Raw genomic sequence first — 70,548 nt, forward strand, 5'->3', positions numbered from 1 at the left:
GAGACAGTCGTTCGTTAAGAAAATAAATCGTAAAACTTTTCCCATGGCAGGGAGTTCTCCCTAGAAATGTTCTTCATCACAAAAAACCCAACATCATCCGGCTCTTGCCTTTCCCCTCCTCTGACTAAATATAAAATAGTCTTCACATGTCTCGTTCCACTGGGATTCTGCAGCGGTTTGAGCGTTACTGGCTTTTTTCACTGCCATATTTCAACATATGCCCGTCATGACAGACAGCAATGTGCCTTTCATCAGTTTTAGCTCTTGGGTTAATTTTGCCTATAGAGGAAGAATAAGCTGTAAACATCCCCTGGACAGGGGCACTGAAGTTTGAGATGAGTTTGGGGAATTATAGAATTACAAAATGGCATAGATTTTAGTGACAGTGCAAGGTATCCACTTAATGGCAACTTCAAGTTCCAGCAGTTCCAGTAAGGAAGTTTTATAACAACATTAAATCTGGGATAAAAATGGATTATTGGCAGTTGCAAGGTTTTGGGGAAAAGGTTTGCTCTAGTTCTGAATAAAACAAACGGTTTGCAACTTTTCTGGGAAATGAGGATTTGAACAAAAATGTTGGTTTGGTTCAATGCATGGTTGGATTCGCTCTCAAAACTTGGTAGCATTTTAAAAATAGAAAGAAATGTCATTTGGAAGTGGAGATGATTTCAACTCGACGTGTCAAAATGCTTCATTCTGAGATGCTTTGAATTCCCTTTTAATGGAAATTCAGCATCTATATCATAAGGAAGTGACCAACCTCGGGCTGGCACACGTCCGAGACAGCTAATTTTGAATCTTTAACTTAAAATCACTCATCTGGGTGGAGAAGCGCATGACCCATCACCGGCGACGTCTGAGGGAGGGCGAGCTGGGCACCAGGTAGGCTGCAAGGCAAATTAACTCGTTAGACCACAGGCTCGTCAGCTTCTTTTGCTGCCTTTGAACACCACAAAATTCCTACTTGTTAGTCACTATTTATACAGTTGCACTTAGATTCTTTCTTAAGCATTCACATATTCAGAAAAGACTTTTAAGAGGCAAAAACCCTGATGTTTTAAATGAGTTTAACAATAAACAGGCAGAGACTAAAGCGTGCGTAGTCCTTAGGTCAAACCCGCACCAAATTTCCACTGGCCTCAGCATGGAGCAGCTTCAAGCCTGAACTTTCACTTCCAAGTCATGCTGGGCTGGTGAAAACAGAGTTTTGACTGATGCATCACACATAAATGAAGAATTTTGGAGTACGGGGGTCACTAGGAGCTTGCTAACAGCTAATCGGCGTGTGCTGGGCGCTGCTGTGGTTTATTTTCTGCAGAGGAACTCTTTTGTTTGATGTGTCCTGCTGGAGTCAAGCACAGCGCAGTGCAGAATTGACAGCAGAAAACTTTCCTCACATCCCTTTACATTTAACTAAAGCAGCTTAATTGTTACTCAATGGAAACAAATCTGCAGCAGAAGCATCGCAGCCACTCCAAGGAGAGGAGCTCAGATTAAAGAGCTGGCAGGGAGAGACCCTTATGCAAGGGCAGAAAGATCATTCAGAAATATTCATAAAACACAAGCCGAATCTTTAAATATTTATTAAAAACAGAGTTTGAATGTTAATTCCCCCTCACACATCACCCCTGAATGAGATTCTAGAGATGAGGAAATGAAACCACAAAGCCAGTAAGTGATTTGCCCGAGGCCTCGGCCATAAATCAGGCTCTGAACTTGAGCTCAGCTCTTCCCGCTCCCTCCGTCACCTCTCCTGACTCCGTGACGAGGTGACAGGCCGAGCTGGCGTCCATGTTCCCCCAAGTGCCACCCAAGAGTGATGCTCATCGGGGTTTCAGACCTGGGTTCTGCAGCAAGGAATGGACTCTGCAGCTACTGTGATCCCCTCGTGTCTCCCAAATGTTATCACCCTCTTTATAACAACTTGCCCTACCCAGCTTGGGAGTGTTTTCATGGTCTTATCAATGAAAACACACCTGAATTTAGTTTGGTAGGGTATTCTGTGTAATTAGTAGGAAAAATGATTGGTGTTGGCAGTTTTGTGCTGAAAAAGAGTGTTTAAGTCTCTTTTTAGAGTCTTTCTGCTTTTGCCCAACTTCTTGGTGATTTCTGACTTGTGTGCCCCACCCCTACATGTGCAACCATGAGGCCACCGACAGACCGGGAGCTTTGGTCTTCCTCCCAGAGACAACCCCAACTACCTCGATTCCCTTTTGCAAGTTAGTGGAGCCTTAGCCTGAAGCACCCATGAGCAGCCGGGCTCCCCAAAAGCACCGGGGCTGTGTTACCATCCCCAGAAGCACGGTGGCTGGGTCACTGTCCCATGCTGTGCACAGCGCAGATGTTCCTGCGGAGCCTTGCACCAGATGCGCTTCCTCCCATTGGTCTCTCCAGATAAGTCGCTTGTGTCTTATAAGTTGTTTACTCCATTTTTTAAAGCAGGATGCTTTCCTTATCTGCAAGCAGAGTAAATTCCCCCCAGTGCCTCATTCCTGGCCCTCTCCTGACTCCGGAGCTCGCTCAGCGCTGGTGGTGGCTCTGCCTTATCTCCCGTCTGCAGCGCAGACAGACCCAGCCTGGAGCAGCCTCGGGGCTCTGCAATACCAACACCAATGTCTTCAAAGACTCAAAATTACTCTGTAATTTGAATCTTTAACAACACATGGAAAAATCTACAGGAACTGGCCTGTATCATGTCTCCGAATGGCTTCATAAATATAACACTGAAGAATTTGGACACTCTTGTGTGTGTCCATGATGGATGTTTGTATTCTAAGAAATGTACTTTCTGCCTTTCCCTATCTCTCTGAAGCAGCTCAAATCCACTGTGCAGCATTTTTTCCTGTGCCTTCCTTACCTTCAACCCTTGTCCCATGTCACTGGCGATTGCACCACAGCCGAGGACAGAGTTTAGCCTGTGTCATCGATTCCCGAGCCAGCGGGCTCCAGTGGCTCCTCCTGGGCCACCACTATTGTTGTCAATCCCCATTCCCATCTGCCTGAGATGCAGAAGCCACATGTAGAAATTTCAAATACAAAAAAGCTCGATGGAACATATTTATCTGAAAACAATAGTGTGTCTGGATGGAAAAATCAGTGTTTTACACCAATCATGTGGTTGTTATTAATGCTTTCCAAAACACCCAGAGGTACCTTGAGTGTTAACTAAGAGCAGCCTGTACTATTTTGCTTAAAAATCAAAATGTGCATCTCTGCACCTAAAACTGCTCTTGTATTTCAGCCCTGTATCGATGCCCAGATGGCTGCCAGAGGAATTTCCCCCAAATCTGCAGTCACGGGGCTTGATTTCAGCCCAAGATGCTGCAGCAAATATTTATGTTTGTGTTTCAGTGCTTCTTTTCCATTCTGTTCCTCAAAGCAGGATGGTGTCCTGTGAGCATGGATTGAGCCTGACCTGTATCCCCTGCATAGAATCAGAGGGTGGTTTGGGTTGAAGGGACCTTCCCAGCTCCCCCAGTGCCACCCCTGCCGTGAGCAGGGACATCTTCACCAGCTCAGGTTGCTCAGAGCCCCGTCCAGCCTGGCCTGGGATGTCTCCTGCCCTGCTCTGCTTTCTGCTGCCCTGCATGGGCTGAGATTCTGTCCCTGGTGCCAGTGAGTGCCATGGCCATGCTGGGGGTACACAGGGGATACACCAGGGGTACAGCGGGTGTACCCCAGCAGGGATGATGCTCGCAGGCAGCACATTCTGGTACCATGGGCTCCTGCCAGGTTTTCCACCCCATGCTTTAACCACACAAAGAAGCAAACCCAGCACAGAGCTGCAAGCAGGAATTGTTTAAAGCATCTCCGGCAGCAAAGGCTGAGCTGGAGGGTTCATTTCCTCGGCTGCTGCAGCCCCAGAAACCCAAGATCCACTGATAGCCATTGAGCAAGGATTTCCATTTTTGGTGCGAGTTCAGACTTAAAATAGACAAGTCTTGAGCGAGGAAGAAACTCTTGTTGACAGAACATAGGGAACATTCCTCCAGTGTACTTTTGCAAAGGACTATCTCTGTCTTTAATCTCCGCGCCGTTTCCTGCAGGTCTCCCGGGCCCAGCTTCCCTCTCATTGTTCCTGGTGCTTTTGGAAATGACCTCAGGCGGTTTGCAGTGACTGGCGACCCACGGTCAGAATGACTAACCCAGTCTGTCTCCATCCCTTGGACATGTCCCATTGACTAAATAAATGACAGGCACTGACATGTGAATAGAAACAAAAACAGCCTGACAAGTGAAATCTTAACTCTTTGGAGCAAAGAAACGTCTGGACGTGTGTTCTGCCTGCGGAGGGGAATTGCGGCAGACAGTCCTGTCGATGGTGAAAATACAGCGAGCCTGCCCGAGCTGCTCAGGACGCATGCAGATTGGGTAGACAAACACCTCTAATATTATTTTTAATTGCTTAAAATTGTTTTCTGAAGCTTTTTATCTCAGCACATCTTTAATTAAAAGTGCAGCTGGGTGTTTATATGGCCATTTGTGTGTCTGGGTTCGGCGCGAATAATTCCACTGAACATTACAAGCAAGGGTTAATGACGTGAGTACCTGTTGAAGGATCTCAGCCCTATATTGTGTCTATATCAGCAGCTATATAACCTACCATAGGTGAACCTTTAGGTACTTCCTGATGTTCATGGTCACACCCACTGCACATAAACACCCGTCGGATAGGTGATCCTAAAATCAGCCTTAGGGGGCCTGTACAGGGAGATATAAGCGGTACAGGGGATGTATATATTTGTGCCTCTCCTAAACGCTACAGGTGCTGCGTGCCATCAGGTTTCAAGGACTGAATTCCCCATCTGGGTCCCCACTAACACTCTTTACCAAGCTCCCTCCAGCCCCCAGCCCGGGTAAGCCACACCAGAGTCTGAGAACAAGCCACACCATCCCAGCGTGATAGATTTTTTAGGGCCCAGACTAGCTGCCTTTGAAATCTAACAATAGTTTTACCAATAAGAATAGAATTAGCGTTAATAAGCTACATTTGTGGACTTTTTTTGGTTGGAAAAGTAGGAAAGTATTCTCTTTAATATAATCAAAATATATTTTAAATGCTGTAATTACAATAATTAATAATGCTGCTTAGCAGTTATTAGCACTCGGTGCATTGTTAGGATGTCTGCATTAGCTAAGGCTTAATAATGAGGTTCATATTAATCCAGAATAAGAAAATAATGATATGGGGAGTGGTTACAGTGCTGTGGTCTGATGGCTTCTTGCTTTAATGTAAGTAACAAATAATTCCCCCTGGCTCTCGGCATTTGTGGATAAGGCCATAAAAAAGGAGGGGAAAAAAAAAAAAAAGAAGGAAACCTCAACTAATAAAAATGCCACCCTTGCTTTACGACTCAGAGAGAAACGTTTGTTGTTTGACTAAAGACGATATTAATAACTTGTGTTGGGATGGCTGATGTCATTCTTTGGTCCCGCGCATTTAACATTTGCATTGAGAGTCCAGGGACCGTGAGCCGGTGTTTGGCAGTGTCCTGGTCTTCAGTGCACGGCACGAGTGATCCAGTGGGTCATCGTCACAACCACTGACCGGTGTCACGGTGAGGAGATGTGGGAGCAGCCCTCGGTTGGAGGTGGCGACAGGAGGTGTTGGCAGGTCTTGCAGCTGAGACAGGAAAATGATGTTCTAACCTGGCTTTTGGGGTCATTTTAAATGCAACACTATTTATTGTCTTTCCTCCCACATGATTCTTGCTGATAGCTTTTGAGGACCAGCTGCTGTCCCCTACTGCAGGGCTGGGTGGAGCTCAGTGAAGAGAGGACCAGTCCCATGAAAGGTGGGACAAGAATTGCTGGGACTCATTCCCTCAGATGCCTCAGCCAAGCTCTTCTGCACTTGCTTGCACTCCTCCTTTCTCTCTCGTTGCTTTTTTGGTCTCAGTTCACCACCGTGCATTAAACATTATTCACTCACTAGCTGAATAAAAAGAGGCTGAAAGCTAAAAGTCACTCACCTTATAGAAAATTTGTTTTCTATCTCATATTGTCACCATGTATCTGCTCTGGTCAGTGCTCCATCCTTTCGTTCTCATCCCAAATTACTCCAGTGCAGCCTGACGGGCTGTGGGAAGCTGTTTCCAGACAGCCAGATGGTTTTGCATCCCCGTGCCAGGTCAGGCTGGACTTTGGGTAGGTGGTGAGCCAGCGTGTGGGGTCAGGCGCGGTCCCAGGCGATCACCCACCTGAAAAGGTAAATAAATGGTCAGATTTTGGCTGGGACCTGTCCCCTGATAGGAGCTATTCCAGTTCACACCTTCCGAGGGCCTGGCTGCTACAGACGGCTGGCACCAAAACACCAGTGCGAGGGCTTAGTGTCAGAAATGCAGGATGAACTGTGGAAAACCCCAGTAGTGGCTCTGAAAGGAGATCAAGGGTCTCCAGAGGAGATGGCTGGTGTTTCATCCACACCCAAACCGACGGGTCTGTGTTCATGTGGCCATACCAGTGGCCGGGGCAGTTGCCCAGCGGGGAGACACGCTGGTGGCACCCCGGGTGCCTGAGGGAAGGAGATGCTGCTTCTGATCATCTCAAAAGAGCCTGAGGTGTTGGAGCCAGAGGTTCCGTGGGCAGAGATGCCTTCTCAGCACAAGTTCACGGCACAGTGGGACCAACCCCTCTGGATCCCTGCTCGGAGAGTGGTTTTCTCACTCCATGGTGTGGCAATGGAACAGAGAAGATGCCCTGGAGACCTGACTGGCTTCCAGCTGGCATCTCCTTTCTAAGCAAAGCCACTGTGCTTCTGCTGGGTCAAACTGTGTCCTGGTGTATATTTTAAGGATGATTTGCTCTCAGTAACACCCAGCAGTGCCAATGACTTCAGGGTCAGCTCCTTTCCTCCCTAATCCTGCTTTCTATTTTCACATCCTCCTGCATGAGCAAGCCTTGGAGATCCTGCAGCTGGCCAGCAGAGATACTCAAAATACAGCTCCAGCACAAAAAGAGATGTAGTCTTGGTACTTAGCAATGATTGCCTCTGGCTACCTTTGGTCCAAACTCAAACCAGAGAAGACAGTATTCTCGTTTTCCCTAATGATTTTCATATCCCCATTTTGAGGTTTCAAGAAATTTGGGGAAGCATCAGACCAGTGCATGCTGGTCCCACAAACGTGTCCTGGAACCAGCTTTTGAAGCTTGCTCTTTTTTTTCTTCTTTTTTTTTGTCCTTGCTGTGTTCAGCCTCTCCAGCCAGTGACTCAGCCACTATTTCTGTTCTCTTCCCACTTCTGTTCTTGCTTCTCTCAAGTTTTGGTCAGTGGCAGCAGCTTTTGCTAATGTCTTGTGGCTGCTTCTCTCAGAGTTATTATTGGAGATGAGGACGAAATAACAGTGCTGCTCTTCAAGACGCTACTGCACCACTGCAGAAAATATTTACCAAAGATGTGGTAAGCAGCTCTTTACTGGAGTGACTGGCGTCTGCTCTGGAGCGGACCAGACGCCAGTCGGTTCAGCAAAGAGCTGCTGCAACAGAACAAATTGCCCAGGGCAGCAGATCTGGGGAAGGGAGAAAAGCCAGCAGCCCAGTCTGTCTGTCTTTGTGTTTTCTAAGGGAGAAAAATTATCTTTTTACAGGCCTGCCCTAGTTGGCTCTCACCAGCTCTTCCCAGAAAATACCATCGTAAATAGAAGAGCAAACTATTGCATAAACGGACAGGTTGCCATTTATATCTGACCTTTCTCAGATCTGCTTTGATGTCTTCGTCAATCTGTGCTTCCTTCTCATCCAGCCCCACTGTGTTTTTAGCTCCGGCTTCTAGGGGAGCACCGCTGGACACCGCAAACCTCAATTAAAATCCATTTTTGACACATATGTATACTCCCTCCGCTTTCTGGCCCAGCTCCAAATAGAATAATCCTTTTTTTTTAATCCTGCTGTTCCAGAGAACTTCTAGTTTTGTGTTTGCAAATTGTATGAGTAAATATGGATAGGGATGTATTTGGGTTTTTTTTTAATAAACGGGGCTTGGCATATTATGCATTTTGCTGCCAGCTCAGCGTGGTGGCAGCACGCAGCGCTGGGCTGTTTTTCTTACTCTGATAGACCTTTTCCAGCTCAAAAATGACAATTCACCAAAGCCAAGCCAAAAAAATGTAAAGGGCAGTTTCAGAACTGGGTGTTATCTGCCTGGACAAGGCTCCAGAAAGGCAGACTGTCTCCACAGGCTGCTGAACAAATGCTGATAAAAAGGACAAACTCCTGTGTGTTTGTTAGGGGTGGTGTGGTTTTTCGATGTATCCTCTGGTGGATGCGGACGGTTGTAATTCCTTTCCTATTTGAACAGAGCATCTGTTTTACGTGATATTACATGACTCCTATAGCCAGAGCAGGAGAGGAGGAGTTTCATGGCCAGTCCTGCTGCTCTGCCTGCAACTGGGGGAGTAAAGAGTGAGGCTGAAGTAGATGCTACAAGTTTCTCTGGTCCTAGAAATCCCCAGGCTGCTCTGGTGCAGACGGATGCCTGGATTCAGCATGTCCATCTCTCCCCCATTGGAGTCAAAGAGGCTGCAGCATCCTTGGACTGGCTGAAGGTGACTTCTCCTCCCCATCCACTTCTCCACCTTGCACTGGTACCACCTCATGTGAGTCCTGGGAGCCCATCACTGAGCTCACACTGCTGTGGGATCTGTTGGGGGGTGGTCGCTCATAATTCACCACGCGGTAGGATGTCCTCCTGGATAAAGCACCCAGTGAAGGCTCAGGAGTCAATGTCTTCATCCTCTCCATCCACATGCCTCATTTTATTAGATCGTCAGTTCAAAAGAACATAGAAAATCTCTGTCTGTGGCATCAGGGAAGACACCGAAAGGTTTGATGGCAGGTAGATCTCCCCCTGGGTCAGCAGATTGGTTCCAGAGCACAGAGGAATCGTGATGCCTGTTATCTGCTCCTGTGCCGCACGGTGGTCAGGAGATCTACGTCCTGCAGCTGCCAGAGGCTCTGTAAAGCGAAGGTAGGGCCACAAGACTCTGTTGCTTTGAGGAATTGTAGCTTTGCTTTCCAACCCCAAGAAGTCCTCAGAAACCCATGTTCGGAGGAGCAATGGCCTAAACCCCTCCATCTTTTCTGCAACACTTGTTGGGTGTGTACAGTGCTTGAGGACCTTCTGCCCTTGCTCATCCTGGACAGAAGCGCAGGGTCAGAGCAGTTTTGGGACATGACAGCTGGGGAGCCTCCTCAGAGGACACTCCTGTCCCCATGGGCCATTTGAACTCTCTGAGATGCTGACACCAGGGCCCAAACTGGAACTGTCAGCTCTATTTCACAGAGCATCCAACGAACAAAACCAACTCGTAGCTACTGGGCACAGGACTGGCAAGGTCGTGGGAAGCTGGTGGTCACTTGGCTGCCACCAACCTCTTGAACGAGCAGCAGTTCATAGCAGTTGTGGAGCTGAATCCAGTGCTCTCTGTTGGGGAAAAATGGAAAAGAAGGGACTGGTTTTGGGCAGAGGTTCCCTGGCTGGTGGATGCACGCAGGTGTGTGCAAGACCCAGCACAGCTCCTGTGTCCCAGCACAGTCCCTGTCAGGCGGAGAAGGTTTTTCGTCCTAGATTTTCACATGAGCTCTGTTCCCTCCTCTGGCACAGACTCCCCGTTACCTCAGGCAAATCACTTTCTCCCAGACAGGAAAGGTAATTAGATCTCTGCATCCTACCGGGCTCCATGGGAGCCGATGTGCCTCCAAAGATGCTTTCTGCTGCAAGCCCTCCAGATGGATTCAAGAAGAATTCAACAAGAAAAGATATGGTGCAAGTAAATTAGCAATGGCGGCAGGTGCTGTCGGTGCTGCCCGCACTCAGGAAATGTGTTGGTTGCTGAAGGAGGAATAAAAGTTATTGACGTGAAATTTGCTGAACCTCAGCAGAAGTTTGGCTTGGGTTCGATTCAAATCCAACGGCTTCTCCTTTTTCCCTGCCATGTTTGCACCTGCCCGGTCAGACCAGCTGGAGATGCAGCCGGATGATGGGCTGGCGACCCTGGGATGCCTGGTGGCACAAACACACCGATTATCTTCCCCATAATGCCAGCAAAGGGAAGCCTTGGCACGTTTTGTGGAGCTCTTCATCCTTCTCTGCTTTGCTGGATTTTTTTGAAGGTGCTTGAGGATGCTGGGAGAGAAGTGATGTTCTCAGCCTGGATTTTCAGCACCAGTGGAAAAAACAGGAGATGCCTCTCCTCCATGTTTCACCACATGCCCTGCGACTGACACGAGAGCCAAGGTGTCCCTTTGCCTTGCTCTCCCATCACAAAAATTGCACTTTAACCCAGAGGAAAGAGCAGATGCAAATGGTTTGGAAATTGTGAGAGGTCTGTGTTCAATGCTGAGATATCTGCTGCTGTTTCTTCCCCGTGGTTGGATCCCATGGGAAGCTGCGACCTGCAGCTCTTTCAGCCTCAGCATCCTTGGCACTCAGTGACATTGGCAGCAAGTGACCTCAGGCTGTGAAGCCACCGCCGGTCCAGCCCAGGCAGCTTCTCCTGGGAGTGAGACGCAGCTTCTGCCATATCCCCAAACCTTCTCTTTTCACTTTGCACTGCCTGGAATATTTAATAACAAAACTTCGTAACAAGGACGTACTTCTGTATTTTTCAAATGAAGAAAGTGTGTGAATGTTCATCTCTGGCTGGCTTGTGAAATTGTAATGACGAAATTGTGAATGGTCCCACAAGGTAGCGGACCTAAACAAGGTCCCTCCATCTGTGTTCAAGGAGAGGAACATCCTGAGAGAGATGCAAATAGAGCTTTTATTAAAGGGAAAAAATGACCTTTCTCTGCTGGGGTGCTGGCATTAGGGCTGGGTCAAGGCAAACATTGTGTCTTACAAAATCTGACACACCAGCGCTTTCTTGGATTGCAGCAGGACCTTACTGGGATGGCTCAAGTTTGTTTTCCTACAAAATGAAAGCAGCAGCACAGGGGATAATCCTGAACTCACGGCACTGGCCTGACTTGTGCTTCAATCCCCTTTTGTCCTGACCCAAACCGGGGAATGGAACCGTATTTCCCCATATCTCAGATGGGTGCTCTTATCTCCATCATTAAAGTCAGCCTTTTTCTCCCTGAATAACTGCTTAATTAATTAATTAATTGGTCCAGCTGCAGCCAGAAGAGATTTAAAGAAGTGGGGCCGCATCTTCTCCTGGGATGGGAGAGTCCATGTCCCTGCCCCAAGGCAGAGTCTTCTCCTGGGCTTGGGACCACCAGGGGGGACCTGTTGGGAGATGATTTTACTAGAAATGCAGATTTGAGCCCAGGCAACCTCTTCAAGCAGCACTTCATGGAAACTGGTAGTTTACTACCAAAAAAAAAAAAAAGAGGTTTGGTTTTGCCGAACTGACACAAGAAAACGTGTTGTCAAAAAAACTTCCCAAGCGCTCTGCTGGGAATGTGCTCTTTGCCATCAGTCCCCAAGGCTGGAGCGCCGGGGTGTTGAAATGTTACTACAGCCCTGGAAATTGTGAGTCAGCTTCTCCCCACCCACAGCAGATACTCGTGGGAAGGGCCTTGAAAAGCCTGGAAAATCCGCAGCTCTTGCCTTGTGGAGTTTCCATTAACCCATTAACATTAATTTCAGGTCTGGTGAAATGCAGAATTTGGCAAATTTCTGTTGGATTTTGTTATTTTTAAAAATATTTTTTCCCCTGTCCCTTTCCTGATTCTGATAATTTTACAGGATATTTAATTTCACCTCATCCCTAAGCAATTTGGCTGCTGTGGCCCCAGTTCACACCCCCAAGTCCTGTGGGACAGGCTGGACCTGGACCTGGATCTGGTGGGAATTTGGATGGTGCGTGGTCACACACAACCTTGGGTCACACGTGTCCGTGGGTCACACACATCCGTGGGTCACACACATCAGTAGGTCACACACTTGAGCTGATCGGGGTCGGGTGCGATGCTGTGATGTGTGTTAAGCCTCTGCGAGCAAACCCTGCAGCAGTGGGATATGCAAACCCACTTTTGAGACATGCAAACCACTTTTGGGATGTGCAAACCCACCTTTGGGACATGCAAACCACTTTTGGGATGTGCAAATCCACTTTTGCAATGTGCAAACCCATCTTTGGGACATGCAAACCTACCTTTGGTACCTGCAAACCCACTTTTGGGACATGCAAACCCACCTTTGGGATGTGCAAAGCCACTTTTGGCACGTGTAAGCCCACCTTTGGTACCTCAAACCCACTTTTGGGATGTGCCAACCCACTTTTTGCTGCGGCCGCAGCACGTTGGGGATGGGGACACAGCCGGGGTGGGGGTGAGATCAAACCGTCTGCATGAAGGGTTTCACGGTGCCGAGATCTGGGAGCTGGAGTCCAGCGGTTGTGAAATTCTCCATACAGGAAAATCCTTCAAACTTTTTTTTTTTCATTTTGAATTTATCAGAATGCCTTGTTCTGCTTTTAGCTTTTTCCATTTTGAAGACGGTCCAAAGTCCTATCACAGTGCGTTACCGTGCAGAATGTAACATTTGCAAGAGTAAAACGAAAAGTCGGTTTGAACTGGAAAATCACGGCAATGTCATTAAAACAAATGAAATGGGACATTCTGATGTTGTCAAAACTTTTCTTCTCTGGTTCCTTTCAAAATCAGCTTCCAGCAAAACCAGCCTGATTTTATGAGGCATTTTAGTTTTTGGCAGAGCCCCCCGCTCTGGCCCAAGCAGTTTTGTCGTGATTTCTCAGGCTGGGTTCATACACTCTTTGCGATGTGTCCCCAGCCTTTGCTGCCCCCCTGGCATTGAGCAGAGTCCCCATCTCAACCCCATTTTCAAGGCATTAAAATAATCTTCAAACTGAGCAATGACAATTATTAATTTTGTGTTTTAACCTCTGCATCCTTCTCTTTGACCAGAAATGTATAAAATGCTAGAGATAAAAAGAGCAAAAAATGATGAGATTATTTTGGTTTGTTGCTTCCAGCCCTGCTGGTGTGGATGCAATAGCAGCTCTGGCCCCTCTCCCATGTCCCCCCACCCTGGCTGCAGTTTGGGAAGAGGTTGGTGCCAGTGCCCCCCCGGCCACCCACAGTCCTCCTGGGCCTGAGAGGATTTATTTGGCTTTATATAGTACCTGGGAGATCCACGTCTGATAAGACTGGCAGGCTTTCAAAAGCTTCTCTCCAGCTTTTGTGCCAAGACCTATAGGATGTGTTCCAGAGCATCTCCCAGGAATGTTTGTTATTATGACACGCCAAAAAAAAGGGGGGGAGGGGGGAGGAAAGGCAGTGAAAGAGCACATTGCTGTTAATTACTAGAAAACCTTTAATAACCAACATTACTATAAATTATATGTGCATTATGACAAGTACAATTGAGGGCTCTGTTTTTCTCGCCCCGCGTTAGGGCGCAGAACAATGTGCTTTTGTTGTGAGAGCTGAGATGGCACTTTGGGGGAAATCGGGACTTTTCCATCGCGTACCTGTGCCCTCAGAGATGGTCGGCAGCGCCGGGCCCCGGGAAGGCTCCGTTGTTCTTCACACCATATTGCACACACCATGATTACATGGCGTTGGACAAGCAGTAATATGTCGCCTGCTGAAATAATAACCTATCCTTAGCTTAAACAGTGCTATATTTAAGATTTATATATATTTAAATGTTGGTAATTGCACATTTGTGACATATTATAATATGGATGACCGTTTGTAAATAAGATATTGGGAAGAAAAGCATCAGATGCATTTAGGGAGGTAAATTTTGGGGTCACGCTGGACAGGTCGATTGATGTGGATTTTAAACAAGCGTTGGAGCCTCTCTGGGGATGGGCAGGGATCTGCCTGGCTCCGAGATCCAGAAAATCCCCATTTCTGCCTCCACATCTGACGCTGAATCTTTTTTGCAGCCCTTCCATGCCATTTAACTTGTCTTTATTCCCTAATGCGAAAAACGCTCATAGCATTTTCCTGCCCCAGTTGGATGTTGGCTGCCTTTGCAAACAGCTCTAAACCGATATAGGTGTAAAAATGTCGCTGCTCCGCGGGTCGGTGACAGCGCAGGGTTCTAGCGTGGCCATCATGGGATGGTATTTCCATGAAAAGTGAGTCAGTTCTCAAATAACATCATCTGGTTTTGCTCCCAGTTTGGTTTCTCCGCAGGGAGGGAGCTGATTGCCGCTGCACGGGGCCATCAATCCCGTCAGGAAACCCAGCAGCAGAGGCAGCAGGTCCCTTACAGGATTTATACGATTTATTTTTTTTTTTACATTGCATTTTTAACAAGGCAAACTGCACATTTCCTAAAATCCACCCAAAAAGGGCCAGGGAAAAGGAGCTTTGCCCCTGGTCCCACAGGTCAGTAGAGGCAGAAGTAACCCCAAAGTCTAAAGAGCTATTTACATATTGTAATTATGTCTGATTTTAAATGGAATATTTTGGAATCTCTTAAGCTGATACACACAGATTGCGTCTGCTATTAAAAGCTGTACTAAAACAAGGGTATTTAAATCACGTTCTTAGGTATGCAACTGCAGGTTTGGGGAAACGTGGACATTAACCTTCAGTTATTGCAAGAGCTACTCAAAAATGTGAAGAAGAAAACTCTGAACATTCAGGTTGTCTCAAAATTGTTGGATGAAATATATTTATTGGTTTGGGTTTTTTTGGGGGGGGTTGCTCAACTGCTGGGAAATAAATGGCCAAGGTTTCTTCTTGCTAAGTGAAGTTCCCCGGTCGGGTCCCAGGCGGATCTCTGCTCCTGCTGGGTTCAGTAGCAGGTTCCCACGCAGGACGCCCCTCTCCCACCCGCGGCGTGGGGGCTCCGGACCCCCCGGGAGCTGCCGGAGTCGCCTGGTCCGGAGCGTGTCCCGGCCCCGGGCAGCGGCTGATGCGCCCGGGGAAATCCCACGTGGGGGAGTGAGGCCGCCTGAACTCCCGCTGCAAGAAGAATCCCCATTTTACGCGGTTTTCTTAATTTTTTTGTTGTTTGTTTTTTTTTTTTTTTTTTTTGTTGGGGGGGGGGTCCATTCCCACGCGCACCTTCCCTCTGCCGCCGTTCCCCCGCGTGGGGCGGGACGCGGCGCCGCGCCTCCCCCACGGGGCCACCGTCCTTCCCTCGGGGCCGCCGCTCACCCCGCGCTGCCGGCGCCCACCCGAGTCCCCGGGACACGCCGCCCGCCGCCCTGAGCCCCCGCGGCGGCGGCGGGCGCTAGGACCCGGGGCGGTGCGGCTCGCGGAATGTCTTTCATTCACGGGCACGCCGCGCCGCTCGAGGAGGTGGGGGGGAGTGGGCGGTGCCGGCGCGGCTTCCGGGCCAATGGGCGGTGGCGGGGCCGCACGTCACGCGGCGGCGGGCCAATGGGCGAGCGCCGGGCCTGAACTTTTGCCACGGCGGACAAGTTGATACATCGCGGGGGTGTGTCCCGCCGCGGCGGCTCCGGCGCGGGGGGAGCGGCCTTAACCCCTGAGCCGCCGCCGCGCCGCCATGACCTACTTTTCCCCGGGGGTGGCCGCGGCGGGGCGGCCCCACAGCCCCTTTCCCAAGGGGCTGGGAGTGTGGGGGAGAGGCAAGGCGCCTCGTAGCGGCGGGGAGCGCGGGGGCTCCCCGCGTTGCCGTAAGGGGCCACAGGGGTGCGTGTCCCTTTAAGAGCTCGGAAACTCGAGCCGGTGTTTGCGCAACGCCCGGTGCCGCGCGGAGCCGCCAAAGTGTCTAGACTGGCACATGATGGGCGGCAGCCAATCGCGCCGCCGCTCGCGAGGGGCCCTGCGCGCGCGCCCCGGCCACACAAAAGCCAGCGAGGGCGGGCGGGCGCGAGCCAGCGAGCGCGGCGGCGGGAGCGGCGCGGGGGACCCGGCGGGAGCGGAGCGGAGCGGGAGCTGCGGCCGCGTCCTGGGATACGTACAACTCACGTGCTGACACCGGCTCCGCTCCGCCTGCTGCTCTTGGGCTTTTGACTTCTTGATTTTTTAATTTTTCTTTTTTTTTTTTTTTTTTTTACTATTTTTGGCCGAAGGGAATCGATACCTCCGAGCGCGGACCCGGCGCCAGTTCCCCGCGCCGGGCGGCGGCACCTCCGCACCATCCTCCTCCCTCTCCCCCCCCCGCGCTCCCCGTCGTATGGTGGAGCCGGAGCGCTGCCCCGGGCTCTCCCCGTCCCGCTCCCCCGCCGCTCCCCGCCTGGCCCCGCGTTGGCAGCCGATGTAGGGCACGGCGCGGCGCGCCCGAGCCCCAGCGCCGCCACGGGAGCGGCCCCGCACGGCCGCGGGCGTCGGCTCAGCCCCCGCGGCGCCGTCTATGCCCGCACCGCGCTCCCGCCCCGCCGCCTTCCCCCATGCTGCGGCCCCGATTCGCTGGGCAGGGCCGCGGGGAAACAAACCGCCGCGCCGGGCGCTCCGGGCAGCCTGCGAGGGCGGCGGGTCTGAGATGAGATAAAGCCGGCGGCGGAGCGAGGAGCCCCCGCGGAGGAGGGGCGGCGGGGAGCGGGGGGGAGGTGGCGGCGGAGAGCGACGCGACCCCCGGCCGCCCGCGTGTCGTATGTTCAGGTCCAAACGCTCAGGGCTGGTGCGGCGACTTTGGAGGAGCCGCGTCATTCCGGACAGAGACGGCGGAGATGGGAGCACCAGGAGCGGTCACGACCTCGGAGCCACCGGCAGTTGCAAAACCCCGGAGAAAAACCCCTCGGCGGAGATCCGCGCGGTAGCGCGCAGTTTGCTCCGGGAGGCGGAGGAGCGGCGCGGCGGGGCGGCGGCGCCCCGCGGGGACCCCATGGCGGAGCGGCGCGGGGCCCGGCTCCGCACCCCGCCGCGGAGGGAGGGCGCCGAGGGGACGAGCCCGCGGCGGGCGGAGGAGAGAGACAGCCGCACGGTGACCTGCTGCCTCTTCACGGAGCGGGAGCCTGGCGGCCCACAGCCCCACGCTGCCGGCGGGGTCGCCCCCCCTAGCCCCGACGAGGCGACCGACGGCGGCTCCCCGGAGCGGCGGGGCCGGGAGGCGCGGTCGCGGCTGCTGCTGCTGGAGCAGGAGCTGAAGGCCGTCACCTACTCGCTGCTGAAGCGGCTGAAGGAGCGCTCGCTGGACAGTCTGCTGGAGGCGGTGGAGTCCCGCGGGGGCATGCCCGGCGGCTGCGTGCTGGTGGCCCGCACCGAGCTGCGCCTGGGGGGCCAGGCGGCTCCCCCCCACCTGCTTCTGGGCAAACTTTTCCGCTGGCCCGACCTGCAGCACCCCGCCGAGCTGAAGCCCCTCTGCGAGTGCCAGAGCTTCGGCGTCGCCGACGGACCCACCGTCTGCTGCAACCCCTACCACTTCAGCCGCCTCTGTGGGCCAGGTGAGGAGCGGGCCGGTGGGGGGAGAGCTCGGTGTCGGGGTCTTTCTTCCCACCCCCGCCGCGATTTAGGGGTTTGGGTCTTCTTATTTGAACCCTCTCTGGCAGCGGCAGGGATGCCCGGCCGGGATGCGCCTGGCCCGGGGTCTTCCCCCGGGGCCGGCATCTCCCCCCCAGACAAGAGCCGTTCTCAGTTGTGCTTAAAAGCCTTTTTATTTTTTTTCCCCTTCCCGCGGAGGTCCCCCTGCTATTTAGGTGCAGAAGGGGCGATAATATGCAGTTTGCATACTGCTGGCGCCAGCCTGGCTCGCTGTTTATCGGAGCGGCCGGGGAGCCGGGCAATTACCGCCGCCGCTTAAAGCCGCAGGGCCCCGCCGGGAGGGGCGGGGGGGATGTCCCAGCCACGGGGGAACGCCGGACACGCGTGAAACCGGGGGGTGCTGCAGCTCATGCATTTCTCTCTCTTGCTCTCTTTTTGTTGTGGGCAGAGGGATCTTGGAGGACACCCACCTCCTGCTGACGGTCCCTTTCTTGGCAAGAACTTTTGATTTTTTTCTTTTTTTTTTTTTCATTTATTTTGCAATCCGGGATCCTGCCTCAGTTTGCATCACTTCTTTGAAAGAAACTTCTATGCTAGGCGTATTTCCCCCAAAGATTGCTAGAGGCTGGAAGCAGCCTTCATTTTTTGTTTCAGTTGGAGTAGATGTGCGTTTGCAGGAACTGTGCATTTATTTCAGAAACGGGCAAAGTTTCCCAGTTGCTTTCCTGCAGCCGTAGTTGTTTTCCCAGGGGTGTGTGGCTGCAAGCCCTGTGCAGGGAGTAGTGGAGAGCAGAGCTTTTATCGGGTGGTTCCTTATCATTTTGATAGTGCCAGGGCCCCACCCGCTCCAAACGGGCACTGGGGACGGCGGCAGGAGCCCAGGAAAGGCCTTGATGCCCCTTCCCACAGATATTTCCGTGACTCCCTGCAGAGACCATTCGCGTTTGTGTTTGTCACCCACTTTACTGTGGGGTGGCGTAGCTGAGTGGTGCGTAGAAGGCGGCCCTGTGGTGGCAGGTCTGGCTCTAGCGTGGGACCAGCCCACTGTGCGTGGCGCAGGTTGGGCCATTACATCCACGTTGGGATGTTTGCACCATTATTTTTGAGACTGGTAAGCAGCTTGTGAGAAGAGCATCTTGCTGCTGTGCAGCTTGCTCAGTTAGGGGAGATGAGGAGCCTTTTCTTAGGGGAGATGAGGAGCCTTTTTTCAGCAGCAATAAATGACTACAGGCCACCCCAGAGCTATCACACAGGGCATGCTGAAGTTGTTCTTCATGAACTAATGTGAGCTGAGCTGCAGTTGTTGAGCTGAGTGCTTTGCCTTCGAGTCTGTGTGTGAGCAGAGGAGCGCACCTTTGTTTTGGTAGTCCGAGGTCAACGTGATGCTGTTGGCTTCTCGGGACAATTTCTTACAGAAGTCAGTGTCTGCTCAGTGCTGCTGCCATGACAGAGCTGCACATACCTCAGCCTTAGCAAGGTATAATTCAAGAAGCATGTCACTGGTATAATTCAGAAGGAAAAAAACCCTCTAGCCAGTGCACGAAGATAATGGGAGACCTTTGTCAGCCTTTCACACGCTCTTGACTCTTTCAAGCAGAGAAAGCGCCAGTTAGGTGACCTGATTCAGCAAAGCACTTCTAAGAACTTGGTTAACTTTAGGCGCGTGACTGCTGATGTGCTGCTGCTTAAAGCTGAGTGGGAGCTTTGCGGGATCAAGGTCGGGCTGAGCGGGATCACAGGGGCCTCTGCTCATGTGCCAAGGGCTTCACTAGGATGGATCCAAGTCGCTTTGGTGGCTTGTTGGCTGAAGCCAGCCTGGCCCCTGTCTTCATGTCCCAGGAAAAGTGTCTTTTCATCACCTGGCACCCTTTTTCAGTCCTTGTCACATATTTGGGAGGCTCTTGTGAAGTCCAAGTGTGTGCTTGAGCCGTGGGTGGAGGGCTGTCTCCCAACGCAGATGATGGAAACATTGTTCTTTGGGAAGAACATGCCATTTTGTGTGGTTTGGGTCACAGGTGCCCAGGCAGGGATTTGGGGTGGGGCTGTAGGGGAGAACTGCAGCAGTTTTGGCAGTAAAGCCCACTTGGAAAGGTCAAGGTGGAACCACCATTCTTCACAGATTTGGAAAACTCGAGTTGCTCCCGAGTGGGTTTTCTTCCACTGGGTGTTTATAACCTTGCAGGAGTTCCCACCCTGAAATAGAAAACCTGAGGGTTTCGTTGATAAACTGAACACAGCACTAACATAAAGTTTTGGTTTTGCAGAGTCTCCACCACCTCCCTACTCTCGGCTGTCTCCGAATGATGAGCAAAAGCCACTGGGTACGTGTTTTGTGTCTCTTCATCTCCCGGCAGCTCTCTTGCGTGGTGCGGTCCTGGTGCTGGTTCTGAGACATCCCGACATGGCACATCAGGCAGAAGCCAGCAAGTCAGGATTTTATGGCTGCTCATTATTTCTGAGCAATCATCAGCTGACGGGTTTTAAGAAGTAAATGGATGTCAGTTTATCATACCAAATTACGGTGTAGACACATGCATATTTTCCAAAATAATATGAAGTGCTATTTTTAATGAAGGCGTAATGAAAGGTTACCAGACGTCATGTTTTGTCTGTGTGTGTAATCTGCGGGATGACAGAGAGGGGGGAGTGGGAGCTCCTGGGTCCCATTTCCATACAGGCCAGGCTGCGCAGCGCCGCAGAGCAACCACCTATTACCCTTCCTCTGCTTATTAAAATGAGACGTGAACTCTTTGAAACTCAGCGCTGTGTAATTTCTGAATGGCGTTTCACTTTTCCTGGTGAATCAGAAAAGCTTTTTTATAAAAAGGCTGGCAAAAGCGGCTTGGGAGTGTAGGCTGGGCATGGAGCAGAGTCTGCTGCAGAGCCTGGCGCAGGGCAGTCTGGGACCCTGGTCCTGTGTGATGCGTGTTGGCTTGGAGATGTTTGGAATTGGTGTCACTGCATCCTGACTGTCCTTTCTGGGCATATTTTTTTTCCTTTTTTTTTTTTTTCCTTTTTTGTCAGGTATGGCGAAAAAAAAATTGTCCCTCCCCATGTTCCCCTTTCCAAGTTAATTCCTTTTAGAAAATGCTTGTGCTGCAGGGAGAAATAATAGTGAGCGACACGTGACTTTATTAAAACAACAGCCAGGAGTTGAAATTTGCTTCACTGGCTTGTTTGATTGGAAAAATAATAGTTAATCTGTGAGCAAACAGTTGAGCACTTAATTAGAGGGGTGTAAGCAAGAGAGAATAACAAAGACTCTTAACTTGTTAAAACAAAGTTTCCTTCGCTTCAGCAAAGAGGAAGGAAGGAAGGAAGCAAGAATAAACAGCTTCAAGAATTTTAATGGTGATAATTAAGTATAGTAACTATGAATTGTTTAGAGGCTTAATGTAACTTTATCCAGTAAGCACCAAGTTCCTACTTGTTTGATCAACTCAACTGCAGTTATTTTTGTGGTCGAAGCAATTCAAACTTTGCATTTGCATGGTAGAGGTACAAAGTTAATCACTGCTTTCTGGACAAGTGGAGGGTTTTTCTCAGGGAGATGATGGGAAGCTTAAGAGCCACGGGTGCTCACATAGCACTTGCAAAGGCAGGAGGACTAAAAATACTTACTTTTTCTTTTTCTTTTTTTTTTCCAGATCTATCAGATTCCACGTTGTCTTACACTGAAACAGAGGCTACAAATTCGCCCAACATCACCCCTGGAGACTTCTCAGGTTGGCAGATGTTTGCACCTTCCTGCACATGTGGTCTGTGCCGTGGCTGGGACAGGGATGCAGGGGGAGGCGGGGGTTGTGGTGCTGCTCTTCATTTATACTCTTGGTGTGAAGAGAGAAGAAAAAAAGAGCAGCTACTTGAGTGGATTGTTCAGAGATGTCTGTGCTTCGCATGTTGTGATAAGTGGGATGACCGTGCTGGGACAAATTGGGACATTTGGGAAGTGGCCACAGCACCACGTGTGTCCCCTGTGGAAGCTGCCTAGGCCTGGCTGGAGCCACGGGCTCGTAGGCTGGCGTGGGGCTGGGCTTTACACCGTCAGCCTTTTTGTGGCAGGAGTGATGAGGCTGTTTCAAATGATGCTGCTCTGTGGTGGTTCTTGCCGAGTCCATCCAGCTTGTGTTACCTGTTAGGTCCTGGCCCTGCGGTGCAAACCCGACTTTTCATGAGCTGAGCTCCCAGCTACGATGCCATTGAAGCTCCTGAACAAAGCTCAGTGTAATTAGGCCCTGTTTTTTACTCTGCCCCACCCCTGCAACCTTTCATTCATTTAATGGTTCTCTGTGAGGCCTGAGGCGGTTTTACCTGTAAGAAGGGAGAGTTGGGCGCTTCATTTGATGGCATTGGGCCTTGGCTGCAGTGATGGTGTCACATCTTGCCTCTCGGGTGTCCCCTGGGCTGACTGCATGAGGGGAAGCAGGGACCCGTCTGTAGGACCAGGTTTAATTTTTGTGTAAGATATTGCCTAGTTAATGACCAGAGAGATGATGAACGTAGATAAACCTTCATCCTGGTGAGGTCCCATGTGCTTCGTTGTGCTGGGGTGGGATTTGGGGACCTCAGTGCCGAGTTGCTGGGTCACTGAGCACATGGACGTGGTGGTGGTGGAGGGGACCCTCGGGTACTGCTCCATTAGCCGCGGTCTTTCTCTTCTCATTCTCCACCTGCAAGACTTTGTGGCCAGTTTGGTGAGACCCATGACCTCCTTGGGATGTTCAAGCCCATCCTGACTCCGTAGCGCTTTAAAGAGCCTTTAAACAGTCCAGCACCGCAGTGTTGTGGCGTGATGATGCGTTTCTCCCTGGGATTTTCCCTTCTCCTTTCAGGTTCTCCTGCCACGGGTCGTTTTTGCCATGGCGTTGCCGAATCCAGCCGGCCTTGCTTTTGTTGTGTTGCCAAGTGTCCGTAGCAGGGGACGATTGATAGCCAGGAGTTGGGTTGTTAGGGGTTGTGCTATAATAAATATGTGCTTGCAATTCCTAACAAGCATTCCTCGGGCTGGATATGCGTCTGTAAAGCTCCCCATGCCCATGGCTTTTATTGTAACTTGATAATTGCCATTAATTATAGCAGCAGAGTTTGAAAACCAGGGTTCCTAAGGATGTAATGTTTTAGCTTCTCTCACAGCAAAGTCCTTTATGGCACATCTGGTAGATTTTCTGGAAGAGAAGCGAGACTTGAACTTTTACTTGAACAATATAATGATAACATGTGACTGAGATTGCACTGAAATCAGATACCTCCTCTCCCCCTGTGTAGTTTCCAATGGTGTAACTTTTAATAAGAGTCTGGGGCTATGTGATTTATTTTTCCCCAGTGCTCATGATTGCTGAAAGAGGATAAGAGCTTTACTGAAGTTAACCCATACTTGTCATCACAGGGAAGTAAAAGGAAAAAAAACACTTAGATTCTAGTCTATCTGCCATATTTCAGTTTGTTTATTCTCTGTTTCAACTAATGTAGTAGGTCTGCTTGAAATGTAGACCTGTGTAAATTATATACGAAGCACGTGGTCTTCCCTGCCTTTTCTTGTGCATTTAACTCGCGTTCCAAAAATAAGTACATTTTGGATCTAGCATCAAGCCACGACTATTTATTCCTTCGGCTTTGATCATCAAAAAGGCTTTTCCTACTAAAACCACAAAATTCAATTTTGGATAACAAAGAGAACCATTCTTCTACTGTTACTCGTTTGCTTGATGAACTTTTAAACAGGAAGTTTTAGCATGAAGTCAAAAGATCATCTCTGTCATATATGTAAATTTAAAGCGAACAAAACCCCACAACCCTTCTTTTTGAAGTAGACCTTTTCATGGCTATAATACTGTTCTTAAAAACAAAAATAAGTCTTCAATGAATAAATAGGCTCGCTATAAAATTCAGAGTAACAGTCAATGCAAACTGGAAACAGCAGTTGTGAGCAGCAGTGCAGATGTGACCTTCTGTGTCATGAGCTGGATCGATGGATGAGACCCCTGAGTCCTCTTCTGAGGTTCAGAGCATTTGGGGCATGAAGTGAAGTTGTGTGTCCAAGGATCTGTGTCCAGTCACAGCATTCCCCTTGGGTTGGAGATGCTTCTGGTTCTCAATGAGGTGCAAAGGCTTAGGAAGGTGTGGGTTGGTGGGAAAAGGCTCTTGGAGGTGTTTGATCCTGAAGTTCCCATCTTCTGAGCTCAAGCAGTGTCACACTTGGGTTTGAAGGTGCATGAAGAAAAGCTCCATCTTTTGCTTGTTAGATTTATTTCTGCAGCCATGTGTGTGTGGGGAGCAGAGGTGAGGAAAACCTGCTGCTTTGGGAGTCGGTGGCTCCCCTGGCCAGGGCTGTGCCCGTCCCTGGGTGCCGGCAAAGCCTTGGCTGCTATTGGTGTCCCTGCGGCTCCCCTGGCCGGAGCTGGGGAAATACCAGGGAAAGGGCAAAATCCAGCAAGGCAGGAACAAAAGCTCAGCCTCGTGACTCATAATTGGTGGAACATTTGTAGTAATTTTTTTTTTTTTCCCTTCCCCTCAGACTTGGCTCCTCCAGCACATGCCAAGAAGCTGCTGTACCCGTTAGACTTGCCAGGCATGTAGAGGGCTGCGCTGCGGGAACTGGTTCAGTACGGTGGGGACGTGCTGGAGCAGATGTTGTGGGCCATGGGCTTTCGGATTCCCTTCTCCTATATCCCACAGGGCTATCCCTCAGCTTCCCTGGGAAGGACCTTCTCTTAAAGACCATGAAATAACCCCACTCCTCAGTGCTCCCTTTGCACAACATGCTGCGTCTGTTTGTATTTCTGGCTAAAAAAGCCCCATCCATTTCTACAAGTAGCAATCAGTTTTCTCATTAGTGATGGGATTAAATTCTGGAGGTCCTAAGGAGGGAGAAGAGTTGAGCTCCAGTAGGAGATCAAAAGGTGGTGGTGCTGCTCAGGAGCCTCCCGCAGGTCTCCCTGCTGACTTGACTATCGCTCGTGGCCGCTGCGGGTCTGAGGCAACTTGTCCGTCCCCTAGAGAGTGCAGAAATGTTGGGGCATTTTTTTTCTTTAAGGAATAATAAATAAGGAGGAGTAATTAGCTGTAGGATCAGTGATGGGTGCAACTCACTGCCGCCTCGCAGCAAAGTTCCCAGTTGCAGTGTGGAGGTCCCACACTTGCTGAGTGTCTGCTCTGAAGATACTTGAAGACGATGTCTGCAGCAGTCAGTGCCAAGCTCTTACGATAGCTATTTTTCCTCAAAATGAGCCACTCATCGCTAGAGCCTGTCTCATGTGTCCCTACATGCCTACTCATTACTCCATGCTTAATCAGGAGTCATACCAGTGTTTGCACGGAAAGTTTTATTGTTCGTATGGAAATGCCTTTGTGAACCGACGTGACCCATGGGGCTCGGGCCCTGTGTGTGGCGGGATTTTTCGGAGGGAACGTGCTTCTTGCCGAGCGTGGATATCCGTGTCCAACCCGCCTCCCTTTAGTTCTGCACGATGCCGGAGAACCGCCTCCTGCATCCGATCCCCTGCCGCGGTGCCCCGAGTCGGGGGATCCTCAGCCCTGGGTGGGTGCAGGAGAAATGAGGATGGTGATGGTTTGGTGCTGGGTGATGCACCTGAGCAGAGAAAGGAGGAGAAATGAGTGTTACCAGGGGAGAAGTAAGAGCTGAGAATGGGAGAAGGGCAGGAGGGGAGTGGGGACAGCAGTGGGGTTTGTACCAGCAGTGAGAGCCTTTGCAGGAGGACAGAAGAAGAGATGCTGCTGTAGATTCTTCCAAAAATACTTTTTTTTTAAATTTTATTTTTTTTAGACTTTGCAGTCAATTCACTTCCCATGTGCTAGTTCAAGAGTTTCAGCTCTGGTGAACTCATTTCTGGCTGGGTATGTGCATTCAAAAGAAGGAATTGTGAGTCGGTGGTCTGTTGGAGGAGTGATCAGTTCCTCTCTGGAGTGGTGGGGACCTGTACCCAAAAGTGGCCGCACACATGTGGGTCTGCTCCGAGCAGCTGTGCTGAAGTCTAGAAGGTGATGGGCTCCATGTAGAGTTGAGCTTTGCTCAGTGATTTATTCTGTGTTAGCCCCTCTAAAGTTGGTGGAGGATAATAGTGAATTAATAGAGACAGGAGAAACAGAGACTGAATGGGCTGGAGCTTATTTAAATTATTTAAGATTTTTTTCTGAGGCCTGGGAAAGTGGAGAAGTTGCTTGCAGGGCAATGGTGGGACTGGGGGTGTTGGATTTGAAGAGGAGGGTCCTTGTACCCTGAAGGGAGGAGGAAGGAGGGACCGTGTCTGTCCATCCCAGCTGATGATTCAGCCCAGCCGAACTGATGCCACAGCTCCAAAGCGAGAGCCGGAGGGTTTTTTTCTGCTTCCAGCAATATTTAGGGTGAGCTTCAGGAAGCATATTTTAAAACCCACTGAATGGAGAAAGTGAACATCTCTCTTCCTCTCCCCCTAGAAATAACAGGCTGCAAGGATTTATGCTAACAAGGAAGTTTATGAAGATCCTGTGTGTTAGGAGTAGGAAAAAAAAAGCCTATAAATATGTAAGGCGGATATGTGTGGAAACTGGGCAAACATTGCTCTTTCCAGACTCGGGGAGAGATTGTGAAATTACCTGTTAATAGGAAAAAAAAAAAAAAAGATATTTTTCTCATTATTAGGGTGGCAATTTCTTCTGGTGGTAAAAAGTTGGTTTTGCAACTTTCTGGTGATCTCCTGTGGCTCTGGTGCGTCTCGCTGCGGGGCGACCCCGCGGCGCCGGGTCGGGGTGGCAGTGCCGGGGCTGCGGGATGGGCCTGACCAGCAGCACCGTGGAGACTTTCCATCCTTTCTTACCCCCATCCTATTGCAAAAACATAAATCCCTTAAAAAAAAAAAAAAAGGCAGAGCATATCTGTGCATCCAGTTTAATCACAGACAGATGTTTATTTGGGCCAGTAATGGTTTTGCTTTCCTTTTTCTTTCATATTTAAGTTTGCTGGCGTGTCTTACTCTGCATGGTCTATAACGATCAGGGTTTGGCTAAAAACTTTCCTTGTCGGAGGAGTGAGCTGGTTGCCAAGAGCTACTTCTTTGATGCAAAAAAATACATCCTGGAGGAGCTTTGTCAGATGTTTTTATATTAAACAGTTTTCCTCCACAGTTTCAGTTTGCCAATGGGAAATAAAGTGCATCTATTTTCCAGTGTACTTCAGGGAGGGATTCTTTGCTCGGTGTGAAGGTTTTTCCCACGTGGCCATGGACGGCCGTGAATGCTGGAATCCCTGTCGGAGAGCGTGACCACACAGCAGCATCCTTCCCAACAGTTGGGAGAACATCCAAAGAATAACCTGCCTTTGCTCTGGGTTTGCTTGATCGCAGTTTCTAGTCCTGCCTGGGGTTGACATCAAAGGCAGCTTTGCAGACTATGGGGTGAATCACGGAATTAATCCCCAAAAGGGAAGGTGGGAGACAGCGTCCCTGGGCTTTCAGCGCCCGTCCCTTTCAGAGAGATGCAGGTGTGCTCTTTTGTTCTACAGCAAATGTCTTTCTGGGTTGATGCTAAATCTACCAGGGTTTGTTTCTTTTTTTTGCATTATGTTTGCGCTTGCCACAGTGGGTGGCTCAGGTAGCAGCTCCTGGGGTTCAAACGTTTTTTTCTTTGGAGCAGAAGGAAAAAGGGAAACGATCGTTGATTCTGCAGGCGGGTGGGTTCCTCATTGTGTCCAAAGCCTGTTGGTGTTAATGCTTCCTCCAGGAGCAATGTAACCCAGCAGAGAATACATCACTTGAGTAGATAATATGCAGCTGAAGATGTTGTCCTGAGAATTGAGACTCAACAAATACACCCCTCACTTACCAATTGAAGAAAAAGCATCTCAGCTCAAGGCTGGGGAAGATATTCTGTGCACACATTTGTTTCTGCATTAAAACCCTGTAGGGCAGCTCACATTGGGCCATCAAACTCAACATCTGTGATGTTGAGATCTGCAGGAGCTTGCTCTTGTAGAGCTTGTGGATGACCACGCTTGGGTGACAATACAACTTTATGTTGCCACCTGTACCCAGCATCCTGTTTGGAGAAGCAGGAGAGGTGCTGGTGACCCCATCCATACAGAGCATGGGCCTCCAGAAGGAGGATGACATTTCAGCAGTGGCCATGCAGCTGTAACAGAGTTTCTAAGGCATGCAACACCTGTTCATAAAAATATCCTACAAGTTATGAGCTCATACAACAAGCCTAATTCAGAGCTGAGCCAGTTTAGTAATGTGGGGAGGGGGAGTTAACTTGGTGAAGGACCACTGGGGAATATGCTCGAGATGGGAAAAGAGATGATTTTGTGCTGAAGATCTCCTGAGGAGGGAAATAAAGATTGTTCTGAGGCTTTTGCAACTGCGCAGCAAGAGAGCATCATCGCCAGCCTCTCAAAATACTGTCTTCCAGGAGGGAGGGTATCTTCTGGACTGGGAGATGGAGAGATGTCCCTTTGTTATTAGTCATACAAATGCTTTGCAAGAGCAACCATGTTCCCCAGCATGTTGGTAGTTCTGAGCAGGGAGGACGGGAAGGAGCTCCCATAGCATCACGTGTTTGACCGGGGCTGCTGTGTCCCAAGGACCTGCCTGCCCTGAGGAGCATCTTTAGTCGAGACAACTCTGGTGATGTTCTTCATCTGAACTGATGAAGTCGTGGTGGGATCCCTTCTTCCCATGTGTTCCTCCCTGCGAGGACCCAGGGAGTCAGTGATTTCCCCAGTGTAGATGGGGTGGCTGTGGCAAGAGCTGTGAATCAAGTCAAAATCTCCCCTGTTGTCATCCCTCGCTTCATGTCCAAGAACATCTTTGCTCTCTGATTATTACGATAGCTGATCCTACTGCTTCAACCCTCCAGCATTTAGGAAAGTGCAGACAATCAGAGCTGTCCTTAGTCCAGAAGAAAGAGGGGGGGGAAAAAAGCAAAAGTGGCTGCCAGAGCCTTAGGACCATCCATCTGGAGTTACACAGGCTGCCTCTTGCGCAAGGGGTGGAGGAAGGTTGGTCCTGTCAATATCTGGTCCCGTGCCTAATGCAGGGATTAAAGCTGCTTTGCAAATGACACCTCTGCATTTGTGCGTGTGTACGCACAGATCCACAGCTTCAAAGGAGAACTTGCTGTGTGGGAGCCGGGCAGGATGATGCCCTGAAACGAAAGGTACCACGGATGTTATTTGGGAAGAAAACACACTGAATTTCTCAGTACATTTCTGCAGAGAAGGAGAGGGAGTTGCTCTTTTTCCCCCTTACCTGGAACTAGGATGGCTTTTCACAGCTACTTGGGATGTTTTCAGCCTAGAAGTTCTTGGAGTAATTACAACACCCAGATAAAATATGTTTTGTCTGTGGTTCATTGAGTAGTTATGATGTTTGGCCTCGAATCACAGAATATCACACCCCTCACTTCTCCAAGCACCTAAGCATCACACTTAAAAAAAAAAAGAAAAGAAACATTGGGAAGTAAGCAAGTTACTTAAAAGTAAATTAGTTTAATCTTTGTAGCCAAAACATTACATTCTTGCACCCTATTAGGAGTTGGATATGGCTTTCTAGGTAGTAAAAGTTCTTTTGATGTAACTCCGGTTGTGTCTTTTAAACAGTTCGTATCTGGTGGTACGTCTTTGTTTGAACTTTACTTTTTCTCTGTGCCTGTGTTTTGCCTTTTAAATGGATTTGCTGAATACTGGACATAGTGTATTTATGACCTTTGAAAATGGTGAATGTTTTGAAGGAGGAATTTTGGCTTCTCACAGGGACCTGTAGAGAGAGACTTGTATTCACAGTTACAGTAACAGATTTTTTTTTGTGGCACTTTGATGACTGAGAGGTGTTTATAGGCTTGATTCATAACTGAGTTACGAAGGTTTTCCACGGAAATAACTTATTAAATCTGTGGCGCTCACAGGAACGATTGAAGTCTGTAGATTTGCTATTCATCAAAGGCACCTCCTTTCCTGGACTCCGATACCTAACTCAGCATTTTAGCTCTTGGAGGATGCTCAGACCCAAAAGGGGTGTGTGGTGTGGGAGCCCAAGATGGGTTTTAGTAAGAAAGAAAAAAAAAAAAAGTACTCTAACACAAACTGGAAAGGAGAAGGAAGGAAAAAAAAACCTTCAGAAAAAACATCCCCTGTCGTTTGGAGCTGCTGATGGTTAAACCTGGTTTTCTGGAACACTGCTTATTTGTGTGGATTTTACTTCGCTGCTCGACAGCTGAAAAGTACATCCCTTTACTGCTGCTGGCCGGGCTGCTGCCGGCTTTGAAGTGCCTCGAGCCCCTGGAACTGCGGGTTCGATTTACTGGCAAAGGAGACTCGGCTCTTTGTCCTTCCAAAGTGCCGGGGATCGGAGGGGATTAGGCTGTGGCTGCTGGGATTCGTGTCCGTCTGTCCTGCCGTGCTGGGGGCTCCGGGAGGGAGGAAAGGAACGTGCCGCCTCTCCAACCCGTGCGGGGATTGAGGGCTTTGGTGGCCATCGAGGATGAGGAGGGACATCAGCTCCTCCAGGTCCCACTTTGCTCATGGGCCATTGGATTTGGATGGTGCTTGTCCCAGCAGCAGGCTGCACTCCCTCTCCCTCCTGTTTTGCACCTTTCTCTTGGTTGATTTCCCCCCAAAAGTGGGTGTTTAGCCTGGAAAAAACATCATTACAAGGGCTGAGTGCTTGGAGAGGGGAGGTCGATGAGAAGTTGTGCAATGCACCCCCAGCACTGGGGTCTGGGCTTCGGATGCTGTGAACTGTTGAATTCATGTTTGTTTTTTTTCCCCCTCTTCTATAAGGGCAAAAACATTTCACATGGAAATGCCTGTTGTGGCTGACTGCTTCCAGAGTTGCTAAACACTGACTTGAAATGGCCTTTGCAGCTCCATAGGCTGCAGCAGGGATTAAGTGGTCTCCAGTGATGAAGTGCTGGAGCACGTTGCTGCCACGCTGCCCCATTCCTGTGGAACTGTGGAATTACCCTGAGTAATTGCTCTGTGCTGCAGGGTTCTTTAGGATCCAACACTTGGAAGAGGGAAACAAATGTGTTGGGAAGGGTCTTTACACTAAGTCTAAGCAATAAGCAAAGTATATGGGAAGTGCTGCACTAAGTGTTAAAGACATTTTGAAATATCACACAGAGATAAGTGATGCTGGGGGAGATGGTGCTGGTACATGTAGCATCCTCATGGGCTTGACTTGCCTGATGCTGTTCTCAGCTCACATCCAGGAGCTGTTAAATGGGTCTGTGTTGTGTTGTACACTCTGATTTGGGGTTTTTGGTGGAGTAAAAAGTGTTGTGGCCCTCATTCCTGGAGATGCTTTTCCTTCAGTGAGAAGCTGAGTGTCGCTTTGTTTCATCATCCTGGGCTTTGCTTATGGGAAAATACCAGCAGCATCAGAGGATATAGGTGTGATTAAAACCAAAGCCCTGTTCCTGGTGGAGCATCTCCTTAATCAGCCTTTTTTCAGCCGTTTCAAGGCAAGCAGCTTGTGCTGGTGCTGTGTGGTTTTTTCAATGCCCAGGGTATGGGGGTTGAGCCCATTTTTTGGGATACAGGGATGTTTGTGTTGGGTGGCAGCATAGGGAAGCCAAACCATGGCTGGTGCTGAGCCACATCCATCCAGTGTTGTGTCCAGGATGTGCAGTAAGTGGTGATGGTGAATTAACTCTGACCAGACCTGAATTCCCTCGTACAATAAAGCCTGTTCCTGCCTCTCCACGGGGCTGCAGACTTTGGCTGGGAACAGACGGGCTGTGATGCTCCTCTGTGCTCTCAGCATTTTGCATTTCAGGTTATAAAAGCCCGTGCACGAAACCTGCCAAAAATTCAAATTCCCAACAGTGCAAGAGAGAGGGATCAGTAGAGAATTTTTGTTCTTCGCAGCAGTTTTCTGTTCCTGGGGGAGCTGGAGGCCTTTCCTGATGGTTCAAGAGCCCCTTGCGGCAGAGCCCACGTGGTCCTGCCCTGCAGCATCCCCGGCCCTCCCCATCCCGCTCCAAGTGTGGTTCCCAGAGCAAACCCCAGACCAAAACCCTCCTTCCTCCCCGAACAGCAGTTCGTGCAAGTGCCCTTATGTCCCATTCACTGTCCCAGCTGGATGCCGAAGCTCAGCTGGACCCATTGCAGCTTGGCCATCTCCCTGCCTGGGCTTTGAAGAGCTGTGCTGGTTGCTGCCTTCCCCTTCCTCAGCCTGCCTTTGGGTTTGATGGGTTTGGAGATGTTCCTCCTCCTAGGTGCTCTTTGTCAGCTGGGAGGACCAGGCTGCTCTTCCTTTGGCTGGTTTAGGGGCTGGAGGAGGAGTTGGAGGCTCCATCCTACTGCAGGAGCAACTCCTGATGCAAGGAGGACCACGCCGTGGACAGCGGGACAGGATTACTTGCGCTGTGGAAGGGTCTGAGACACAACTGTGTTGGTTTTATCTACATATTCCATTAGCAGGAGCGAAATGCGCCAGCAGAAAGGCTATTTTTCAGCTCTTTCCATTTATTAAGGTCTCATTTGCTAAGATTTTTCCATTTGAGGAGCCAAAGAATGTTAAAGACTTTTAAAAAAATGCCAGCTGCTTTATGTTTTCACACATAGTGATGCAAACCACTGTTGTCTATTTAGTAGAGAAAAGAGCAGCAGTAACTGCAGGATTTGAAAAACAAAAGCAAAACCAAAAACATAGATACCTGCACAGAGGTGTAGTGTTTGGGTGTCTGTTTGATGGGTGACGATAGTGTTGTGTTGTCTCTAGGTTTATTCCACCTGTCTCCATAGGATCCCAGGGGCACGGACGTGCTGTTCGGAGCGTATCACTTTCCTTTATTTCCTTTTTTTTTTTTCTCTTTCCTTTTGGCTGTTAGAAAGCATGGCCTATTCTAGGGGCGAGTGCCTGGTGCTGTGCTCAGACAACGGTCTGTTTGTGAGATCCCGCGCCAGCAAAATGTGAGTTTGTCCACTTGGAAGAATGAGGCGGTTGATTCGTCTCCCCCCGCGGAAAGGCTGTGGGGTCTCGGAGCATCCCTGCCTGCGAGGGGAAGGCAAACATGGACACTGGCGCCTGGGAACTCCTATTTTTTTTTCCCCCTCTTCTTCTTAAAATCCAGAGAAGCCATAGCATAACACAGCTTTTTGCAAAAAGAGAACTGTGGAATTACCCTGAGTAATTGCTCTGTGCTGCAGGGTTCTTTAGGGTCCAACACTTGGAAACAAATGTGTTGGGAAGGGTCTTTACACTAAGTCTAAGCAATAAGCAAAGTATATGGGCAGTGCTGCACTAAGTGTTAAGGACATTTTGAAATATCACACAGAGATAAGTGATGCTGGGGGAGATGGTGCTGGTACCTGTAGCATCCTCATGGGCTTGACTTGCCTGATGCTGTTCTCAGCTCACGTCCAGGAGCTGTTAAATGGGTCTGTGTTGTGTTGTACACTCTGATTTGGGGTTTTTGGTGGAGTAAAAAGTGTTGTGGCCCTCAGTGTTCGCAGGGAATATCGCTTTAGCTGTCTTTGCCCATCCAAAAAGAGGAGGTCATGTCCATGGCAGGCACTGAGCCAAAATCAATGGGCAAAGCTGTGCCGAGTCTCACAGCTGGTAGTTACCGGTAGTTATAAAAAGCTCAGGCTCTGAGATTAGATCTGGTTGGGTTTGTCTAGTGCAACTTGGCACATCTAGCCGTGGAGAGAGAGCAGATAGAAAAACTGGGAGTTTAATGTCTCAGACCCAAACCATCCCTATAAATTGTGTCTGCAGCTGCCATTGAAGTCTCCAGCTATTTCTGCCACAGGGCTGATAATGGTAAAACTGGAGTCATGAGGTTTTGATTTTGGCCTGTTCAAAACCAGAGGACTCTTTCTAATAAGATTTTATGAAGTCTTGAGAACAAGATGTTCCAGTTCTGGGGGGAGGTGGATGCCTGGGTGCAGGAGCAGCCCTTCGTGAGGAGGCCAGGGCTTGTTTATCCCCAAGTGTCTCAGGAATTAACTTTCTGAGATCTGCAAAGAAACCCAACAGAACAAAAAAAGCCCAACAAAACTTTATGAATCAACTGGGAAGCCAGTAAAAATTAGTAGTAACAACCTCATTTCAATAGAAATGGGTTTGTTGCTCTGCTGGCTGCCAACCATTTATGAGACTGGCTCGATGCCGGTGAGCAGGGTCCAGCATGCTGCATCCTTCCACCCTCCTGCTGCTGGAAATAATTTGTGACTTAAAAAAAATAAATAACACTATTGTGGAGCTTGTTTTATAGTTGGGGCCTGAGTTGGGCAAGGGTGACAGCTCTAGCTAGCTCCAGAGTTTGCGAAAACCTGGTTGGGGGCTTTATCCTCTTGTCTCGGGTGGGTTTCTGCTGGGTTTCTGTGGGTGAGGGCACTGGATGGGTGTTGCATTCACGGTGCATTTGATCTGGGGCACCAATCCACTGGGCTGCTCTGATTCTGTATCCCCATCACAGAAGGGGATGGGTCTGGCTCTTACTTCATCATTCAGTCCCCATCCTCCTGGTTCAGCCACAGTCATCGGTGGTGTGTGGTTCTGTGGGACGGGGTGATACTGGGATGTGGGGTGGGCAAGGGGAGACTCGCAGGCTATTTTTTGTCCCTCGGTGAGCTGGTGATACACTATGTGCTTTTCCTTCCAAGCCTGTGCCCATGTTGGGGACATCCTGGCCTCACCAAACCCCAAAATTGTTTCCTAGTGAGCCAGGTGGTGGCTCATTTGGAGGACCAGGCCCCAGAACAAGCCCTTTTCTGATTTGACCCATCTTTAAATATAGTGGGAAGTTCCCATTGCGGGAATCCATCTGACTTTTCCATTTGCTCTGGGTTTTATTTCAACGTTTGCACAGAGGGCTGGTCTGTGCTGGAAGGGGGTGGGTGTCCATGCCACCCGTCTGCCACCTCTGTGCCCAGTGTTGGGGATGGCTGTTGGCATGAGCATGGAGGGGGGCAGTTCTTTGCACCCCATCGACAGCGCATCTTCTCTTAACCGAGCTGATTTATACCCAGTCTCAAAAGATTTACGTCCACCTCCTGGAAAAAAGGAGCAAACCAGTTCCTGGGAGGCAGTGGGACACTCCGCTAAAGCCACTCGTGTGTGACTGTGGAAACTTCCACCCCAGAGGAGAGCAAGGAAATGCCTTTGCAAGTACAAAGTAAGGTAAAGATCCTATGTGCATGGTGAGTTGCTCTTCCCCCCATTGTTAAGCTATTTTAATGAAAGGGAAATGTCAGCAAAAGTATGTTTTTAAAAAAAAGTCACTGGCGCATCACTAGCTCTAGAATGGGAGTGCTCTGGGCAGCTTCTTTGCCGCTGAAATGAGAAAATTAGAGTAGTTTTTTTATTTCCAGGTAATTATGGCCACATATTTTGAAACGTCTCTGGTCTTTTCCACGTTGAATCATTAATACGGACCTTTAGAACTGGATTGAATTCAGCTGTGCTTGAAAGGGTCGGTCATTTGAGACTTTTAACATTAAAGATCTTTGTAAATTAGTTTTGCTCTTGCCATGCTGAATTTGTTTGCGTAAAAAAAACCTCAGTGGATTTGGTACGTGTCTGTCTTTGAAGGGCTTTGCTTCAAAGGCTGCTTGCATTTGGTATTTTATAATCTCAGCTCCGCTGTCCGTGAAGCTCCGCTGCTTCAGATAATGACTCCGCTAAAACCTGCAGGAAAGGGCATTTTGGCATTTTGGAGGGTCACCAGTGTCTTACTTTGCTGCAGTGTTCACCATGGCTGCTGGGCTCACCTCCTCCCGGGGCTTTGCGTGGTTACAGCCGCCTTGGGTTTGGTCTCCGTGACTGATAAATGTTGTTCCCTCCCTGCCCCTTCCCCTTTGCTTTGGCTGCGGATGAAAGGAGCCCACGGGTGACCTGTCTGGTGTTTGGAGATTTAGAGACAGTTGGTCCCATAAAATTCAACTGAGATCTTTGCAGTCAGAAGCCAATTGCAAGAGGTGCAGTTGGACCATAACTATTTAAAAACAGGTAAACATTGAAAACAATATTGCGGAGTTTACCAATTCTTGGCTCAAAATCTGTTTTTTCAAAGAATGATTTCATCTTGAAAGCCAAAATGCGAGGACCTGTCTAGTGTTTTGCATGTTTGTATCAGATCTGTCCCCATCCACGTTTTCCGTGTGGGGCGAGAAGCCTTTTCCCATCCGCCCTGACAAATGCGTGCACATCCCAATGCGCTGCAAATTTTAATTGTTAGTTTTAAAATGCATAAGCAGTACCCCAAAATAAAAGAAAAGGTGCTAATGGAAGGGCTGTCGGCTCCCAAAGTCTTGGGCTGCGGGGGAGAGTTGCTTTTAGAGCCCGACACAAAACCAACGAAGGTTCAGGGGAGCTGGGAGTGCGTTGTCCACATTAAGTGCAGAGGCTTCGTTCCCGGTGATGCTTTTGGGCTGAAGGGACTGCCCTGGCTGGATGTACGCGATCTGATCAATCAGGGTTTAAACGAGGACAAACTAACCAACACCAGAACATTTCTGAGAGCCAGCAGATAATCCTGGATCAGCCACAGCTCACATCGCTGCGGCTCCATTGCTGCCTTGCAGAAAACCTTGGTTTCTCCTCGCTTTCCCCCCTTTTCTCCCTCTCATTAAGATTTGTACACAATATTATTTTAATCCCCATACTCTCGCCCCTCCTTTTTCCTCTCCCCTTCCCTGCAGGCTCTCTTCCCCCCATGCAGGCACACAATGAGGAACAGCTGGCTCGCAAAGCCAGTTTCCCCTCGGAGGCAGGAGCAAGCTGCGCGCAGGGGCCGGGCGAGGGCCAAGCTGGCACCAGGGCTCAGCCCCTGCTTCTCCCTCAACCTCCAAAATGCTTGTTTTTTCTCCCCTTTGAAACGCATGGTATTTTTACTCCTGAGGTTTGGGCTGACTCCTGAGCCGTCCCACGGCGGAGCGTCGCCTGGTTGCCTGTGCAGGCGGTGTGGATGCAGGACCGGGATGCGGGATGTGCTGTACGGCTTTCCAGCTCGCTGCCTTGGCTCGGCCGCCCCCAGCCATCGCAGCACAAGCTTGTTTTAATTAGAGGTTCGTTAAGACATGGCGCTTCTTTATTTCTGAAGCTTTTCTGTGGGTCAGGCTAGCTTGGTGCAGATCCCTGAGTTTGAGAGCTTGTGGCGTGGTGAGCATGGGAACCCTTTGCTGGGATTTCAAGCCGTGTGTTCCACCCTGTTCAAACACCCAGGAAGGTCTTAGGCATTCAGAGGATGCTTTCAAGGCAGGCAAGCAAGTTGAGGATTTAATTGCAAGTGAAATAGGTTAAAGCATTAACAACTCACACCTCTCTGCTTCATTATGTACCAAAACACCTCATGACCACCCTTCAGTGCCCAGTTGGTGCAGGCAGCACAAACTGGAAAACAGGGGCTGTAGCTAAAACCTACATCAGGATTAACAACTTGGCTTGGGCTCCTCACCTAGGTGGGGGTCTCTGATGGCTGCACAAGGCCGTGCCCTTCGGTCGAGCCCTGCGGATGGCATAGGGAGCTGCAGACGGGAGTGGTGGTGGTTTATTGCTCTGACAGAGGGAAGAGCCTTTCTCCAGCGCTGGGGTGAGTGTATTGACCTGAAGGAAAGAGCATGGGCTTATCTTGGAGCTTTTATTACTTATTTCTCCTTTGAAGTGGCATTTAATGCTTGTGTCTTGTAAATAAGCTGAAGTATAGCATAACGTGCAGGCAGCATAAATGGTTTTCCAAAGTGTTGTATCTTTATCCCATCATAACTGAGGGTACAGGGGTGGGCTGAGTCTCCTCCAGTGCCGCTTCTGTGAGTGGAGAATTTTGTGGTCTCCAGGTTGACTGGGATGGATGCTAAAAAGGCAACAGTGAGCTTTAAACACAGATGCACTCCCAGACTTGAAAGATCAACTCACCTTGATACCTTGAGTTATTTTCCCCTGGTGTGATGAAGCAGGGAGAAATTCTCGACAATTCAACATTTCAGAGCTTCAGGAGTGTGACTTCTCTGGCTAAGCCCAGCCTAGCAGCTCTCTGCAAAAAGGATGAGGAGAAAACCTCTTTGTCTATGTGTGCCGGGATGCCTGTGTGCCCCTTGGAGTGCTCTGGCCATCGCTCCCTTCCTGAGGTACCATCCAGCCCAGAGGAGTCCTGCAGCTGGAGGGGAAAAAAATCAAGGCTGGGTTTTTTGGAAATAAGGCGGTTCAAGTGCTCCCAGAGCGGTGCCTCTCTGTTTTGAGTAAGGTTGTGGGTGTTTATTTGAGGGAAGAGCTGCTCAGCCAAACATCCTGCTTTTAAACTTGACTTAGCAGCAGTCGGAAAGATGCCTGCAGCTATATTTGTGTGCAGCCTCCGACTGCTGTCGTCTCTGGGCACAGATGGGATTTGCAGCAAGGGCTTACGAACAGGCTCCCGTCATTTTGGGGTTTCCACTGCATTAAAAGCTGTAATTGCCACCTCTTTGCACCGGAGCAGCTCTGTCTGTCCTAGCACACGTCGGTCGAGACATCCAACATGAGCTGGGTGTCTCACAGGGCTTTGAAAATCCCACCCCTTCCCAAAGGAGGATGTTTGAGCCCTGAGTTTTGAGACAAAATAAAAGGCGGTGGGAACTGCCAAGTTTGAAGGGGGAGATCTTGGGTTTGGGTCAAAACTGCTGTGGGTTTTTTCTCCCCTTGTTTCAGTCCCAAATGCAGCCCTGCCAGAAACTTGGCTCAACTTCACCAACAGAATTAGAAACATATTTATGTTTCGGGGGTTGTAAGCAAACCTGAAACCAGGTGAGTTTGGCCAGGGTGGGCATGTGGGGCTGGGCGCTGCTCGCCCTGTCCTCTACCACGTCTCTGTGCTGTGAACAAGAGCAGAACAAGATGTGCATAACGTGTATAATATATGCCTTTCTTAGCATCAAGGCTGAAAAAGAGTTGACATTCTGCCTTTTACATTGTACAGAAGAGGAAACCCTTTTTCTGCTGATGCAGAGAGACCTTTTCATGGCTGGGATGGGTCTCTGCTCAGCCTGGGTTTGGCGATCACAGGGTCCTTCAAGCTGCAAAAGAATTTAATAGTAGCTCTTATATTATCAATGGATTCTGAGATGGGGGATGCGTGGATATGAGCTGTAGCTTTACCATCTCCTGCACATCACAGCATTGGGCTTTTTCAGCCCACGGTTCCTCTGAATAGTCTGTTTAATCTTACATTGGCCACTTTGATTTTTGCAGAGTTGGAACATGCACATTGTAGCTGTAAGAGACCATCAGGGTATCTCATTTACCTTCTTCAGGGCATGGGGGTGTGCTTTGTTTTTAGCAGTACTGAAAAATACTGAATTTTGAGGACACGCTTCAGTTACACGGTCGCAGCTAAATGCCACATTGCACATCAGTTTTGTGTCTGCAAGTAGAAGGATCCACTAATGTACTTACATTCACAGTCCAGTTTCCAGCGTGATTTCACATCCAGAGTAACCTGTGAGGATGACAACACTACCCATAAGATTTGAATTACCTTAGTGAAATATTGCGTTTATACGTAGTTAAAGAGCTGATAATTTTGGGGGTCATTTTGATGCTGTCTAGGTAGCAGTCCTCACACTTCATCTTAGGTTAATACAAATGTTCACATCTGAGCTGTTCTAGATACTTGACTGCAGTTGACGGGGAGAAAAAGCCACTTGTAGGGCACAATTTGTCTTCTCTGTGAGAGAGAAGTCTGAAAGTCAGAGGAGTTGTGCCCCAAAAGTGCTTATGTCTCATCATTTGGTGCTGGGGAGTGCAGGTGAAGGTCTGGGCTTGTTCACGTGGACCCAGGATGCTGTGATTTATCCTCGTGTGAGCTGAGCCAGCGGAGGGGATTTGGGTGGTTGTGAGGAATGTGAAAGAAAAGAAATATCTCTTTTTAAAAAAGGGAAATGTACCGCGCTGGCCACTGAAACAAATAGCAAAGTTCTCCTCAACTTCAACAAGCGCTGGACCATCTCCATTGTTTAATAGCGGTTGGGAGCGTGATGTCATGGGCAGAAAATAGCACCTGTTGTTATCAGAGTAAAAGTTTAATTTCTTGTAATCTTTTCCTGGGCTGCCGCCCCTTCCAGCCTTCCCCGCGGGAACCTGCGAGCAAATCTCCAGCCCCTTCCTGATTGTTTTTCCAGCTCCATTACACAACACGCATTTGTTTGGTTTTGCAAATTGGTCATGAGCAGTGTCAATAGCTGGAGATACACAGAAAGGAGAATGGACTTTATTTGGGTTTTAGGACCTTCTAAATGAATAGTGCCAAAATAAATACGGAGTTTTATACTGGGATGTGCAAACTAAACAGGCCTGTGAGCTCGTGGGGAGAGGTTCAGTGGAGTGCAGCAGGGATGAGACCGTCAGGGTACGCTGAGCATCGAGCAGAACTCGGGATTCATGAAGACTAATGTCCCCTTGGGTCTGGGTGGTTGTTGTTGGTTTTTTTTTTTTTCTTTAATGATGGATTTACAAGGAAGTAAGAATGTAAGGGCTGGTAACAGCACACTGGTTGACTTAGCTCATTTGCCTTCTGTCTTTAGAAACTGCATTAGGTTTTTCAAGGTCTACCATAAAAGAAGTTATTCCTCTGCTACTGCTGCATTGTCCTGCAATAAAAACGTTTTCAGTGTTTCTACTTTGAATTGACTTGTGGCAAGTTTATCTCCATTTATTCTGGTTTTCTCTATAGTTGCGCATTCCTTTAAGCTTTGTAGCATAGGCTGGGGGAGGGCAGGTTAGAGCTGTGTTGCATTGCAGGAGTTGAGCATTGTGCTTCATGGCTGTGGTGGTTGTACCTTCTCAACAAACTCAAGGACTTTAGACAACACCTTGATGAATGAGACATCCCAGGTCTGAGCATGGCTCCAAAGTCACATTGGAATTTGAAAGCTTTCCCAGTATCTCACATCACAGTGGCATCAGGGCACTGGTTTCTTCAGCATCAGTGTCACCTGCAAGTATGACCTTGGTGAGATGCTATTGCTGGGAAGCAGGGGATGGCCAAAATATCTGTGGCTGGACCCTTCCATCAGATGCGTCATTAGAAGGAGTTGCACACGGATTTTAGACTCGTTGGAGCTGTTTCATGGCGCTGATGGCAGAGCCATATGCTGTGTTTGGATGAGTAAGGCTGACTTCACCACTGACAGCACACTGGAATGGCCTGAGTGTTTCTAAAAAAGACAGCTTGAATGCCCAGGCCAATTTTTGCTCTGAGGTAACAGCTGTCTAAATACAACCATGGTGAAGTCAATTGAGATACTTGGAACTTCTGGTCAATATTTGGAGCAGAACCTGACAGTCCCCAGGTGTGTGGCCTGGAATAATTTATTTGTAGGAAAGAGGAAAATATGATGGTGCTTGGAGAATAAGTGAGGTTTGGAGAATAAGAGTCAGTCTACCTTGCTTATCATGGATTCTTAGTGTCCTGCAAGAACTTTCCCTTTAGAAAATAGGTTGCCTCAAATAGCCGTGTTGGCTTGCTGAGGGCACTGGGTTATGAAAATAAATAAAAGTGAACAGTGCTTCTAGAAATGTGAGGAATGTGAAAATGTTTAAACGATTTAGTACGAGAAAACTTTATTCAAACATTTAATCGAAGAGCGCGCTTTCATCTTCAAAACATTGGCGTCTGAACTCCCATCCAAGTTCTTTCCGGACTTTCTTTGCACTTCATCGTATACAACAGAAAGCCGTGCTTTGCAAAGTGAATAAACTTCCAGTTCCTCATTTCCATTTGTTGTTGTCGTTGCCTCAAACACACCTAAATTACAGTAAAGAGGCTGTTCTGAGGAAAAATTGCTTAACGTGTTATTTCCTGCATTCAGAAGATCTGCATTTATTTGAAGAATTGGAGCTGGGAAACACCGTGTACAAGCAAACCTCGTAAAGCTGCGTGGCTTTCCATATGCAAACCACCCTGAATACAGATGTGTCAGTCAGCACTTTTGGTTTTTTCCCCTCTAGCGCAAGGGAATATTCACCCCTGAGAAGTGAATCTCTCCATACAGCACCTGCAAGAGTGACTGCGTTGGATGGTTTGGTTTGGTGAGGGATGCAGAAGTCAGCTATAAGGAATTAGGCATCGTTTCAAATGTGCCACGTGGCATTCGGGAAGGAAAAAGAAAAAAGATCTTGAAATGGATATGTATTAGTGAATGTTTTTTGGACTTACATAATTTTTGCCTGTATGACGTTAAATCTGCTTCTGCATCTCAAAGGGAAAAATCTCGGGACTTGTATCCATAATGCTGTCCGCTATGCAGTAACCGTAAGCAGATTTAAAAAAAAAAACAAACCCAGTGACACTGGAGTTACGCTTATTGCAATAACTTGTTGCATGTAACCGTGCTCTGTTTTGGGGTGAATGAACGGGATCAGCTTAGTAATTATTTCCGTAGGATTGTGACCTTAGGGGCCCCTTGGGCCCAGCATTAGCATTGGAAATGTCCCTGTTTGTGTTCTTAAAACCATCTAAGCGTGCGCCGCTGCGATGGCCTGCCGTGCTCTGGTGGGGAGATTTATGCTTCCTAAGTACATTGTAAAAATTTTATAAAGTAGCTTAAATATTTACACAATAAGCATTTAAGGAAACAGTTATGTCTCTAAGGGAGCTGCTGATCCTTTAGGTCCATCAGACCATGGACTCATATTTTTTTTTTATCTGACCTTCAGGAATTTCTTTTTTTCACCCAACTGTTTTTAAGCAGACAAACAAATGGAAACTCATACACAGGAACCTATAAATAATGTTAATGACCTGGCTTGTATCCTCAAAAGCCAGGAAATTTCAGAACATGATGGTGAGCTGGCCCTTTGCTCACCCAAAGGTGGAAAGTGTAGCTGGGAGGAGATGGTGGCAAGGACAGCACAGGTCCTGGGGTGACACGTGTGTCCCCAAACAAGGTGTCACGATGGCCAAAGCCAGCCCCGGCAGGAGGCAGCTTGCTGGAGCTGCAGCAATTGCAAGGGCAAGGTCTTGTCTTTGTGCGGGGTTTGATTTGTGACGTGCAGGCTCGGGGTCCTGTCATGAGGTTTGGGGGTTCGGGTGGTGCTGATGTTGTGGTTTGTAGGTGGCTGGTTTGACGTGGGCGCTCTTTCTGACTTGCGGGGCATCCAAGACGCCCGCAGTTGTTGGCACAGCTGTTTTTGGGGAGGTCTGAGCATCTCTAGCACTTTCACCCCATCCTGCACCCCAACAGCATCCCACTTGCTGCTGGATGCTGAGGTTGACTCGTGCCACACGGCTGGATGTGACTTGGAGTGAGCTGGGGTGGCAGGCAGGGGTTTGCCTGCTTTGCCTTGCGCTTGCCCCAGGACAGGCACCTTTCTTTTGCTCCCAAACTCGATTTTACAAGGCTCCAGCAATGCTGTATCTGTAGCATGCCGATGAGGTGCCCACACAGGTTTTATTTCTTGCTTCCCTTGGCATGAGTGCCTGTTGTTCAGCCTCAGGACCTGCTGAATCCTGCAGTGAGACGGTGGCTTTGCAGCTGCTGGTGACAATGAGCCAAACAGCCTTTGCCTTGTGGAAGATGCGAGGGTCCAGCCATCAAGGAGAGCAGCCCAGAGCCCTCAGGGCAGCCATTCCCAGTCATTCGGGGATGGTTTGGGATGGATTTCCCTTTGGATGCACACGGGTGAAAACAGTGCTGAGCTGGCTAGCAAGGGGCGGGTGCCTGCGTGACCCCCCCGGGCACCCACCGCCCCTTGCTTTGCTCTTCCTGAGATGCACAGGTTATTTTTTTTTATTTTTTTCATCCTGCTCGCACGGCAAACGGATGTTTAGATCAGAAAGGAAATAGGATCGCTGTTTTCTCAGCTCCGCATGCAGCAAACAGCCCTTCAAAATAACTCGGGTGTCGTAAGTGCCAGGAAAAATAGTGAAGCCAAAATGTTGTAAGCAAATAATTGGTCTTTCTGTTAGAGGTCTCCTCTTCAGCTCTGAGTTTGTATATCGGACCAGTTGTTTTTAGGTTTTGTTCTGAGCTTTTGCAATTCTTTTCAAAGCAAACATTCAGTGTGTGCTGGATGAGACATTTTGCTGATCCCAGGGTGCTGCTCCCAGGTGATTTTCCTGGGACAGCTCAGCTTTTGGGTGGGAAAAATGGTAATCACCTTCATTCTGGAGCTAATATTTGGACCCCAGGTGCCCAGTGTTGGGTGTCACCCCAGAGGAGGTAGCCCAGGGAGCCCACCCAGCCAGGCAGAGCCTGTCCCTGTCCCAGTCTCCTGCCGAGAAGGCTCCTGCAGAGGCTTTTGGCCAGCGCTGTGGGAAGAGCGTGGCCTCCCTGTGCAGCCCGGCCCGGCCCGGCTGAGTCACCCTGGCCAGGAAAGGGGAAAGGAGCTCGGCAGGTTTGGAAAACCATCTGGAAGGACAGGCGATGCCGTGCCCGCTCCCTGCCTGCACCCTGCCTGCTCTCGGCCTGCGCCCTGCGTGTGCCCTGCCCACCCCGAGTGATAGACACACCTCGGGGTTGAGTTCAGCCTAAAGCTGTGGGGCTGGGGATGGTTTTGTCCCCCAAGTTTGTGCACATGGTGCCATGACGGCCCTAAAACACCAGTCTCAAAGGGAAACCCTAAAAGTGGAGAATCAAAGAATTGTTTTGATTGGAAAAGACCTTTAAGGTCATCGAGTCCAACCATAACCTAAAGCTGGCACTACCCCATGTCCCTGAGAACCTCATCTCCACGTCTATTCAACCCCTTCAGGGATGGTGACTCCACCACTGCCCTGGGCAGCCTGTTCCAATGCCCAACAGCCCTTTGGGGAAGAAATTGTTCCCAAGATCCAACCTCAACCTCCCCTGGCACAACTTGAGGCTGTTTCTTCTCATTCTGGTGCTTGTTCCTGGGGAGCAGAGCCCGACCCCCCCTGGCTCCAAGCTCCTTTCAGGCAGTTCAGAGATCAGAAGGTCTCCCCTCAGCTCCTGTTCCCCAGGCTGAACCCCCCAGGTCCCTCAGCTGCTCCCATCACACTTGTGCTCCAGCCCCTTCCCCAGCTCTGTTCCCTTCTCTCAACTTGCTCCAGCACCTCAAGGGCTTTCTTGGTGTGAGGGGCCCAAAACTGACCCCAGGATTCGAGGTTTGTCCTCCCCAGTGCCCAGGACAGGGGATCCCTGTGGGTGAGCACTGCTGTCCTGTCCCTTTAGGGACCTTTGTGGGACATCCAAGCCAGTACCCCAGTCTCTGCAGCACCTAGACCCGACGGGCACCCTTGTTGCCCCACGCTGCCCGCTGCGTTTTGTGGGTTTGTTGGGTTCAATACGGAGGATGCGGGGCCAGGAATGGGTCCCTGCTCCCATCTCAGCTCGTTAGTGTAATGACTGCAGACACTATGGTGCACTAAAGTGGGGAGCGGGGAACAGGTACTTTTTTTTAGACTATTTTTTTTTTTCTTTTGGAAATGCAGTCTCTTGCAGTCATGCTTTCAGAGTTAAAATAAGGTTTAAATTACGGGGCTGGCTGTGGCTTTTTCCCTTTCTTTCAGAAATTTTGCCAACTTGCAATTTACTTAATGAAATCCTGCTATTTCGTTTAACAGGGATGTTTTTTGCAGATGTTGATTTAACCCAGCTTTATAAAATATGTGAACTGTGCAGTTTCTTCCCTATTTTTAACAATTTAAAGATTCTAGTGCAGTAACTTGACAGAGTTTATAACATCGATATGTTGGTTTGTTTTCGCCCTGCAAATACTGAGGTTGAACAATGAGGCTTCCACATCATCGGCAGCCCTGGCAGAAATAGTCAGAAATGTTGCAATAATGAGCAAAAGTTGTCCAAAGCGGGAACTGTGTTGCTCATTGGAGCTTTGTGAATGTATTTCTGCAAAATAGCTGACCCTGATTCTACACTCGGTTGTTTTTTAAGTTTTGTGCAGGGAAATTCTTTGCATCCATATGGATATTCTATATATATATATGTGTATATGACCTACAGGAGAATGGGGAAGAGGAAGGAGTCTCTTCTAGGCTGCCGGCAGGCTGCCTCTTTAATGTATAATTCTAGGCATATTTCCCCCCAATGTGCCTTTATTTTTTAAAATCAATTTCCCTTGAGGAGAGGGGAAGAATTTGGCGTTTCTCTTTTAGCGCTCAGCTGTGTTGAGTGTGTGCAGTCTTGAACTTGTTAGCCATAACGAAGCGTTCATATGCTCCGTTAATCTCCCTGTCCTTGATTTACAAAGAGCCCGACCCGCTCTCCTTCCATTTTCCTCTTGATGGGAAAGTCGTTTACTTTGGTACTTAATTTGCAGAGTTTACAGCTGCAGCCTGTGCATTCCCCCCTCCAGAAACGTCTCGTGGAGGAGTTGCAACCACGAACCCTGCATGAGCTGGTCCTGAAAAGGTTATTTTTAGCTTTAAATTTCAGCTGCTTTCCAAGAAAGATGAGAGCTTGTTCAAGAAAGGTGGGAGGGTTTTTAATCTGAACCGAGACCCTTCTTGAGCTATGCTCATACACCCACAAATTATTTTATCTGGGTTATATTGAATGAGTGTTACTGGAAATCAGGAGACATGGAGCTAACGCTGGCAGCATCTCTTGCTGTGTCCTTGCTATAACTCATTAATCCTTTTGAACTTCCCAAGTGAAGCTGGAGTATCGGGGTGTCTGGGATTCGCATTGGTGCAGCAGCACAGGATGTGTACCACGGAGTTGTGTGTGTATTTTGGTATTTTCCTTCCCCCCCCTTTTAATAAGAAACTGTGGTTTTCAGAAATGAAAACAAGCCCTTCTTGGCCAGGGAGGGTAATTAGCATGAGTCACCTCTACTCTCCATGTGCAAATACAGGGTTAGGAATTTCATCATTGTGAAGATGCTTTCGGGGACTTTTGGAGGCCACATGTCACCGCCTCACTGGGCTGCAGTGATGCTTGCGGATGTTGTGGATTTCATGCAAATACATTGGTTTTCATCCCTCATCCCTTGCAGAAATTTTCCTGCTCTTTATCTGAACTTTAATAGATTTACAGCACTGTTCCAGGGAATATGAAAAGAAGACGAGATATATTTGGTCTTTCGGGGAGATCTTATCCCAGGCTAGCAGAAATGCAAGCCCTGCGCTGCATGTGCTCCTCTGGGTTGCTGATTTGTGGATTTTACTGAAAAGTGCCAGGAGACCCCTCCCGGTGCATCCACCATCACACACAAATGTCACAAGGGTGGCTATCCACCATGGTCACCGTGGTCTAAGTCCTTCTGCAAAGCAGAAACTGCCACCGCGGCATCCTCGCTGCTTTGACTGCAAATGTGAGGGACCAACTATGGGGCTTAAATCCTGAGATGTTTAAGTCATTGTTTAGTCTTTGCTTTAAGTGGGAGTAAGCCCGTGGATGCTGGCCATGAGCCGTTGTCAGTGGAGCGAGCTGCTTGCTTGGAGCAGGGGCTGGAGTAGACCCAGAAGATGTTTACACATAAATACAAGAACTAGCTATCGGAAAATCTAGCGTGTGTGGGTGCACACGCATGCACGCATCCCTCTGCACGTCCCTCCTGGCCCGGCTGCGGCCGTGCAGACATATATGTGCGAGCAGGAAGGCAGAAAACATCCTCATCCTCCCTACCAGCACCGCAGGGCCGAGGACTTGCCTCTGCCTTGCTGCACACAGACTCCATCCTCATTGCTTTTATTCCTCTCCAACAGATACGAGCCCCGGGACCTCCCCATACAGGTTTATCCTTTTAGCGTGACCAACTTGGCTTGCACACCGGAGGGATTGTTTCCTTGCAAAGGCCATGCTGGCACCCAAAATCCTTTAATTCCCTGGAAAACTTGGGGCAAATCCGCCACGAGCGAGGACTTGAAGTGACCACAGACGGTGTGACATGCGGTGGTAGCCACGGAGCTGTGTCTCCCCAACTTGCTGTGCTTGCTCAGAGAGCGAGTCTCGGCGGGAGCTTTATTGGGAGAAGGATCTTGGGCTTTGGCCAACGAGAACAAAGCCTGAATTTCCATTTCAGCCTGTGTCTGCTTCCCATATATGTGAGGGCACTGATACCACGCTGGAAGAAAAAACAAAACAAAACAAAAAAAACCCAACAAAATCACTTCTAAGGATGCTGGAGGAGAATTATCAGGCAAGGCGAGGCATCAACAGGAGCCCTTTTGAGGTGCAGGGGATGAGTTGGGTTGAGGGATCCACAGCTGGTGTGGGTGCCAGTGGGGGACTGGGGTGAAAGCCCAAGATTTTTGTTCTCCCAAAGGTCCCAGGCTGGGGTCTTGTGGCTGCCTGGGACTGGACTCTGTGCCCAGCCAGTCAGGGAGGAGCAAAGCAGCTCATTCCCAGCCCATATGGAGAAAAACATTTGATGGGCTCCTGCTCGTGGCCCCCAGGGAGCCTCCCCAGCCTGGCACTCCTCCGTCACAGCTTGTTTTCCAGGTTGCTGATAGTTTCCTAAAGCTTTCACAGTCCTTGATATTTGCAGTGGTATTGGCATCAAGCCGACAGACATCTGTCCAGCGCCTCGGTCTTCTCTCAAAGATGCTGCTTGTGGCTGCGTGGCATCCTCACTGCAGAGAAAACAGGGTGGCCTTGGGTTTTTTCAGCCCGCTCGCTGCTTCTCACTTCATCTGCCTCTGCTGCGAAACCCAGCGGCTGGTTCTCAGGCGTCAGCCCGATAGAGGTGCGGTAGCAGGGCAAGGCTGGCTTCGTGCTCACTCTGGAGGGGACAGCTTCAGCTAGAGCTCTCAAAATATATCCGATGGTGACATTTGGTTTTGCTCTGATTTTCCACTTGGGGAGGCATCTCCACTCATTTTCTGGTTAGTAAAAACAGAAGAGCGCAGCAAAGCTGCTGCACTTGCAGGCTGCTTCGTTTCCCATGCCGTGTATGAGCTCTTAAGCCCAAAGTTTCCAGCTTTGCTGGTGGTTTTGGGGAGCAATTTTTGCATGACCAGCCAGGGACATCACGAACGAGGCTTCGTGTAAGGGAACCGCTGAGCATTTGCCCTCTGAAAAGGGCAAATTTTGGTTACTGGAGGGAGCTGAGCTGTAATTTGGGGTTGGGGCTGTGCCTGGAGCAGTGTGAGTAGGTGACAGTGTACTGCCTGGCTGCGTGGCCTTTGCAGGACAGCTCAGAGGAGCTCAACACGCTCATATTATCTAACAACCAGAGGAAAAAAAGCCCCTCCCCCTTTTCTTCTTTGATCCACTGCTTTTTCCAGAGGAGGTACCTGCGTCAGGCATCCTGTGCTGTGTTCGTGGTTCTGCCGCTGGGGTTGCTCCGATGCTCTTCGCAATCGTGGCAGTGGAGGGTGGAGCATCTTCAGGAGCATCTCTGCAGCCACCTCAGCGACGTCCTCACCAACTCAGCATCTGGCTTCCCAAAACAGCCCTACCACCTGAGTGTCCCCTCCACCCCAGCAGAAATCCATTTATTTGATGCTGGTGTGAGCTTGGCAGGGCTTTGTTTCTGCTACAGCCCCAGCCTCGTGACTCTGGACCATCACCCTCCATGTGGTGATTCCCACGAGCCGTGATGAGGCACAAAGAGGTGTTACTCCTGTTTCTCTTCAGAGGGACCTACAGATTAGTTTCTGCTTTTAAAATGCTTTGAAGCGTTCAGCCAAAACTCCTGTATAAGTGAAAACTATTATTGTTTATTTATACCATTTTCCAGAGTCTCTCCTCCACCTTGGGATGCTCCCATTTGCCACAGCTCTGGTCATTGAGCAGATAATTTCCCTCTCTGAGAGCATCAGTTGGGATTTCTAAGAGCACCTAAAGTTGCTCTGCAAAGCTGAAACAGGTTCGAAAAGCAGAAGAGAGCTCAGGGAGGTCCCATGGGGTTTGGCCAGCCCCAGCGTCTGCCCACCAGCTCAGCCCAAGTCGGATGCGGTTGGCGTAGCCAGGGCTGCAGCCGGCGGCCCCTGGATTAATTAATAGCGAGGGCTGGCAGGGCTCCAGGCGGGAAGGGAGCGTTGGACGTTGTGGCGGCGGCAGCTAAAAGGGAAATCTGCCATCGGGTGATTTATGGGGTGATTTCTCCCAGATTCTCGGCGTTTTTCAGGCTCTGGGAAAAAAAAAGAAAAAAGGGATCGCATACATGGTTGTTTGGAGGAGCTGAAAATGTACAAGTTCTCAACCTAAAAATGAAAAAAAGGCTGCAGAAGGCACTTGGGGAATGAGCCTTCTCCCCTCTAAGCGCAGTCGGTGCCTTGCCCAGCTGGCAGTGGGAGGCAGAGAAAAAAGCCAACCCCAACTACTTGATGCTCAGAAGATTTGCAGCAAACCTCCGAATTTAACAGAAAATCAGTTACTGGATACCTTCTCCCCATCCTATCCCCTATGTCTTTAACCATCTCATTTATTTTCTTGGTTTTTTGGCTGTTTTAGGTGTAGGGTGGGGACACCTGGGTGCTCACGGAGATTCCGAGCACGACCCTGGGATTTTTGCCGGGCTTGGACTTACCCAGGGCTGCTTTCCAAGAGTGGAGAAGTCTCAGCCAAATTCTGGTTGATGACAGGTCTGGTGCTTTCATAATTGGCAGCCAGCGTAGGTGATTACGTTTTGGGCTCCTTTTGAAGATGTATTTACATTGTTGTGCTAACTTTTACGTGCCAGGGATAAAGCCAGGTTACATGCGCAGCCCGGGAACTTAAAAGCGCTGAATGCGCCTGTGAAAGCTGTGAGCAAGGGAAGCTGGGATTATATGGAGACTGTTTGACTCAAAAAAGAAAAAAAAATCACCTAAATCTCTGAAAACATTGGCCTTTAGAAGTAACACATTAAAATGCCTGTGAAAAAGACCTTAGTTGTGCTTTTCCATTTTTTTTTTACTTTCTAGGACTTTTCACCCTTGGCTGAAAAGACCTTTGTAAACCATGAAGGGAAGCTGGGGAGAAAAAAAAAAAACAAGCTTAAATACCTTAAAATCGTGTTCTGGATTGTGTATTTAATGGCCAGAGAAGGTACATTAGAAACAAACTTCTTGAATTTAGCTTGAAAATAAGCTAACTGATGATGGCTTACGAATTTCCAGGCAGAACTAAACATGGCGTGTGTTTTTCTTTGGAGGATATAAAAAAATTAGCATGAGCTGATGATTTTGCGGAGTGGTTTCTTTTATGCAGGGAAAATTGTTTTCATCCCAATTCTTGGCATTGGCTCCTGTCCTGTGTTGCTTTTGTTTCTTGGGCTGCCATGGAAATGTCCCCCTTTCCCCCCCAGACCTCTCCACGCGCCTCTTTTACTGGCTCTGTTGCCCGTCAGACCTTTTTTTTGAACTAATTTAATTAATTAACCCAGCGCAAGTGTTCTTCTGAGTTAATCATCTACTGGGTTAACGAATTAAATGGGCTTATGGAGGAGGCCGGGAAGCGCCAGGGCTCTGCTCCAAGGGAAAGGCCGGAGGAGGTGGAAGATGCCTCCTCCATGGTGGGTACAGTGGCAGCGAGGACTTTCTTGGTGTTGGTTTTTGCCAGGTGAACGAGCTCTGTGGTTGCAAAACAGCCACATCCAACATGAGGAAATGCCAGGAACTGTGCTGGGGTTGGAGGAGTTGGGACCCTTTTGGCCACAACAGTGGTGACACCAGGTTAATCATAATGTACAATCACACTCTTTATTTTATAATCGAGGTGTGAGCTGGGCTGAACCTTTAAGTCTCTTTCAGCAGAGCAAACCAGCAACCTGGAGAGAGTTTGATGCTCTGCAGCATGGGGAAGGTCCGCACTGTTGGCTGTGGCTGACGTCGGTCACTGGCTGGGGAGCTTATCACAAGCTTTTTAGGGCCTCTGAATCAGGGTGCAAGTTTGTCTTGGTCACGGCTGGGACATTAAATGATTCTCAGTAGATTCTGGGCCTTAAAAATCCAGGAAGAGCCTCAAGCTCTCCAGCCTCCTGCTTCTACCCAACTGCCATCTCCTTGCACAAGCCCGTTGTCCTGCTGTAACACAGAGCTTCTTGCTTCATTGGAGAAACCCAGAAATGATTAGAAAAAGGGACTGAACCGTCCTTGTCCTCGTGAGGACTTTCCCTGACCTTAGCTGGGGCAATAGCCTGGAGCACCTCCTGCTGCCTCTGCTCTTCCAGCGTCCCCAGGGCCACCACAGGACAGCAGCCTGCGCCCTTCATGTGCTGGTGCGCTTAGGACGTTGCCTTAAAGGTATATGGTTGATCAACGTTGGATCAGTCCCATCTGCTGACAGTCACCAAGACAGGGTTCATCAACACCTGCAGCTCCTCCAAGGGCAGCAAAGTGCTTTCAAAGTCCCACCCCACAGTTCCCAGTGAGATGGACAGACTGACGGTGGCCACTTTGTGGCCCAGTGTCCCCAGGGGCACCTGCACTGAGGAGCCCTGTGCTGGGGACAAGGCTCAGCTTGTCCCCCACCCCAAGGGCCGGGGCTGGTGCCGGGGGTGGCTGCAGCGCGGGGGCTCTCAGGGGGCCACAGTGATGCATTCCAGCTGCAACTTGTAAGGCAGAGGTATTTTAAGTATATTGGCTTAACGAAAATGGTTGTGAGCTTTACTAGGGCAGATTGACAATTAATTTTTTTTTTTTTTTTTTGCAGGGCCATAAAAATTCCATTTCTGCTGTGCAAAGTTTTAACCCCTTCCTTCCTTACCCTGGAGCTTGTTTCTAAGGGTATTAATGGGGGATTATTTTAACTGATGGCTCCCTGGTGAACTGTTAAAGATTTTTGGGAAATGTGTGTGTTCTTTTTTCTGAGCTTTTTATCTGGACTTTGCTCACAGTAACCCATGTACAGCTATAACCATCCTGCTTCCATCCCTGCGTATTTGGTAGTATGAGCATACGTCTGTGCTATAGCGGAGGGGAGAAAAAAGGTTGAGCATGTGTCTAATAGAGTCCGAAGTGTAATAAAACTGAATGGAAAGACCTTGGCCATTGAGGAAGGATGTAGCTGAGCTCTATGCTGCCCCAAGATGCAGGACTATGGGAGGGTAGGACATGAAAATGGAGTATGGGCTGAGCTGTGGGGACTCTTCTGAATATCCCACTCCATCTGTTCAGGTGCCCAGATGTGCATTTGAGTCCCTGTCACAGCTGGAACATGCAGTGATTTGGTGTTTGTTGTTGTTTGGTTATGTTTGTTTGTTTGTTTTTTACATTCACGGTCTTCCCTGTGGGCGCCTCTTCAATGTGCATTGAAAAGCTCATGGGATGGTTTGGGGCTGGGCGGGGAAGGGGGGAGCAGATCACCCATTCCTCACAGAGGACTCTGCCTGGAAAAACAACACAGAGCCACTTGTGACTGTTTCCTCAGGAGTCCGTGCAAAAATGGGAATATTCCTCAAAGCTCTGCAGAAAACTTCCCTTCTCGCCCCCTTTTCCTTACACAGCAAGATCTTACTTGCAGCCATATATCGTGTGTGGGGGGTTGACCTGCTGAGAAGAGGTTTGGTGGCTTCAGAAGAGCCAAAGCATGAATCAGAGATATTTTAATTGTGTGTTTTGTGATCTGCCCATGTTTTCCATCCTGCTTTTAAGTGCAACATCAAGCAGTGGGACTGCGCAGCGTTCTGTTTTGGAAAAAAGTGTCTTTCTTTTCTCTTTTAATGCACTGCTTTGAACTTTACTGGCATAAAGTACTGTCAAATCACAAATCATCTGAAACCTCAAGTTATTTTCTTTACCTCCACGCTCTGCAGGGAGCGAAAGCAGCCGTGCTGCTAACGCCATGAGGATTTACAGTATTTGCTCTTTGCATTTATTCCTGTACCTGGATTCCTTTCTCCTGAGCCATGCGAGATTCTTCCCATTAAGCTCTGGGTTTGACCCTCTGTCTTGCCTTCCTATCATGTTTTTTTATCTTAAATTGTTTGAATTTCCTTTTGGATGTGTCTGCTGCGAGGCATCGCTGCAGCGGAGGAAACGGCGACTCGGAGGAACGAGTAAACAAGAGCCAGAGCTTCAGCCCATCCATCTGATCAATAGAGGCGGCTTTGATGGCAGAGATAGCCCTGACGCCAGCCAAAATGTAGCTGCTAGAAGTTGTAGCTGCCTGCAATGATAGTTGTTAAAAATGTGTCCTATACGATCGAGGGAGGCACCGCAGGACTAAAATATTTTTCTTTCTTCAAAAAGAAAGCTAACAAGCCTGCCTCTGTTCCAGCAGAAAGGCAAAAAAAACCCCAAACAAACTGGGGTTTCTTGTTTATGCATAAAGGGCAGCGTGGAAAAAGGGGAGGAAAAAACGGAATATTTATTTAAAAGGCAGGGGACATGCTTTTCTGCCGGCCGCCCCTGCCGTCTGCTGAGTGGTAGCGGCTAATAGCTGGAGGCGAAACTAATACTTGGCAGGGGATGAGACACAGCGCAGGCCCCTCATCTTCGGGGCTCGCTGAATTGCTTGCTTTATGTCAGGGCTGCGAGATGAGTTCATCTTCTCAGGATTTGGTTGAGTGCTCTGGGAGATAAAAGGAGGCAAAGGAACCCACTGCGGCACGGGGAGCCGGCGATGGACGGGGCTGGGGGCAAGAGGGACCCCACCGAAAGCTTTCCAGAGACACGGGCTGTTCAGATGAGCCTTTTTACCATCTCTTTTCAGGGTGTTTTATTTGCCTGCAGGCCCTGGGCAGGTTGCTTTCGCAGCTGGTTGCATGGATTTTTAAAGCCTTTCTTTACCCCTGGCCAGGAAGAGCAGAGTGGAAAGGAAACTTTTAGCTGCTTGATCTGCAATTACCTAGAGCTCATGTCCTTATGCATTTGAAGGAGCACAGGACATCTCTGGGAGCTGTGACAGGGTGGCAGAGGTGGGAAGCACATTGGCAGGGGGGTTTCACCCCCTGAGGTGCTCACATGGCTGGAAGGACTGAAGCTCATGCCATTAATTGCACAGAAGTGATTTAAATAAGGCTATTTTGGATGCATCAAAGCAAGAGGTGTGAAAACACCTTCCCCTGTTTTCAGCATGTGTGTCAGTTGGTGACTTTACCAAAATATTTGCTGGTTCCTGGAAAGCAGAGATGGCAGCAGCGATGGTGGCACCTACAGCGAGATGTTCTTGTAGAACGGACACTGGTTTCCTCCTGCTCTGCTTTGCCCCACTAGGTATGTTAATTTGCAATAAACTGTAGGAGAACACCTATTTAAATGTTTATTGCTGACTGTTCTCCTAATTAATTCAGCTGATGGGGAAACTTGAGTTTTGAAGTTATCCCCTACTTAGTCCATAAGGGAAATTCAGGGACTGAGTGGTAGTTTCTAAAAAAAAAAAATGCGATAACAAAACCCGCTTACCTAATGGGCATGCAGGGCTTTGTGGAGGCTGAGAGGTTAAACAGATGCAGAGCTCAGTAATTGCTACCAGCCCCCGGGCCGGCAGATTAAAAGCTCTGAGCTTGTCTGCAGCCCCTCCAGCATCACTTGAGCGGGACAACAGCAACATTTAGCATTTGAGAAGAGTTTTGGAAAAAGCACTGGGGGCATCTCAACTATATGTTGTCCCAGTGGATACTGAGTGCTGTGGAGGACAGACCTGCACATGAAGCTCAGTGCCTCTTCTTTCTGCTGTTATGTCATTTATGAACTACATCTTGTCTCACCTCTTAAAAGAAAATATGAAATTACTTGCCTTAGTGCACTTTAAAGAGCAAAATGTGCTGACAGTCTGCATGGTGGTAGACCAAGGGATGATGTTGGAGAAGGTAGAATGATTTTTGTCCATGCCAAGCTGTTGATTCCAGGGATTTGTACAGATGTAGCTAAGGATGGTCTTGCTTCAGTAGCATTCAATTAGATAAGAGGTTTGGGTCAGATTTGTGTTAATGCCATAGACTTGGTTAAGAGCAGAAATACTGCAAAGAGGTTCTGAAACTTCTTATCACCAATTTCATCAACGTTTGTGCTCTTGGTGCATCATATTGGTACTAGGCACCTGGGGGTGGGGGTTCTAACCCAGAATTACATTTGAATCTTCTCTGTCTTCCCTAAAATATCATATTCCCGTGTCTGGTGCTTTGCAAGGCATCATAAGATACTTCAGGAAGAGTCAAGTCCAGTTGTCGGTATTTGGAATGTGCTTGGGTACAATTTATTTATCATGCACTTGCCAATGGAGTCATTACCCTTTTGGAGCAAGCTGGGTTGTTTAACTCCTGGTGATCCAGGTGCAATAGGGTCATTTGAGATGGCAAAGGAAATACAGGTTATTAGTGAAAGAGTAATGGTGTTTCTTTCCCACTGGCGTTGAGATGTCTGATCATTGCAGGGTTTCCTTCCCAGTTCTGGATAAAATGTGCATCAAACCACAAACGGGCTGTTGGTGGCTGTGCAGGATCCTAAAAATTTAAGTTTAAACAGGTGATGGGAGAGGGAGGGGCCAGTCTGGCATTTTGACAGTGGCTTAGACCTGTGGTGGGTGATCTGTGCAAGATGATGAATGCTGCCCTCAACAAAGGGCATCTCGCTGGCCCCTCCGCCTCCCCTCTTGCCTAATTACCCCCCATTCCCCCTCCTGCCCCTCTCCCTCCCCTTAAATTTGTGTAGTTACAACTCAAGTTAAACTCTAACAAAGCTGCTTAATTCAAAGATCGTTAATGGGGAGGAGAGCCCATTCCCCTCTGGGGTAATTTGAGCCTGAAAAGAAACAGGGCTGTAGGGCTGCGCTTGAAATCCAGTGTGTCAATGGGGGCTGTGAAGCAAAATAATGGCATCACCCCATGTGTGAGTTAATCGGACTTGATGGCACGAAGGCAGAGGGGTCAGCAGGCCACGGGCGCGTGATATATTGTCAGGGAGCTTAATGCTGGGCATGGAGCAGGGCCGGCTCGATGCATAGCTCCTTGCTTGAAAGCCCAGGGTGGTTTTCTGTTAACTGGTGTGGTAGGAATGGGAATGATGTTCAGCAAGAGGTTAATTCTCCCGCTTCGGGGCTCTTTTAGGGCTGAGAGTTCCCATCTTCCTTCTGAAGGCGTCATAAACTAAACAGATTTCTGGCAGTCTGCATCCCTCCCATCTTCCTTGAACGTAACTCCTAGAAAGAATAGATGTTTCTCATTGTTCTGGAAAGAGTTCCAGTGGCTTTGCAGGACATGCATAGTTCATACAACTACTCCCCATTGGCATGAAATGCCTCTTCAGATTTCATGTTCCCCATGAGAACATCACTATCACAGTGAAAGAATATTTCACAGCAGAGGGAACTGTTGGGTTGGTTGTCCAAGCACTTCATGGGCAGCCTCTGTGTTTCATTTCAACCCAAGTTAACCTTTAAAAATGGGGCCACAGCACCACAGTGATGCTGGAGGTGCCAGGGGACCTGCAAAGCTCAGGGCTGGCTGTGGTGAGAGTATCGAGGTACCGAGTCCCCACGTGCTCTTGGTCATAGAAATATGCATGTCTTGAGTACACAGGGTCCCAGCTGCTGGACACAAGTTGTCCAGAGAGAAGAAGAGATGTTGAGCTCCACAGGAGCTGGTGGGTGGCCTGTTGGGTCACCAGCCTTTGCTTGAGCCTTCTTTCTTGGTGGTGTTTGACATAATTGGTTGAGGACGGGCCTTGGGTTGAGGATGAGCTTTGGGTTGAAAGCAGGTTTTGATTTGAACACAAGTTCAGTTCCTGCGTGAGCAAAGCCGATGGGTGGGAAGAGCCGTTTGCTTACCCTCCATACCTTTCCTTTCCCAGGTGGTCACAGCAAATCTCTTCCTCTCCTTTCCCCCACAGATGCCAGTACGTCGCCCGATGCCATGAAGAGGAGCCATTGGTGCAATGTGGCCTACTGGGAGCACCGGACGCGCGTCGGCCGCCTCTACACAGTGTACGAACAGTCTGTCAGTATATTTTATGACCTACCTCAAGGAAACGGCTTCTGCCTCGGACAGCTAAACCTGGAAAACAGGAGCGAGACTGTGAGAAGGACTCGAAGTAAAATCGGCTATGGGATTTTACTCAGCAAAGAACCGGACGGTGTGTGGGCTTACAACCGCAGCGAGCATCCCATCTTCGTCAACTCCCCAACACTGGACATCCCCAACTGTAGGACTTTGATAGTGCGCAAGGTGATGCCAGGCTATTCCATCAAGGTCTTTGACTACGAGAAGTCGTGCCTCTTGCAGCACACGGCCGATCTGGATTACACGGACGGGCCCTACGACCCCAACAGCGTGCGGATTAGCTTTGCCAAGGGCTGGGGGCCGTGTTATTCGAGACAGTTTATCACGTCGTGTCCTTGTTGGCTGGAGATTTTACTCAGTAACAATCGATAACAGTCAGCCTCTGACGAAAGGAAAGAAGAAAAAAAAGACACAGACTATCCCAAATATCATCTACCTAGATTTAATATAAAGTTTTATATATTATATGAAAATATATATTATACTTGTAATTATGGAGTCATTTTTACAATGTAATTATTTATGTATGGTGCAATGTGTATATGGACAAAAACCAGAAAATGCACTTTGGCTTATATAATTCTTTCAATACAGATTTTTTTAAAAAAGAAAAATTATACAGCAAAAATAGGAGAAAGCCCTAATTTTGATGTATGGTTTTTTGAAATATTATTAATACCCAGACAAAAAGCTAATACCAGTCACTCATTGATAATAAAGTATTCGCATTATGGGGGGGGGTTTAATTGTCTATTTTTTTTCCTCTCCCCTGACCAAAGTCCACAGCAGTGTCTGCTCGGGCACTCTGAAGTCAGGAGGGGTTTCCAGGGGGGTGACCGCTGTCTCCATCTCAGCCAGGACCATTAGAAAACTAACTTAATTGCTGGAACCGCTGCAAATTAATGGTTATCAGTGCAAATTAACGGTTATCAGTGCTGGTGGGAAGAGCAGAATAGACTGTGGCCCTGCAAGCTGCCCAGTAGGACCAGTTTGCATTATTAGCTTTAAAAAGGGTTCTCTCTCTGAGTCCAGTACCTCCTGGATGTGTTTGATGGTTGAGAAACAAATACTGATTTTTGGACAACTCCTGGTTGGGTGGATCCTCAGTTGGAGACATCGTAGTGTGGCCTGAATTTTGGGAAGCCCTCCAGTAGCTTGAAATAAGGCGGAGGTGAGTTGGATGAGCCGTGCACAGATTTGTCCTGTGGCTCTCCCAGTCTGTTGTCCAGGCAATAAACTGATACAGAATTGTTTGGGAAGAATATATTTGCTCTGAGGAGGAGTTGCAGCCAGAAGAAGTCCTGGTCAGATGAGCCTGTCTCGGATGATTTACTCTTTCTGGAAATCCTGGCTAAAATCAGGCAAAAATCTGACTTGTGCGTGAGCTTCGTTGCTGTCAGCGCTGTAGCACCCATGTGTCTACACGGGCAGGTTGCCTTCACTTGGTTAGTAAAATTATTTATTGCCAGTGACTGGTGTAGAGCTGTATTACAAATCCCTGTACGTTTGATTTTCATTAAGACCCGGTCTCTGCAGTCTTGTGCTTGCAGAAGCACCTCAGCTTTTGATGTTATGGGATGTTTTTGTAGCCCTCATATTTGCAGAGAAAAACATGGAATGAGACCTTCTTAATGGCTCCCCACCCAAACTGAGAGTAAAATAGGACATAAACTTACTATTTAAAAGCCCTTCTGATGCGTATCAGGGTCATGCATTTTGGCAACTGGACTTGGTGTTTGTCCAGCAGCCCTGAGCGAGGATGGGGCAGGTGGGGACCACATCCCACCCGAGAAGGGGACAGCAATCGTCCAGGGGAGGGGACCATGTCCCACCGGGGAAACACGCAGACGTGGGGTGAACATCGGGGAGAGACGTGAGCAAGGAATGTCGCAATGACATTTCCACAGTCGTTTTTCAAATTATAACCATACTTGATATTTAATTGGGACCACATTGGTCGAGTTCATGCAGCATTAGTATTAATGCTTGACATCATTAATTTTTGTTTGTGTTACAGCCATTGTTGTCAGGGAACAATGTCAAAACATGTCACTATCGTTTAAAGCCAGCTTTCAGGAGCTTTGCAGGTTTGTTTTTTCTTTATCCCCTTTGGTATAGATTTGGTGTGTCCTGCCACACCACCTACATCACTCACTGTATCACTTTTGTGCAGTCGGTCAAGGCTCCATTTTTATGGTTTGGGGTTTTTTAAAAGAGATTTTTCTTAATACCATCCTCATTTTAACTGGGAAGAACCAGCCAAAAGCTGAGTTGCTTCTCCCCATTTCCTTTTCTCTTTCCCAGCATTTCCCACCACCACCCACAAGGTTTTGCATTCACATCCCAAGGTGGTGCTGCCTTCCTCCCTGCCCTCCTCCTCACATGCACAGATGCAGCAGTGCTGTTGTTTTCCACTTTATACCAGCTTCTCCCATCTTTTGGACAAAGGGTGGACATTCTTGTTTGCTTTCATACCACCCACATGGTATAAAAATGTACCGTTGATTTTTCCAGACTTAACCCTTTGCCTGGGCTGGTTGGGCACCTTTCAGCTCAGTTTCTAGTTTGCATCAGCAAAAACATTTTTGTGTGTTGGAATTTGAGGGTTAACTTTGGGGTTTCCCTTGTGCAATCCACTCATTGTGCTTAATTTTTCTTTTTTTTTTTATTACTCATGCACTTCCCCAAGAATAAATCTGGAGTTTTATGTAAGTTGACAGCAAGGCTTTAAAGGGAATAAAAAAGGATTTTATGGTGAGGCAATGAAATAAGACATCAAGTATTCTTTTCTGTCCCATTTCTCCTCTTTAATACTTTACTGTAATCATTCAAACTTAGAACCCTTTTAAGAAGCTTTAGGACTTCCAAGCTATTGAACTCCATGTTAAAGCCTTCCCTGTGCGATCCCCCACACCAAGTTTGAACCCCAGGGCTGTTTATTGACTGTAAATCAGTTTTCAGAGCAGCCCTTGGGGTGTCTGTGGGTGGAGGGCACTAGTATCAGGGAAAGCAGAACTACTGTTCTGCCAGGGTTTGCAGGAGCAGCTGGGCATCGTTAGGTTTTGCTAACGACCCCATGGGTCTCTCTTGTGCCCACAGCTGCTGGTGTTTGCTTGTCTGCCCCAGCCCTATAAAAGCAGGATGGCCACAGCCTCCTCTCCCTTGTGCAGTGTTCTGGGGTCTTTTGAATGTGTCTTCTTCCCAGTCCTGGAGCAGTTGTGGTCTTCTAAGATCAGAGGTAAGTGGCATGTTGTATTTACTCATTTCTTTGAGGTTTATATGCTGTTGCACCATTTTAAGGGCAGAAATGAACGCATTCCCTTAGCAGGAGGGTGCTGGGGTGTTTCTCCCTGGGCTATGCTTGGACCAAGCTCCTGATGCTTCTTTGGGTGCCCTGATACTGGGGTGTTGCAGGGTTTTGTGCTATTACTTGTGAGCTGGAGCTGGTTTAGCTTTGTTCTGGAAAGGTTGTTTGACCACCCATGTGCCTACATTATCACCAAGTGGGTTTTTTGGAGGTATGTGTTGGGCAGTGCAGCAGGAAAGTGCTTTTTTGTAGTAGCGCTGAGACACCCATCGTGCAGTTACAGAGGGCCAAACTCTGAGCTGGATGTGCCATGGTAGCACATCAAAACTTTTGCTTGGTCAGAAGAGACACAGGGGCAGCAAATCCCTGAGCAAACACAGTTTTCCACCTGTGCTGAAGGGCTTCAGCAATGCACTGACCTTGGAGTTTGCTCCAACTCATCTGGTATATGTACAAAGAGGTCATGGTTTTGTTGTAGGGTGGGAGTGTTCCATGGGTTCTGTGCCCCAGCTGGTCTGAAACAGGTGTGTCTCACCCCTCCAAGGCAGTGACTCCTCAGGTGGAGCTTCTCCAGACCACAGCCCTCAAATTGCCTTGTCAATTGAGGCAGTAAGATCATGATCCTGCGGAAGAGCCTCAGATGAATGGTCTGACTCACTCTGGCTGCTGTATGGATCATCTGTAGAGGTGGTGGGACACGAAGTGTTCTAAGGTGTTACTCAGGCAGTGAAACTCGCCGGACACCTTTATCTGTGAGTGCCAAAGCGCTGTCAAAGGCATCAGCTGGTTCCTCACTGTGTTACAGGTGCTACCAGGAGGTTGAAGGCTGTGCAGCATGCGTCTGCCCTCCCTGTGCCAAATACACCCATATTCTACTCATGTGAAAGGCCTGAACTGGTAATTTTCCTAGTATTGGACATGAGTCCTTATGGGCTTTGATTTGTGGAGTGTGTTTATGTGACAGGATCCTTTTAATTTGAGTAATGTTGCATTTTAAAACTCTGCAATAGGCTGATGAGAAGCAGGCAGTTGCTGCTGGCAGGTCCTAGGGGTTGGTGCGTCTCTCACGAGATGTTCGTTATCCCTGCCCTTAATGTTCATTGCTACTATGACAAAGAAATATGGTTTGCTAGCCAGAATAGAAAATAAATGAATGCTAAAAGGAAACACATTCAGCTCTTGTTAAAAGGAGAGGCGAAGATCCTTCTGTGGCACAGGTTTTGCCCTGGTGCTACAGGGTTGGTCAGTATCTAGATAATAATCTTCCTTCTCAGGATTTTATCTCTGCAGTAGAAGTGTGGGGGACTTGTTCAATGCTTAATTAAAAGCTGAATATTGCATGTGTGGACTGGCAAGAAAGAAAGGAAAAAAAAAAAAAAAAAAAGACCAAAACAAACTCTTGGTGCAGAGGAAGGAGCTGGAAGTTTGTGTCAGGGTGTGATGCTGCTTGACTTCATGGTCTTTACAAGTCATGGAACATCTCCAGCTCTTTGTTTGGGATGTGAATTAACCCTTTTAACGGGGCCAGGATTGCTGAGGTGCTCATATGTGTAACACAGCACAGGACACGGTGTGGTCCTGGGTCAGAGGGTGGATCAGCTGTCTGGTCAGAGCTGCTGCTCTCCTGGTGCCTCTGGTGGGTGTGGAATGAGCCTCAGGAGCCACAGTGGAGTTTTCTGGGATTTTTTTTGTGTGTTTTTTTTGTTTGTTTGTTTTTGTTTGGTTTTTTGTTTGTGTTTTTTTGTTTGTTTGTTTGCATTTGGTTTTGGTTTCTTGTCAAGTACCAGGACCGAAAATGGAATGTCTCATCCAGGTCAATGGCCCTGCGGAGGGAGGCAGCTGTGGGTACGGGGCTGCGGGCTGTGCTGAACTGCTGTGGGTGCCATGCATTGGGTTTTGAGCTGTTGGATTTGGTGAGCGGGGCTGGCAGTGAATCTGCTACTACCTGGTTGCCCTGGCTTGTTTTTGAGCTCGGTTTTCTGAGAAGCTGGGTGTGGGGTGGCTGTAGAACTGTGCTGTGGGGCCAAAAAGGTCCTGGTGCCTTTACCCCATTGTGTCACTCTTCCCTCAATGTGGATCTGGTCTGATGGATGGACCACAACTTTCCTGGAAAGCAAAAATATTCATGTCCCTTTCCCCTCACTTGAGGTGGGCCAGGTTGCTGCATCTGGCAAGCCCCCAAGAAGGGAGGTGTTCTGGGGGTGACAGGGCGTTGTGATGGGGTCCCCAGTGTCACTTGGTGCTCGGTGACATCCCAGGGCTGGTCCCTGCAGCCAGTGTCCCAGCACCACTGTCCCAAGACTGGCTCCAGGAACGTGAAACGCAGCGGTTAACTGCAGAGCATCCAGAGTTATTTCCTGTAAATAACTTCTTTTGCTTTCCTCAAAGGTCTTATTTTCCATTTGGTGCGTGAGGAGGCATTGCTTGCTGCTTGCTGGATAATCCTTTCTGTATTCCTGATTTATGTATGTGCTGGTGTGATGCACAAAGTAGCATCTGTACTATATATGCTGTGGGAACAACCCAAAATTGCTCTGAAACTCAACTGGCTTACAATTATATTGGATTCTATTAAATTAAAACACATAGCACATATATTACACAATAAACCACAGCTATTTCATGGATCAAATTAAGTTTTATTTGGGCAAATTACAACCTTTCTTACAGTTGGGCCTTTGTGAAACCATTCCTTTTTAATAAAAGCAGGCATTTTTGGCAAATGCTTTTAAAGTGTGCATTCCCAATAATTGCATATACTGTTGCAATTCTTTCTGGGATATATGTGGCTAATTATCTTCTCCTAGTTAGGATAGGCTCAAATGAGCAGTATCTTCCCTTTTCTCTTCCCCCACACCTCCCTTCTGCTGGAGTTTCTTATTGCTTTCTATTTTTATTAGCTTGGCTATGGAAGTCAGCAGAAAAAAATGAGAGAAGAACCAAACTTCTCGTTAAAAACAGGAGCACCTTTCCCGGAATTTCTTGGGGAAATGTGACTCTTGCAGCAGCCCTCCAGTCCCAGCTCCGGGACAAAGCTGAAAATGAACCTCTGGGAATTGAGCTGAAACCTGGTATGTGCAGGAGGGGGCTGTAAAATGCACCCCGTTTGTGGAGGCTCCTTCTTTAATAAGTGCTTTGTTCCTGCTACAGCCTTTTCCTGCAAGGGGCACATGAGATGGCATGGCACACCCTGTGAAATGTCTTTGACTGCTCATCCTTGCACAGGTTTTGTTCAAATGGGATTTGCAGGGAGGGACAGATGAGGTGGCTCACTCCCATGTTTTCTCAGGAAACTTGCTTAAAAAATAAACCAAATCAGCTGTTCTCTAGTTTAGAGAAGTGCAGCTCCACTGTTTTTCCTGCCTCTCACTTTCCGCTTGCTATTGGGCCAGGCTTAGAGATACCCTTTTTTTTTTTCCCTGGGATTAATTTTTCCCACAGTATTTTCAGTCTGGACCAGGAAACAGAGGAAATGTCTGAAGTGCGATTTTCCTTGGGTAAAAGCAATGCAATTTGTAGACCACTGAGACAGATAAACAGAGTGGCACTGCCTTTCCCAGTTCCTGAACGCATGGCACGAGACCTCTGCAAATTTTAGGCTTGTGTTTCTTTACACAGCAGCACCTCTGGGTGTGGGAAGGGTGCTCAGGGTGGGACAGGGATGGTGGGGCTGTCACTGTGGAAGTCCTGGCATATTACAAAAAACTTCAAAGCTTTTTGTCACTTCTCCAAATCCTTCTGGGCACTATTGTCAGAAGATCAAGAACTATTCTTTAGCCTCCTGAATCACATCTGGATGCTGTTTATGGGATTGTTTGGCGTGATCACATCTGTGGGAGGGGGCTGGCGCTGGCAGTGGGAACCGGTCTTGGGGATGCCAGATTGGCTGCTGCCAGGTCCCATGGAGCGGTGGCATCTCCTCGTCCCACTCTCAGCCTGTGGTTGCAATAAAGGCTCCTTGGAGCTCCTGTTTTCTCTGTTGCTTTACAAATTCTACCAAGTGTTTGCCTCAGCACCTTCCAGCTACCAGGTTGGGCAACAAGCCAGTGGCCATGTGGCGTATGTGATGGGACTGTCTGGGTGCTCCACAGGTCCTGTAGAGTTTGAACATCAATCTGTGACACAGGGGAAAGAGGAAATGGGATTATTCTGTCCATAGAAAAGGCCCAGAAATGTCTTTATTGATTTATTTTTTCCAAATAATAGATTGAAATCACCTCCGACCTGTTGCCTGCTTCCCAGTATGGCCAGGATGGGGTTGCCCATTGCTGCTGCCAGGTAATATGTGATTGTGGTGCAGGACATGTTGGCACTTGCTCAGTCCCTGGTGTATCTGCACCAGGGGCTGGTGGTGGGGCAGGAACCAAATGAAATGGCCACAGAACATTTTCAGCATCTTGCCTGTGTGACTGCAGTGTTGGAGTACAGTGGGGGCTGTATCATGCAGTGGCAGGAGGTTAAAACTGGTTCCATGCTCTGGCATCACAGGGAAGAGAATGTGCAATGGGAGAAAACATGGATGGGAGAGAAAGGGAAGAGTCACAGAGCATCCCTTGCAGCCTGGCTGGGAGTTTTGGAGAGAGAAGATTATGCACCTTGTCCCTGGTTGTCTCACCCATCATCTTCCAGCTTGAGTTGTGTGTTTTAAGCTGGGCGATGCCCATCTCAGCACTGGTTGTGGTGCTGTGCAATAGGATGGTGTTTGGGACATGAGGCTTTACAAATAGGTGGTACCAACCATTCCAGGGAGCTAAATACTGCCATCTGAAAGGCTTTGTGAGGATGGTGTGCTGTGCTTCTTCCCGTGGCAGCAGGGATGTCTGACACGCCACTGTGTTCGCTTTTGGGCACAGAATTGAAACTACAACCTGTTTCTTGGGGAAGATACACAATGAGTGCAAAGTGCCTTCTCCTGCAGGATGCTGGGTGGGGAGGGTGAGAAGAAAACCCCCACTAGTCTCTGAAAATTGCTTTCCTTCCTCTTCTCCTTCCAAAATAGCATAATTAACAGAAATAAACTTTGCAATGCTGTTAATTTTGAACATCTTGTATGCCAAGCTTGAACATGCAGACCTTGACTGAGCAGGCGATGGGAATGGTTAATTATTACCCAAATGGTGTCTGAGTTAGTCTGAAAGGATTGAAGAATTATGAAACTGTAACGAGGGAGGCCCATTCTTGGCAAACACTTAAATGATTCAAATGCTGGGGAATTCAGCATGTTTTTTCCTTTCTTCTGAGGACTGTAAGCCAACCTATGGTCCATATTGCATGGTGGGGATTGAGCAGGCCCATTATTCTTGGGGTGATGATGCTACAACAACTTTTGCAGATTTTGTCACAGCTGTTTAAAAATAGCTTATAGTCAATAATTAACCCATAGTTATTTCTGAAAACCCCCAAGCATGCAAATTTCTGGCTACAATGGTTTGGTGCTGGATCTGCAGAGGAAGGGCTCTCTATGTGATGTGTTTTGTGCTACTGCAGCTGGGATGTTGCTGTGGCCCTTGTCTCTGCTTATCTCTGCAGCGCTCTTGGTGTCCCCTTTGAGCCCACATGTGGACGGTGTTCATAAGGAAAAGGTCCACTTTCCTATGGCAGAGCTGCTCTTTGGCCTTGGAAGACCATGAAAAAAGTAAAAACACATTAGATGTTTTGGCAGAAAATTCTTAGGTTTTCTGTTGAGTATCTAATTCTGTGGAATCTTCCTTTCTCTCATCTTCAGACCACATGTGGTCTGTGTCCAGTCTCTTGAATCTTGACCTGCCTCTGCCTGCCTGGAAAACAAAATTTATGGTGCCTTGGGAGCTTCTACTCACTCCATCCCTCCAGACACCATGGCCCATACATGTGTAGTTGGTGTTCAGCCTCTTTCAAGCAGAGTTTTAGTCCCAAATCTAATGGCGAAGGTGGTGGAGGTGAAAAGGCATACCAGTGGAAAGCAGTGCACAATGCTCATCTCTAAAGATGATTTGTTCTGAACAGTTTTGTTTGAATAGTTACTGGTTTGGACTGCTGTGATCTTTTTGTCTCAAGCTCAGTTTGTGTTCTCCAAGTTCAAATCTTTGAAGTAATATTAATAGATAAAGCTGGAAACTGAAGCATATGCTGGCTTAGAAATAGTTTGGTGGCCCAAGTCCTGATTCTCTTCTTCAAGCTGCCCCACAGAGCCCAGGGACCCCCGGCCGCTCACAGGGATCCCCCAGTCCTGACTGTGCTTTGAAGCAGAGGAGGGTCCTACAAAGGGATGTTCTTTGGGAGCTGAACCCTTGGCATGGGAAACTTCCAAAAGTTTTTTTCCTCCTACAGATGTCTTTCCTCAGTTCTAGCAAAAGAAGTCAAGCATGTGGGAATGCCTTCAGTGCTTTAACCTTGCGGGTTTGATGCATTTATTTCTAAAATGTCCCTCATGCTTCTCTCCCTGTGCTTTTTTTTTTTAGCTGCTTTACTTGCAGCTTTTCAAGGAACAGTTGCACATAGATGGTCAATAAGACTGTTCTGCTTTGCTCAAAATGTTACCCACCAGGGAAGTCCCTGCTGAGTTGTTTTTCTGCTGCATGCAGTGAACTGCACGAGGTTCCCGAGGTCATTGCTTCTGGTATCTCATAAGGGCAAATCCTCTCACTCCTCCTCCAGCTGGTTGTGTGCTTGCAGGATAATGCCCTGTAGGACCTATGTTCTGCTCCAGAAAGTGGCTGAAAGGAACCCTTGACATGGTTGATCTAAAAAATACTTCTGAAAACTCTGCTGCTTCCTTGTTGAGTCCATGTATTCCTGGTGAGAGACCTCTTGGGTGCCTTTTGGACAAGCCAAGGAACAGATTTCTTGGAAAAAAAAAAAGGCTTTAGGTCTGTACTTCACTGCCTTGTTAATTGCAGAGGGTTGGACTAGACCTTTAAAGGTTCCTTTCCAACCCCAACTATTCTATGATACTGGGCAAGTGGAGTAAAAGGGACTTTAGCTGCCTGAGACTACCTTAGTTTGTTAGCAAGGCTTTCCTTCTCTTTAGACTGGAGGCAAATACTGTGAACCGGTGTAAGATAAAGGCATGGGTTAGAGCAGGAGACAAATCCACCTGTATCTACTGGGGTGAGTGGTCCTGGGAGCGGGATGTCTGACTGGGATGCAGTTTGCTGTGTCACCTGTCACTCGGCTCTGACCTGTATGTGGTGATGAGCTAATGAGGTGAATCACCAGCTGTTAGCACCACTAGACTGGGATCTGGGGGGTTTAATGTATGAACTGGAGGATGAACTCTCAAAGAAGCATTTAAATTACTTCTCCAGAGAAAGGATGCCCAAAATGCTCTGATGAACCAAAAACTCCTTTGTCCTGTAACACTGAAGTTCTCTGTTCTTCCTGCTTCAAAAATCATGAAGAAACTAAGACAGAGCATGAGCAGTTTGAAGAAAGCTCAGCTTTGCAGTTTTCACTTACAGGTTAGTCCAAAAGGCTGCAGTCTTGCAAATCGTTCCTGTTCTATCAGACCAGAAATTTCTGATTAAAAAGTATTGTCTCATATATATATATATGTACACATATATAGAGAGAGGGTTGGTTTAAGTCAGGGGTTTTTCTTTTAGTTCAGCTGATTGTTTTGGTGCTCTCTGATTTTGCTGTGTTCTCTCTTTGTGTCTCTGGGAAAAGATCTGCAGGATCTGGGCATAGTTGGTTGCCACTTCTGGTTTCTTCTGACTTGCATGTAGAGTTATTACAAATCTCAAGAAGCAGGATAATAATCACAAAATGGAGGTTCCATGCTGCTGCTGGTATAAGTAACTGATTAAACTGCAGTGTGTGTGTAGTAACTTGGGCAGGAAGCCTCTCAACATCTGAACTGACTTCAGGTGTGTGGTGCCCTGATAGGAACTGACTTGGATATTTGTTTTCCTTTAAAAAAACTTGATAGCCATGCCCTTGAAGTCTTGCATTAGTAAAAATCTCACACAAATGTGCATGTGAGCTGGTATTGAGCAAGATGACAAGGGACAGTGCAATGATTTTGGAGTTGGCCAAGATGGTTGTGCCTTTTTACTCTGAAACCAGGCAAGCTGAGATGAGATTTCGAGAATGTTTTTGATATCAGATTAACACTCAAGCTTTGTTTTATTAAAAGTAAAAGAAAGCTGTGAGAGAGTTTTTTAATGTGATATGGTGAAATACGTTTCCTTCATGACAAGTGATGGTGTGTGGAGGGGGAGGTGGGAGGTCAGAGCTGCTCCTTGAGTAAGACTTGGGCAATCTTCATTTTCTCACCAACCTACACTCCCCCATAAGAAACCCCGGATCTGTGTTTGAACTGAGTTCAATACTATGCACCAGAGTAAGGGAAACAAAGTAAAGGCTCGTGAAGCCTCCAGCCATCACCTCTTGGAGCGGTGGTCCTTGAGTCAATTGAAAACATCTGCAAAACAATCCTGAAAACCTCTGTGTGGGCAGGAAAATGGCATTGGGAAATGTAGCAGGTGAACTTTGAAAGCTCAGCCTACTTGTTACACGGCTGTGAATGAAAACTCCCATGGCAATGTTGAACAAGATGCTCCCTTATTTTAAAAACACACCTCTGGGGTTATTGTTTGGACACGAGCTGGGAAATGTCCTGTTCCTTCTTTTTTTTCTCTAGACCTGCTGTTGGCAATGTAGCCCTCAGGAGCTCAAGGGAAAGGACTTGGAGGCTGATATTTGTTTAAAGCTCTGTGTGATGCTGCAAGGCATCATGCGCACACATAGTTCGCTGTGTCACAGGCCCCATGGTCAGACATGGCTTTGGGCTGTGGTTTGGGTAGTCTTGGCTTATTACTGATTTGCTGCCACTTCACTGCGCAGCCTCACATTGCTCCATCTTGACTCATGCCCAGGCTGGGCTCATGTCCCCAGGCATGGTGAGGATGACACCACCAAACTGGGAAGCACCAGAGCACCCAAACTCACTGTGGGGTTGCATCAATATTGAGAGACCAGGTGAACTCAAGGGGCTGTGATCCCACTGTCCCCTTGTGGCATTGCTGTCCCACCACGGAGGATGTTTCTGAGTGCTGGGAAGGTCTTCTGGGAAGGCTGGTGGTGCTGAGCCCCCTCCCTGCCTCGTCCCAACATCCATCACGGTCGAGCAACATGGGTCCAAGGTCAGCATCCCCCTTCCTGGCTCTGGCTGAGTGCTCCCACTCCAAAGAGGTCACTTGTGCCGAAGCAAGCAGAAAAAAACACTGCAGCAAAGCAGAATTGCTGCTTGAATTGCTTTTTTCATTAAAAAGAGAGGGAGGGAGAAACATTAAAAATCAACCCCCTGCCCCCGCAAATCCTACCCTTGTCTCGGAGTATTAAAAACATCCTGGAGCTGAGACCAGGCTTGTGCTCCTCAATGTATAAGGAGGATTTCTGCCAAGACACTGACCCCTTGTGGATTTTGCAAATGTCTCTGTATCTCTTTTTCTCTTTGAAAGGGAGGGAAAAAAAACCCTCCCCATTCAGACCTTCGCTTGGTCCCTTGCAATTCAGAGCTATCAGAAGATTTATTATTAAACGGAGGCTCCAGGGTGATTTATGAAATTACAGCTGAGCTGTATTGTGTGCTGGTTACAAATTGCAAAGATATTCCATGAGACGTAAGCTCCAACGAGCATGGGATATATTACACTATGGGGAGAAGGGGAGCTTAAAACCAGCTGGCTGACTGTAACAACTACAGCCACTTCTCTTTGATGAGAAGATGATATACATCTGGGTTTAATATGAAACATGATGGACTGACACTGGGTTTTGGAATATCTTATACGAACTGGATAATTTTTGCCCTTTTTTTTTTTTTTTTTTCCAGAGCTGTTGCACTGCTTTATTAGAAGTTATACTCCTTTTTTTCCCTGTTGTTTCTTTACATGTTAGCAACTTTTTGTTCAACTTTATAAAGTGCTGGGGATGGTTTCTCCACACTCTGAATGCGCACAGCAAGTGCTAGGGCTTGAAAAAGGCAATGCTGTGGTACCACATGTGGGATCACTGAGCTAAATTGGCTACCTATAAATATACCCCAGATGTTAATAGGGAAAAGGAAACTGAAACACATTATCAGGAAGGATGTGTTGTCTTTGGAGTAAATCCCTTCCATGGAGACCCCTCCTCTTGCTGTTAATGACTGCACTTCTCCAGGAGAAGTCATCTGCGAGCCCTGTT

General features: G+C 48.4%; 1 protein-coding gene across 2 annotated transcripts; it reads left to right on the top strand.

Annotated features, from left to right (window-relative positions):
- The first annotated feature begins 15,766 nt into the window (after window positions 1–15,766).
- On the top strand, window positions 15,767–57,636 carry SMAD6 (SMAD family member 6). Of its 2 annotated transcripts, none has more exons than XM_082060624.1 (4): window positions 15,767–17,276; window positions 19,578–19,634; window positions 20,961–21,071; window positions 56,902–57,636. In XM_082060624.1, the coding sequence occupies exons 1-4, from the start codon at window positions 16,487–16,489 to the stop codon at window positions 57,441–57,443; spliced, it is 1,500 nt and encodes a 499-aa protein (XP_081916750.1). In that variant the 5' UTR covers window positions 15,767–16,486; the 3' UTR covers window positions 57,444–57,636. The 2 variants fall into 2 exon arrangements, with proteins under 2 accessions (XP_081916750.1, XP_081916751.1); XM_082060625.1 differs by having other exon boundaries at window positions 15,770–17,276; window positions 20,961–21,038.
- Window positions 57,637–70,548: the final 12,912 nt, after the last annotated feature.

Source organism: Streptopelia decaocto (assembly GCF_964273445.1).
Source record: "Streptopelia decaocto genome assembly, chromosome: 9".
Classification (NCBI taxonomy): Eukaryota; Metazoa; Chordata; class Aves; order Columbiformes; family Columbidae; genus Streptopelia; species Streptopelia decaocto.

Coding starts and splice junctions, on each gene's coding strand:
- SMAD6 (XM_082060624.1), top strand. CDS start 16,487: ATGTTCAGGTCCAAACGCTCAGGGCTGGTGCGGCGACTTTGGAGGAGC. Junction 17,277..19,577: donor CAGCCGCCTCTGTGGGCCAG/GTGAGGAGCGGG, acceptor TTGGTTTTGCAG/AGTCTCCACCACCTCCCTAC. Junction 19,635..20,960: donor TGATGAGCAAAAGCCACTGG/GTACGTGTTTTG, acceptor TTTTTTTTCCAG/ATCTATCAGATTCCACGTTG.